This window comes from Coregonus lavaretus (genome assembly GCF_964263955.1).
Source record: "Coregonus lavaretus genome assembly, chromosome: 9".
NCBI classification, from domain to species: domain Eukaryota; kingdom Metazoa; phylum Chordata; class Actinopteri; order Salmoniformes; family Salmonidae; genus Coregonus; species Coregonus lavaretus.
The window spans coordinates 1,171,501-1,243,589 of NC_139996.1; the positions used below are offsets into that span (position 1 = coordinate 1,171,501).

A 72,089-nucleotide genomic window follows, 5' to 3' on the forward strand; every position below is an offset into this window, starting at 1 on the left:
TTAATAAGCTTATTGAAATGCCACACCTGTCAGGTGGATGGATTATCTTGGCAAATGAGAAATGCTCACTAACAGTGATGTAAACAAATTTGTGCACAAAATGTGAGAGTGTGCAAAAGCTGTTATCAAGGCAAAGGGTGGCTATTTGAAGAATCTCAAACATAAAATATATTTTGATTTGTTAACACTTTTTTGGTTAATACATGATTCCACGTGTTAATTCATAGTTTTGATGTCTTCACTATTATTCTACAATGTAGAAAATAATAAAAATAAAGAAAAACCCTGGAATGAGTAGGTGTGTCCAAACTTTTGACTGGTACTGTATGTTGTATGAAGAATGTATACTGAATATATACTGTCAGACTGTTGAATTGAGGAATAATTTTGATTGATAATAAAGTGATCGTAAAGTGAACCCAGGAAATACTGACTGTTTAACTAACACAAACAAAATAATGAAATTAACTATTATGTATATATAAAAAATACACCATCACCCTTTTAAGATTTCATTTTATTTGAATGAATTAGATTGCATTAAAATTATACCGTTTTTTACTTTACACTTGTACACAGTATAAAGGCAGAGTAGTGGCTACAGATTCAGTCACAGCAGAAGTGTAGAGGCAGACATCAAATAAAATGTTTAATGTGCAACCTAAATCAGTAATAATGGAAAATCTTCACTTTTATTATATGTATTTATGCATGTAGCATGAAAATGTCTGGTGCTGCTTCATTTGTTACCCTGATGAAGACAGCTTGTCTGTCCAAACATTGGTTATTAGGATATTAAATTATTGCATCTGAGCTCCTAGAGTGTGCGGCTCTCCTGTTCTTTTCCAAGTGTTTTACGCCGCCAGCCGGCACCTCGCCTAAATAGACGTGCGTTTCTTTCGACTTTATCTTTCCCTGAGACGTAACATGTTGTCATTTCTATTGCCCTAAATGTCCCATAATGCAGTTCTCTCCTCACACCCCCTTCATACACAACCAGCTACCCTGGTACTCAACCAGCCATGTTTCATATACCCTGGTACTCAACCAGCCATGTTTCATATACCCTGGTACTCAACCAGCCATGTTTCAGATACCCTGGTACTCAACCAGCCATGTTTCAGCTACCCTGGTATTCAACTAGCGATGTTTCAGATACCCTGGTACTCAACCAGCCAATGCTTCATATACCCTGGTACTCAACCAGCCAATGCTTCATATACCCTGGTACTCAACCAGCCAATGCTTCACATACCCTGGTACTCAACCAGCCATGTTTCAGATACCCTGGTACTCAACCAGCCATGTTTCAGATACCCTGGTACTCAACCAGCCATGTTTCAGATACCCTGGTACTCAACCAGCCATGTTTCAGATACCCTGGTCCTCAACCAGCCATGTTTCAGATACCCTGGTACTCAACCAGCCATGTTTCAGATACCCTGGTCCTCAACCAGCCATGTTTCAGATACCCTGGTACTCAACCAGCCATGTTTCAGATACCCTGGTACTCAACCAGCCATGTTTCAGATACCCTGGTACTCAACCAGCCATGTTTCAGATACCCTGGTACCAGGGCTCTAAAGCACATGTGACAAAACATTTTGCTGTGCGACTAGTACCTTTATTTTGTATTAGTGTTAGAATTTTTCTTAGGACCTGCCTAAACAAATTAATAATGGATTTATTTTTGATGGTGTATATTCTCAATTAATTTCTTAAAATAGACGCCCACCCACATCTGCACACCACTACTACTACTCGTCCCCGGCATGCGGGCATGCACACAGTAGGTATAAAAGGTGTCTCCAGGAAAGAATGCTGTAAAATGGGCCTGTTTGATAGGGGGTCATATAAACGTTGCCCAGTTTGTTTTACAGGGATAGTACTGTACATCCTGTGTGAAAGCAGTACGTTTCGAGAGGGGTGGCTTTGCAAATTCAAGTGGCTAAGGAGGGACAAAACTAGCAGCACAATGTTCTGTGAGTACTGTCGAAAGTGTGGAACAATAGCAGTAGCGAATACTTTTTTTGCCACTGGGTCCAGCAACCTAAAACACCAGTCTTGCTAAAACATAACTTCACACAAAAGCACATAAAGTGACGACACAAGTGCATCGAGGCAGGGGCTGCAGCAACATTACTATGTCTACTAACTACCAGACGTACTAGCTACAGGGGCTGGAGCAACACCACTAGGTCTACTAACTACAGGGGCTGGAGCAACACCACTAGGTCTACTAACTACAGGGGCTGCAGCAACACCACTAGGTCTACTAACTACAGCAACACCACTAGGTCTACTAACTACAGGGGCTGGAGCAACACCACTAGGTCTACTAACTACAGCAACACCACTAGGTCTACTAACTACAGCAACACCACTAGGTCTACTAACTACAGGGGCTGGAGCAACACCACTAGGTCTACTAACTACAGGGGCTGGAGCAACACCACTAGGTCTACTAACTACAGCAACACCACTAGGTCTACTAACTACAGGGGCTGGAGCAACACCACTAGGTCTACTAGCTACAGGGGCTGGAGCAACACCACTAGGTCTACTAACTACAGCAACACCACTAGGTCTACTAACTACAGGGGCTGGAGCAACACCACTAGGTCTACTAACTACAGGGGCTGGAGCAACACCACTAGGTCTACTAACTACAGCAACACCACTAGGTCTACTAACTACAGCAACACCACTAGGTCTACTAACTACAGCAACACCACTAGGTCTACTAACTACAGCAACACCACTAGGTCTACTAACTACAGCAACATCACTAGGTCTACTAACTACAGGGGCTGGAGCAACACCACTAGGTCTACTAACTACAGGGGCTGCAGCAACACCACTAGGTCTACTAACTACAGGGGCTGCAGCAACACCACTAGGTCTACTAACTACAGGGGCTGGAGCAACACCACTAGGTCTACTAACTACAGCAACACCACTAGGTCTACTAACTACAGCAACATCACTAGGTCTACTAACTACAGCAACATCACTAGGTCTACTAACTACAGCAACACCACTAGGTCTACTAGCTACAGGGGCTGGAGCAACACCACTAGGTCTACTAACTACAGCAACACCACTAGGTCTACTAACTACAGGGGCTGGAGCAACACCACTAGGTCTACTAACTACAGCAACACCACTAGGTCTACTAACTACAGCAACACCACTAGGTCTACTAACTACAGCAACATCACTAGGTCTACTAACTACAGCAACACCACTAGGTCTACTAACTACAGCAACACCACTAGGTCTACTAACTACAGCAACACCACTAGGTCTACTAACTACAGCAACACCACTAGGTCTACTAACTACAGGGGCTGCAGCAACACCACTAGGTCTACTAACTACAGGGGCTGGAGCAACACCACTAGGTCTACTAACTACAGCAACACCACTAGGTCTACTAACTACAGCAACATCACTAGGTCTACTAACTACAGCAACACCACTAGGTCTACTAACTACAGCAACATCACTAGGTCTACTAACTACAGCAACACCACTAGGTCTACTAACTACAGCAACACCACTAGGTCTACTAACTACAGCAACACCACTAGGTCTACTAACTACAGCAACACCACTAGGTCTACTAACTACAGCAACACCACTAGGTCTACTAACTACAGCAACACCACTAGGTCTACTAACTACAGCAACACCACTAGGTCTACTAACTACAGCAACATCACTAGGTCTACTAACTACAGCAACACCACTAGGTCTACTAACTACAGCAACACCACTAGGTCTACTAACTACAGCAACACCACTAGGTCTACTAACTGCAGCAACACCACTAGGTCTACTAACTACAGCAACACCACTAGGTCTACTAACTACAGCAACACCACTAGGTCTACTAACTACAGCAACACCACTAGGTCTACTAACTACAGCAACACCACTAGGCCTACTAACTACAGCAACACCACTAGGTCTACTAACTACAGCAACACCACTAGGTCTACTAACTACAGCAACACCACTAGGTATACTAACTACAGCAACACCACTAGGTCTACTAACTACAGCAACACCACTAGGTCTACTAACTACAGCAACACCACTAGGTCTACTAACTACAGCAACACCACTAGGTCTACTAACTACAGCAACACCACTAGGTCTACTAACTACAGCAACACCACTAGGTCTACTAACTACAGGGGCTGGAGCAACACCACTAGGACTACTAACTACAGCAACACCACTAGGTCTACTAACTACAGCAACACCACTAGGTCTACTAACTACAGCAACACCACTAGGTCTACTAACTACAGCAACACCACTAGGTGGTGTCCTGTGCAAACATTATTGGCACCATCGCGGACACTATCAGGAAGAAGGTTCATGCTATCTGGGATCCTTGGGACGTCCCTACCCTAAACCTAAAAGGACGTTGATTTATTATCTAGATCATAGATTTAAAAAAATGGATTAGTTATTGTGAGAGGAAACTGAACATGAATATCATTATCCACGTATCAGTTGATAGTCAGCATGTTGCCTTGTTACAACATAATTATTATTATTACTATTATTATTGTCTGTTAGCTGAATGCAGTAATGAATAACAGTTTTGCAGTTGTACTGCAAATAAAATAAGGGTTGTTTTAATTACCTATATAAATGTGTTTGCTGTTGCACTTTCGAATACAATTATTAAAAGTTGTTTTTATTTAAATGTCTGGCCCACTCTCTAGTGATGTGTTCTACATCATCAAGGTAACAACTGATGACAATTAAGAATGATAGGACAGTCATTTGCAGTTAAAAAAAAAAAAACTATAATCTGGTGCTCCTAAATTTTGTCTTGTACTCCTTACTTTCTGAAGTTAGGAGCACCAGTGCTACCAATGAAGAAAAGTTCATTTAGAACCCTGATTAGTCTGCAGTGACACACAGCCAGCCATGTTTCAGATACCCTGATACTCATGTCTGCAGTGACCCACAAACAGAGGCTCTGCCTGGATACCGCGCCTGGAGAGAGAGAGGGGGTAGGGAAAGATGGAGAGAGGAGAGAGGGAGACGAAGAGATAGAAAGGGAGAGAGGAGAAAGCTAGATTCAGTTGCCTTAATGACTATTACAAAACAGCTAGTACTGTATGATGGGTGCATGGCTAAACATATTTGATAAACATCTTGTTCAACCTACTTTGATTAAGTAACGTAACCCTGAACCAGTATCTGGGCAGAGTAGGGCTGCAGTTAAAGCAAAGTAAACAGTCATCGGCCCTAAACCTTCAGCCCTTGAATTACGTTTTACATCGTCACATCCGAGTGTACCTTAAATGTCCCTCGCCCAAACGAGGGAGTGATGATGATCTGAGTGGCAAAGTCCTTGGTGGAAATGTTGAAGTTGAGTTTAAAAACAACCAACCTAAAACTATTAATGTACCTAGCAAGCTAACATAGCTAGCTAGCACTCCTGTCAGGTAGCTAGATACAGTTACCCATAACTGGCTAGCTAGTTTTATAGTTTGTATTGGAATAAGGGACCATTTCAGAATTCCCAAAAATATGTTTATGAAGCTAGCTATGTTTTACAGGCACCTCACTAGGAGACTAAGCCAATTTGAGCGTAATTCCCATTTGCCAACGCTAAAATCAATGTCCTCTATATATATATATAAATATATCTTTTAGCAAGATAGCATCATAATTTTGTCTCACATACCAAAAATGCAACCATGTTGATTACATTTGACATTTCGCAGCCACTGGAGTTTGACACATGACTACAGTTTGCATTGAATTGTGGGTCATATCAACCCCACAAGTGATCAAAGTTCTTCACTCGCTCCCTCGAGCTAAATCGAGGGCCGAGGGGGCAACATTTGTGAATTGGACCTCCACTTAAGATGGCAATCAAACTGCATCCGGTTTCGACAGGGATTACCCCGAGGGAAAGTGGCTAGCGCAAGGGCTGAGGGGGTAAAATGAAAGTGTTTGGACTGCAGCCGATGAATATGACAACTCTCCTCTCTAGCCCAGTTAGCTAGCTACCATGATGAATATGATGACTCTCCTCTCTAGCCCAGTTAGCTAGCTAGCATGATGAATATGATGACTCTCCTCTCTAGCCCAGTTAGCTAGCTAGCATGATGAATATGATGACTCTCCTCTCTAGCCCAGTTAGCTAGCTAGCATGATGAATATGATGACTCTCCTCTCTAGACCAGTTAGCTAGCTAGCATGATGAATATGATGACTCTCCTCTCTAGCCCAGTTAGCTAGCATGCATTTCCCCATTAGACAGCTCTGCAAGCACTATAACGTAAAAATACGTTGGTTAGTCACCAAATATGGAGTTTCGTTGAGCAACTACCTATATTTAATGCCGTAACGCCTGGTATATACTTCCAAAAAAGGTCTAAATAAACATGTACAAGCAACCAACATTTTGTCTTGTCTGGAAATAATCTATTTATAGTTTTTTTTACTAAGTGCGCATGCGCCAAATCCACCTTTTCCGCACCTGGCAGTGACAGTAATGAGTGATTTTTATTGGATGTGCCCAGGGGCGTCATGTACCCAAGGGGGCACAAAGTACGTGAGAATGGCTGAGCGGTGGTCCAGTGGGGTGCAAGGCCCCCCATCCATAAATTGGCTGAGCGGTGGTCCAGTGGTCCAGAGGGCGGTGGTCCAGTGGGAATGGCTGAGCGGTGGTCCAGTGGTCCAGAGGGGTGCAAGGCCCCCCATCCATACATTTGAGAATTTACCATTTTCAAACACCTGAAACAGCTTTTTCCAGCAATCTAGAGCCATAATCATTATGCTTAATCCTATGTAAAAATATATATATATGTTTCTGCATATCCAAGCATACCTCTTGAGCTGACTGTATCCTCCAGTGGTTATTTTGTAAAGAAACGAAATATGCATCTCTGCATCTATGCTTAAATATGGGTAAAAGATTGAAAGGAATGTATTTTTCACTGCATTTAGTTATTGCTTGCTTTTCTAAAGTCTACCAACCTTGCCAGCAGGCATGCCAGCTAAGATAGTTAGACAAGCTAGCTGCTCTGACTTGATTGATAGCCTGAAATGGCTTCTTGGAAGCGAGTTATGAGGTTGGGAGATTGGGAACCTATCTGGGCTAGCTAAAGGCAAATTCATAAAATTGCTAGGTGGATAGTAGTTTTACAGAGAAAACATTGATATAAATACTAATAATTATTATATTCATAAATTTTGAAACAGGACAAATATGAGGGGGCACCTGCCCCCCTATTGCAATGACGCCTCTGGAGCTGTTTCAGAGGATTTGGCACATAAATTGGTCAAAAACAATAACTAGATTTTTTCCAGACAACACATATTTTCGGTTGCTTCTACACTGAACAAAAATATATGTGCAAACAATTAAAAATATTTTACTGAGTTACAGTTCATATAAGGAAATCAGCCAATATAAAAAAATAAATTAGGCCCTAATCTATGGATTGTACATAGATTAGGGCCCACATAACTGGGCAGAGGCACAGCCATGGGTGGGCCTGGGAGGGCATAGGCCTACCCACTTGGGAGTCAGGCCCACCCATTGGCGAGCCAGGCCCAGCCAATCAGAATGAGTTTTTCCCCACAAAAGGGCTTTATTACAGATGATCCCACAGGTGAAGAAGCCGGATGTGGAGGTCCTGGGCTGGCGTGGTTACACGTGGTCTGTGGTTGTGAGGCCGGTTGGACGTACTGCCAAATTCTCTAAAATGACGTTGGAGGTGGCTTATGGTAGAGAAATTAACATTCATTTATATAGCATGCCAATTGCATACTCCCTCAAAAGTTGCAGCATCTGTGGCATTGTGTTGTGTGACAAAACTTTTAGAGAGGCCTTTTATTGTCCCAAGCACAAGGTGCACCAGTGTAATGATCATGCTGTTTAATCAGCTTCTTGATTTGCCGCACCTGTCAGGTGGATGGATTATCTTGGCAAATGAGAAATGCAAACTGACAGGGATGTAAACAAATTTGTGCACAACATTTGAGAGAAATAAGTTTTTGTGCGTATGGAACATTTCTTGGATCTTTTATTTCAGCTCATGAAACATGGGATCAACACTTTACATGTTGCGTTTATGTTTTTGTTCAGTATAGATTTTTATTTTAACGTTTTTTTAAAGTAACGGCAGTAAATAAAGATAGTTACTCAACAAAACTCTATATTGGGTGAGTAACCAATGTATTTTGGCATTATAACGCTTGGAGAGCTGTCTAATGGGGAAACGAATTCAGGCTAACTGGGCTAGAGAGGAGAGTGGTCATAATCCTCTCCTCAGATACTGGTTCACGTAACCCCGTACCTTAGTAGCCTGCAGCGGAAGTCCACGAGGCGAGGGAAGGCGTCGGTCACACTGGAGGTCATCTTCTCATCACTCCACAATCGCTCTGCAGCAGCACTGGCCCTCGGCCTGCACACACACGGCTGTTACATAACATACTGTAACATACTGTAACATACTGTAACATACTGTAACATACTGTAACATACTGTATTTAGTTAACATGCTGTTACTGTATTTAGTTAACAGGCTGTTACTGTATTTAGTTAACAGACTGTTACTGTATTTAGTTAACAGACTGTTACTGTATTTAGTTAACATGCTGTTACTGTATTTAGTTAACATGCTGTTACTGTATTTAGTTAACAGACTGTTACTGTATTTAGTTAACATGCTGTTACTGTATTTAGTTAACATACTGTTACTGTATTTAGTTAACATGCTGTTACTGTATTTAGTTAACATACTGTTACTGTATTTAGTTAACATGCTGTTACTGTATTTAGTCAACATGCTGTTACTGTATTTAGTTAACATGCTGTTACTGTATTTAGTTAACATGCTGTTACTGTATTTAGTTAACATGCTGTTACTGTATTTAGTTAACATGCTGTTACTGTATTTAGTTAACAGACTTACTGTATTTAGTTAACATGCTGTTACTGTATTTAGTTAACATGCTGTTACTGTATTTAGTTAACAGACTGTTACTGTGTTTAGTTAACAGACTTTTACTGTATTTAGTTAACATGCTGTTACTGTATTTAGTTAACATGCTGTTACTGTATTTAGTTAACATGCTGTTACTGTATTTAGTTAACATGCTGTTACTGTATTTAGTTAACAGACTGTTACTGTATTTAGTTAACAGACTGTTACTGTATTTAGTTAACATGCTGTTACTGTATTTAGTTAACAGACTGTTACTGTATTTAGTTAAGACTGTTACTGTATTTAGATTGCCTGTTTTTGTTATTATGTCTGTTTGAAAAATGGGCTCTGGTCAAAAGTAGTGCACTATATCAGGAATATATATAATATAATATATATAATATATGATATAATATAATAATATATGATATAATATAATAATATATAATATAATATCATATCATATATATCATATAATATATCAGCTATTTGGACTCACACAATGTATTTTATATTTACCAGAGACGAGGAGAGAGGTTGGTAGCATCAACATATTCTCCCCACATGCACACCTCTCCACCAATCACCAGTTTCTTCTGCTGCTCTGTACCTGTGGAGGTAAAGTACATAAGACCGTACATACTGCACCTGCCCACGACACGGAACGACACGACGTTACAACACGACACAACGTTACAACACGGCACAACACGGCACAACACGGCACGACACGACACAACACAGCACAACACGACACAACACAGCACACATACACAATCTATGCAAAAGTATGTGGACACCCCTTCAAATTAGTGGATTTGGCTATTTCAGCAACACCGGTTGCTGACAGGTGTATAAAATCGAGCACACAGCCATGCAATCTCCATAGACAAACATTAGCAGTAGAATGGCCTGACTGAAGAGCTCAGTGACTTTCAATGTGGCACCATCATAGGACGCCACCTTTCCAACAAGCCTTCCATGCCCCTCCCCTACAGTGCCAGCCATGCCCCTTCCATGCCCCTTCCATGCCCCTTCCCCTACAGTGCCAGCCATGCCCCTTCCATGCCCCTTCCATGCCCCTTCCATGCCCCTTCCATGCCCCTGCCATGCCCCTTCCATGCCCCTTCTATGCCCCTGCCATGCCCCTTCCATGCCCCTTCCATGCCCCTGCCATGCCCCTGCCATGCCCCTTCCATGCCCCTTCCCCTACAGTGCCAGCCATGCCCCTTCCATGCCCCTTCCATGCCCCTTCCATGCCCCTTCCCCTACAGTGCCAGCCATGCCCCTTCCATGCCCCTGCCATGCCCCTTCCATGCCCCTTCTATGCCCCTGCCATGCCCCTGCCATGCCCCTTCCATGCCCCTTCCATGCCCCTGCCATGCCCCTGCCATGCCCCTTCCATGCCCCTGCCATGCCCCTTCTATGCCCCTGCCATGCCCCTTCCATGCCCCTGCCATGCCCCTTCCATGCCCCTGCCATGCCCCTTCCCAGTGTGCAGCAGTAGTGGAGGCTGCTGGGGGATCAAATCAGAGGACGGCCCCATTGGCTGAAATTGAATAAATGGAAAGGTATCAATTTGTTACCTTTTTTCAATTTATTTGATACCTTTTGAACACATCAATTTGATACCGTTCCACTCATTTCATTCCCGCCATTACAATGAACCTGTTCAGTGATTTGACACCGGCCTCTGCACACACCAGTGAAGTTGAGTGGCAGTATGGTGTAGTATCTGGTCCAGTCCTGTCCGTAGGCGATGTGGTTGATGTACCAGGGGGCGGCCAGTATGACCCTGTACCCAGCCAGGGTGATGCTACTCAGCTCCTGTTGTATCTGGCTTGGGCTACCCTTCCAGATGTGGAGCACCGTGTCCACTGGGATCTGAGGCAGGGTAGAAAAGATCTTGATGTTCCACATGTTTGGTAGATCCTTTTAACCAACATTCAGGGGTACAACCAACATTGGCCTTTCCTTCATTCCTTGTATTCTCTATCTTTGCCTCCATCACAAAACACATTGGAGAAGATCCAATCTAAGGTCCCGCCCCTCTGATCTTCACCACCAATGAGAAGGATACGAGGTGAGAGGATGGGAGGAATTAAGGAAAGAGGAATTGAGGAAAAGCCAATGTTGCCAGTGCCACTACTGCACTGTCTATCGAGTGTGGCTTTCTGTGGGGTCAGCCTCCTGCCTTGGGGTCAGTCTGTCTGTCAGCCTGTCTTGTTGCATGCCTGCCTGCATGTCAGTCTGCCTGTCAGTCTGTCCTGTTGCCTGCCTGTCTGCATGTCAGTCTGCCTGTCAGTCTGTCCTGTTGCCTGCCTGTCTGTCTGTCTGTCCTGTTGCCTGCCTGTCTGCATGTCAGTCTGTCCTGTTGCCTGCCTGTCTGCATGTCAGTCTGCCTGTCAGTCTGTCCTGTTGCCTGCCTGTCTGCATGTCAGTCTGCCTGTCAGTCTGTCCTGTTGCCTGCCTGTCTGTCTGTCTGTCCTGTTGCCTGCCTGTCTGCATGTCAGTCTGTCCGGTTGCCTGCCTGTCTGCATGTCAGTCTGCCTGTCAGTCTGTCCTGTTGCCTGCCTGTCTGCATGTCAGTCTGCCTGTCAGTCTGTCCTGTTGCCTGTCTGTCTGTCTGTCCTGTTGCCTGCCTGTCTGCATGTCAGTCTGTCCTGTTGCCTGCCTGTCTGCATGTCAGTCTGCCTGTCAGTCTGTCCTGTTGCCTGCATGTCAGTCTGTCCTGTTGCCTGCCTGTCTGTTCTGTTGCCTGCCTGTCTGTCCTGTTGCCTACCTGCCTGTCAGTCTGCCTGTCAGTCTGTCCTGTTGCCCGCCTTCTGTTCTGTTGCCTGTCGGTCTGTCCTGTTGCCTGCCTGTCTGTCTGCCTGTCCTGCCTGTCGGTCTGTCCTGTTGCCTGCCTGCCTGTCCTGCCTGCCTGTCCTGCCTGTCTTGTTGCCTGCCAGTGTTCTAGCTTGCACTAGGCTCCTTTACCTGTTAGCTGAGGGGTGGGTTTAACAGCTCACCTTCTAGAATAGTTATAATTTTTTTAAAATTTTTTAGTCATTTAGCAGACGCTCTTATCCAGAGCGACTTACAGTTAGTGAGTGCATACATTATTTTTTTATACTGGCCCCCCATGGGAATCAAACCCACAACCCTGGCATTGCAAACGCCATGCTCTACCAACTGAGCTACACCCCTGCCGGCCATTCCCTCCCCTACCCTGGACCAATTGTGCGCCGCCCCATGGGTCTCCCGGTCGCGGCCGGTTACGACAGAGCCTGGATTCGAACCAGGATCTCTAGTGGCACAGCTAGCACTGCGATGCAGTGCCTTAGACCACTGTGCCACTCGCCACTCAAATGTAATGTATAACAAATTACTTTATTCTTTCTATGTAACTACTTTGAAAAAAAGTGCCATGTATGTAAAATATCTGTAGAATGTACATTATACTCTGATGAAGACAGCTTGGCTGTTGAAACGTTGGTTATCCAATCATTGCGTCTGAGCTCCAGAGCACTCTAGAGTGGGAGGGATCCTACCCAGTGGTAACAATAACTACCTGGAAAGTACTGGATCCTACCCAGTGGTAACAATAACTACCTGGAAAGTACCGGATCCTACCCAGTGGTAACAATAACTACCTGGAAAGTACTGGATCCTACCCAGTGGTAACAATAACTAAGCCGCCTACAAATCTCTGTACTGAATGAAATATTGCCACTACCTTTCTAAACCACATCTATCTTTATTTCCCAAACATAATTCAACACAATCACTTCCCACTGGGCACAAACTGGTTGAATCAACGTTGTTTCCACGTCATTCAATGAAATTACATGGAACCAACGTGGAATAGACATTGAATGGACGACTGTACCCAGTGTTTTTTGTGAGACTATTAATCGTTTTAACATTTAAAACCTAACAAACACTTTTAACAGTCCCTGTTGTTACCTCATATCCCAGCGATAACGCCGAGCATTACACGTGGGAAGAAAACACTTCAACTTGCTCAACCATTGGCTCAACCATTGGCTCAACCATTGGCTCAACCATTGGCTCAACCATTGGCTCAACCATTGGCTCAACCATTGGCTCATCTTACCCCAAGGCAAACATTTTGACTATATTATCCCACACAGCTACAAAGATGCACTTTCATGCTAGGTTTAGGACCTCATATTGAAACTTATAGAGACCCCAATCGATGTATAGAACAATCTTACAATTATTTACTTTAGATACAAGCATCATGAAACCTGTAACACAATTGATTTGATAAAATCATTTGACTTGGGGAAAATCAGTATTTTTGGACCTAACTTGCTTACCACTTTTACCATGTGGTTTCCTTCACGATTCCTAAATATTTTATAAAATTATACATTTTGTGTTTGGTTTCCTATAAACAAAGGTGGCTCAACTTACCCCTTTGGCTCAACTTACCCCACTCTCCCCTATACATATTCCAACTAGACAACACGTTATTCCCTGTTAATAGTTTTACCCCACTCTCCCCTATACATATTCCAACTAGACAACACATTATTCCCTGTTAATAGTTTTACCCCACTCTCCCCTATACATATTCCAACTAGACAACACGTTATTCACTGTTATTAGTTTTACCCCACTCTCCCCTATACATATTCCAACTAGACAACACATTATTCACTGTTAATAGTTTTACCCCACTCTCCCCTATACATATTCCAACTAGACAACACATTATTCACTGTTAATAGTTTTACCCCACTCTCCCCTATACATATTCCAACTAGACAACACGTTATTCACTGTTATTAGTTTTACCCCACTCTCCCCTATACATATTCCAACTAGACAACACGTTATTCACTGTTATTAGTTTTACCCCACTCTCCCCTATACATATTCCAACTAGACAACACATTATTACCTGTTAATAGTTTTACCCCACTCTCCCCTATACATATTCAACTACACAACACACTATTCACTGTTAATAGTTTTACCCCACTCTCCCCTATACATATTCCAACTAGACAACACATTATTCACTGTTAATAGTTTTACCCCACTCTCCCCTATACATATTCCAACTAGACAACACGTTATTCACTGTTAATAGTTTTACCCCACTCTCCCCTATACATATTCCAACTAGACAACACGTTATTCACTGTTAATAGTTTTACCCCACTCTCCCCTATACATATTCCAACTAGACAACACATTATTCCCTGTTAATAGTTTTACCCCACTCTCCCCTATACATATTCAACTAGACAACACATTATTCACTGTTAATAGTTTTACCCCACTCTCCCCTATACATATTCCAACTAGACAACACATTATTCCCTGTTAATAGTTTTACCCCACTCTCCCCTATACATATTCCAACTAGACAACACGTTATTCCCTGTTAATAGTTTTACCCCACTCTCCCCTATACATATTCCAACTAGACAACACGTTATTCACTGTTAATAGTTTTACCCCACTCTCCCCTAACTCTCCAATGGCTTATTGCCGCTAAAACACTTTGTGACATGTTGCTTTGAGTTTTTCTGATCCTTGTGTGTTTATTTAATTTGATCTCTTAGATCTGAGTGGATGACAACGATTATTATTACTATGAAAAACATTTGATCACAACAAAAATCTAATAGTTAACTGCATACTGCACTTTTCTTCACTGCAAACTGTTACACTTTCCCACTCCACACTATTCACTCCACTCCACACTATTCACTCCACTCCACACTATTCACTCCACACCACTCCAATCCACTCCACTCCACTCCACACTGTTCCACTCCACACTAGTTAAGAGGTTCTAACCCTTGAAAGCAAGGGGCCAGATGGTGTAGTATCTAGCCCAGTCATGAGTAGGTCCAGGCTGGTCTAGGTACCAAGGAGAGGCCAGGACGACCCTGAGGCCTGCCTTGGTCACCCTGCGGACCTCACACAGGTAGCATCCTCCTTTCCACACCTCCACCACTGACAGAGAGCTGCAACACAGCTGAAACACAACCAACGCTCTAGTCTAGCCCAGCGTTTCCCAAACTCGGTCCGGGAGCCCCCCACCTGGGTCCCTTTAGTTTTTAACCTAGCACTACACAACAGATTAAAATAACCTACTCATCATCAAGCTTTGATTATTTGAATCAGCTGTGTAGTGCTAGGGCAAAAAACTAAAAGGTGCACCCAGGTGGGAGTTTGGGAAACCCTGCTCTCGCCCATCAGGGGAAACAGCCTACTGACTGCACCATCTGTCTAGTAACAGACCAAGGAGCAGAGAACCCTAGTTGAGATCTACTTCTACTCATTCTAGCCCATCAGGGGAAACAGCCTAGAGAACCTGGCCTAGAGAACCCGGCCTAGAGAACCTGGCCTAGAGAACCCGGCCTAGAGAACCCGGCCTAGAGAACCCGGCCTAGAGAAACCGGCCTAGAGAACCCTAGTCTAATCATATGTAATTAGACCTGGTAAGTGTCTGGGTGTTTACATTAGGGTGATCCAGGTAAAGACCATATGATCTGGGTGTTTACATTAGGGCGATCCAGGTAAAGACCATATGATCTGGGTGTTTACATTAGGGCGATCCAGGTAAAGACTATATGATCTGGGTGTTTACATTAGGGTGATCCAGGTAAAGACCATATGATCTGGGTGTTTACATTAGGGTGATCCAGTTAAAGACCATATGATCTGGGTGTTTACATTAGGGTGATCCAGGTAAAGACCATATGATCTGGGTGTTTACATTAGGGTGATCCAGGTAAAGACCATATGATCTGGGTGTATATATTAGGGTGATCCAGGTAAAGACCATATGATCTGGGTGTTTACATTAGGGTGATACAGGTAAAGACCATATGATCTGGGTGTTTACATTAGGGTGATCCAGGTAAAGACCATATGATCTGGGTGTTTACATTAGGGTGATACAGGTAAAGACCATATGATCTGGGTGTTTACATTAGGGTGATCCAGGTAAAGACCATATGATCTGGGTGTTTACATTAGGGTGATCCAGGTAAAGACCATATGATCTGGGTGTTTACATTAGGGTGATCCAGGTAAAGACCATATGATCTGGGTGTTTACATTAGGGCGATCCAGGTAAAGACCATATGATCTGGGTGTTTACATTAGGGCGATCCAGGTAAAGACCATATGATCTGGGTGTTTACATTAGGGCGATACAGGTAAAGACCATATGATCTGGGTGTTTACATTAGGGCGATCCAGGTAAAGACCATATGATCTGGGTGTTTACATTAGGGCGATCCAGGTAAAGACCATATGATCTGGGTGTTTACATTAGGGCGATCCAGGTAAAGACCATATGATCTGGGTGTTTACATTAGGGCGATCCAGGTAAAGACCATATGATCTGGGTGTTTACATTAGGGCGATCCAGGTAAAGACCATATGATCTGGGTGTTTACATTAGGGCGATCCAGGTAAAGACCATATGATCTGGGTGTTTACATTAGGGCGATCCAGGTAAAGACCATATGATCTGGGTGTTTACATTAGGGCGATCCAGGTAAAGACCATATGATCTGGGTGTTTTCATTAGGGCGATCCAGGTAAAGACCATATGATCTGGGTGTTTACATTAGGGCGATCCAGGTAAAGACCATATGATCTGGGTGTTTACATTAGGGCGATCCAGGTAAAGACCATATGATCTGGGTGTTTACATTAGGGCGATCCAGGTAAAGACCATATGATCTGGGTGTTTACATTAGGGTGATCCAGGTAAAGACCATATGATCTGGGTGTTTACATTAGGGTGATCCAGGTAAAGACCATATGATCTGGGTGTTTACATTAGGGTGATCCAGGTAAAGACCATATGATCTGGGTGTTTACATTAGGGTGATCCAGTTAAAGACCATATGATCTGGGTGTTTACATTAGGGTGATCCAGGTAAAGACCATATGATCTGGGTGTTTACATTAGGGTGATCCAGGTAAAGACCATATGATCTGGGTGTTTACATTAGGGTGATCCAGGTAAAGACCATATGATCTGGGTGTTTACATTAGGGTGATCCAGGTAAAGACCATATGATCTGGGTGTTTACATTAGGGTGATCCAGGTAAAGACCATATGACCTGGGTGTTTATATTAGGGTGATCCAGGTAAAGACCATATGACCTGGGTGTTTACATTAGGGTGATCCAGGTAAAGACCATATGACCTGGGTGTTTACATTAGGGCGATCCAGGTAAAGACCATATGATCTGGGTGTTTACATTAGGGCGATCCAGGTAAAGACCATATGATCTGGGTGTTTACATTAGGGCGATCCAGGTAAAGACCATATGATCTGGGTGTTTACATTAGGGCGATCCAGGTAAAGACCATATGATCTGGGTGTTTACATTAGGGCGATCCAGGTAAAGACCATATGATCTGGGTGTTTACATTAGGGCGATCCAGGTAAAGACCATATGATCTGGGTGTTTACATTAGGGCGATCCAGGTAAAGACCATATGATCTGGGTGTTTACATTAGGGCGATCCAGGTAAAGACCATATGATCTGGGTGTTTACATTAGGGCGATCCAGGTAAAGACCATATGATCTGGGTGTTTACATTAGGGCGATCCAGGTAAAGACCATATGATCTGGGTGTTTACATTAGGGTGATCCAGGTAAAGACCATATGATCTGGGTGTTTACATTAGGGTGATACAGGTAAAGACCATATGATCTGGGTGTTTACATTAGGGTGATACAGGTAAAGACCATATGATCTGGGTGTTTACATTAGGGTGATACAGGTAAAGACCATATGATCTGGGTGTTTACATTAGGGCGATCCAGGTAAAGACCATATGATCTGGGTGTTTACATTAGGGCGATCCAGGTAAAGACCATATGATCTGGGTGTTTACATTAGGGCGATCCAGGTAAAGACCATATGATCTGGGTGTTTACATTAGGGCGATCCAGGTAAAGACCATATGATCTGGGTGTTTACATTAGGGCGATCCAGGTAAAGACCATATGATCTGGGTGTTTACATTAGGGCGATCCAGGTAAAGACCATATGATCTGGGTGTTTACATTAGGGCGATCCAGGTAAAGACCATATGATCTGGGTGTTTACATTAGGGCGATCCAGGTAAAGACCATATGATCTGGGTGTTTACATTAGGGCGATCCAGGTAAAGACCATATGATCTGGGTGTTTACATTAGGGCGATCCAGGTAAAGACCATATGATCTGGGTGTTTACATTAGGGCGATCCAGGTAAAGACCATATGATCTGGGTGTTTACATTAGGGCGATCCAGGTAAAGACCATATGATCTGGGTGTTTACATTAGGGCGATCCAGGTAAAGACCATATGATCTGGGTGTTTACATTAGGGCGATCCAGGTAAAGACCATATGATCTGGGTGTTTACATTAGGGCGATCCAGGTAAAGACCATATGATCTGGGTGTTTACATTAGGGCGATCCAGGTAAAGACCATATGATCTGGGTGTTTACATTAGGGCGATCCAGGTAAAGACCATATGATCTGGGTGTTTACATTAGGGCGATCCAGGTAAAGACCATATGATCTGGGTGTTTACATTAGGGCGATCCAGGTAAAGACCATATGATCTGGGTGTTTACATTAGGGCGATCCAGGTAAAGACCATATGATCTGGGTGTTTACATTAGGGCGATCCAGGTAAAGACCATATGATCTGGGTGTTTACATTAGGGCGATCCAGGTAAAGACCATATGATCTGGGTGTTTACATTAGGGCGATCCAGGTAAAGACCATATGATCTGGGTGTTTACATTAGGGCGATCCAGGTAAAGACCATATGATCTGGGTGTTTACATTAGGGTGATCCAGGTAAAGACCATATGATCTGGGTGTTTACATTAGGGTGATCCAGGTAAAGACCATATGATCTGGGTGTTTACATTAGGGTGATCCAGGTAAAGACCATATGATCTGGGTGTTTACATTAGGGTGATCCAGGTAAAGACCATATGATCTGGGTGTTTACATTAGGGTGATCCAGGTAAAGACCATATGATCTGGGTGTTTACATTAGGGTGATCCAGGTAAAGACCATATGATCTGGGTGTTCACATTAGGGTGATACAGGTAAAGACCATATGATCTGGGTGTTCACATTAGGGCGATCCAGGTAAAGACCATATGATCTGGGTGTTTACATTAGGGCGATCCAGGTAAAGACCATATGATCTGGGTGTTTACATTAGGGCGATCCAGGTAAAGACCATATGATCTGGGTGTTTACATTAGGGAGATCCAGGTAAAGACCATATGATCTGGGTGTTTACATTAGGGAGATCCAGGTAAAGACCATATGATCTGGGTGTTTACATTAGGGCGATCCAGGTAAAGACCATATGATCTGGGTGTTTACATTAGGGCGATCCAGGTAAAGACCATATGATCTGGGTGTTTACATTAGGGCGATCCAGGTAAAGACCATATGATCTGGGTGTTTACATTAGGGCGATCCAGGTAAAGACCATATGATCTGGGTGTTTACATTAGGGCGATCCAGGTAAAGACCATATGATCTGGGTGTTTACATTAGGGTGATCCAGGTAAAGACCATATGATCTGGGTGTTTACATTAGGGTGATCCAGGTAAAGACCATATGATCTGGGTGTTTACATTAGGGTGATCCAGGTAAAGACCATATGATCTGGGTGTTTACATTAGGGTGATCCAGGTAAAGACCATATGATCTGGGTGTTTACATTAGGGTGATCCAGGTAAAGACCATATGATCTGGGTGTTTACATTAGGGCGATCCAGGTAAAGACCATATGATCTGGGTGTTTACATTAGGGCGATCCAGGTAAAGACCATATGATCTGGGTGTTTACATTAGGGCGATCCAGGTAAAGACCATATGATCTGGGTGTTTACATTAGGGCGATCCAGGTAAAGACCATATGATCTGGGTGTTTACATTAGGGCGATCCAGGTAAAGACCATATGATCTGGGTCTTTACATTAGGGCGATCCAGGTAAAGACCATATGATCTGGGTGTTTACATTAGGGCGATCCAGGTAAAGACCATATGATCTGGGTGTTTACATTAGGGCGATCCAGGTAAAGACCATATGATCTGGGTGTTTACATTAGGGCGATCCAGGTAAAGACCATATGATCTGGGTGTTTACATTAGGGCGATCCAGGTAAAGACCATATGATCTGGGTGTTTACATTAGGGCGATCCAGGTAAAGACCATATGATCTGGGTGTTTACATTAGGGAGATCCAGGTAAAGACCATATGATCTGGGTGTTTACATTAGGGCGATCCAGGTAAAGACCATATGATCTGGGTGTTTACATTAGGGCGATCCAGGTAAAGACCATATGATCTGGGTGTTTACATTAGGGTGATCCAGGTAAAGACCATATGATCTGGGTGTTTACATTAGGGTGATCCAGGTAAAGACCATATGATCTGGGTGTTTACATTAGGGTGATCCAGGTAAAGACCATATGATCTGGGTGTTTACATTATACTTACTTTTTCATGGTAGTCAAACACGTCCTGCCAGACTATGGCTGTCTTCTTGAGTCCCTTAGTAATGTTCACCATGCTGGAAGATCCAAACACACAGACCTCCATAGCATCAGTAACATACCAGGTCCAACAGTCCAGAGCAGCTCATCACTACGGCCTACTTTCATTTCATTATCTTGGAAATAAATGGTGTCAATTGTTCCCGTGTATTTCTGTCTGTCTTGTTGCTCTGTCTGTCAGTCTGTCTGTCTGTCTTGTTGCTCTGTCTGTCTGTCTGTCTGTCTGTCTTGTTGCTCTGTCTGTCAGTCTGTCTGTCTGTCTTGTTGCTCTGTCTGTCAGTCTGTCTGTCTGTCTGTCTGTCTGTCTTGTTGCTCTGTCTGTGTGTCTGTCTTGTTGCTCTGTCTGTCTGTCTGTCTGTCTGTCTTGTTGCTCTGTCTGTCAGTCTGTCTGTCTGTCTGTCTGTCTGTCTTGTTGCTCTGTCTGTGTGTCTGTCTTGTTGCTCTGTCTGTCTGTCTGTCTTGTTGCTCTGTCAGTCTGTCTGTCAGTCTGTCTTGTTGCTCTGTATGTCTGTCTGTCTGTCTTGTTGCTCTGTCTATCTGTCTGTCTTGTTGCTCTGTCTGTCTGTCTGTCTGTCTGTCTGTCTGTCTGTCTGTCTATCCTGTTGCTCTGTCTGTCAGTCTGTCTTGTTGCTCTGTCTGTCTGTCTGTCTATCCTGTTGCTCTGTCTGTCAGTCTGTCTGTCTTGTTGCTCTGTCTGTCAGTCTGTCTGTCTTGTTGCTCTGTCTGTCTGTCTGTCTGTCTGTCTGTCTGTCTTGTTGCTCTGTCTGTCAGTCTGTCTGTCTTGTTGCTCTGTCTGTCAGTCTGTCTGTCTTGTTGCTCTGTCTGTCAGTCTGTCTGTCTTGTTGCTCTGTCTGTCAGTCTGTCTGTCTTGTTGCTCTGTCTGTCAGTCTGTCTGTCTTGTTGCTCTGTCTGTCAGTCTGTCTGTCTTGTTGCTCTGTCTGTCAGTCTGTCTGTCTGTCTTGTTGCTCTGTCTGTCTGTCTGTCTGTCTGTCTTGTTGCTCTGTCTGTCAGTCTGTCTGTCTGTCTGTCTGTCTGTCTTGTTGCTCTGTCTGTGTGTCTGTCTTGTTGCTCTGTCTGTCTGTCTGTCTGTCTTGTTGCTCTGTCTGTCAGTCTGTCTGTCTGTCTGTCTGTCTGTCTGTCTTGTTGCTCTGTCAGTCTGTCTGTCAGTCTGTCTTGTTGCTCTGTATGTCTGTCTGTCTGTCTTGTTGCTCTGTCTATCTGTCTGTCTTGTTGCTCTGTCTGTCTGTCTGTCTGTCAGTCTGTCTTGTTGCTCTGTATGTCTGTCTGTCTGTCTTGTTGCTCTGTCTATCTGTCTGTCTTGTTGCTCTGTCTATCTGTCTGTCTTGTTGCTCTGTCTGTCTGTCTGTCTGTCTGTCTATCCTGTTGCTCTGTCTGTCAGTCTGTCTGTCTTGTTGCTCTGTCTGTCAGTCTGTCTGTCTTGTTGCTCTGTCTGTCAGTCTGTCTGTCTTGTTGCTCTGTCTGTCAGTCTGTCTGTCTTGTTGCTCTGTCTGTCTGTCTGTCTGTCTGTCTGTCTGTCTGTCTGTCTGTCTGTCTGTCTGTCTGTCTGTCTTGTTGCTCTGTCTGTCAGTCTGTCTGTCTTGTTGCTCTGTCTGTCAGTCTGTCTGTCTTGTTGCTCTGTCTGTCAGTCTGTCTGTCTTGTTGCTCTGTCTGTCAGTCTGTCTGTCTTGTTGCTCTGTCTGTCAGTCTGTCTGTCTTGTTGCTCTGTCTGTCAGTCTGTCTGTCTGTCTTGTTGCTCTGTCTGTCTGTCTGTCTGTCTGTCTGTCTTGTTGCTCTGTCTGTCAGTCAGTCTGTCTGTCTGTCTGTCTGTCTGTCTGTCTTGTTGCTCTGTCTGTGTGTCTGTCTTGTTGCTCTGTCTGTCTGTCTGTCTTGTTGCTCTGTCAGTCTGTCTGTCAGTCTGTCTTGTTGCTCTGTATGTCTGTCTGTCTGTCTTGTTGCTCTGTCTATCTGTCTGTCTTGTTGCTCTGTCTGTCTGTCTGTCAGTCTGTCTTGTTGCTCTGTATGTCTGTCTGTCTGTCTTGTTGCTCTGTCTATCTGTCTGTCTTGTTGCTCTGTCTATCTGTCTGTCTTGTTGCTCTGTCTGTCTGTCAGTCTGTCTTGTTGCTCTGTCTGTCAGTCTGTCTGTCTTGTTGCTCTGTCTGTCAGTCTGTCTGTCTTGTTGCTCTGTCTGTCAGTCTGTCTGTCTTGTTGCTCTGTCTGTCAGTCTGTCTGTCTTGTTGCTCTGTCTGTCAGTCTGTCTGTCTTATTGCTCTGTCTGTCAGTCTGTCTTGTTGCTCTGTCTGTCTGTCTGTCTTGTTGCTCTGTCTATCTGTCTGTCTTGTTGCTCTGTCTGTCTGTCTGTCTTGTTGCTCTGTCTGTCTGTCTGTCTGTCTTGTTGCTCTGTCTGTCAGTCTGTCTGTCTTGTTGCTCTGTCTGTCTGTCTGTCTTGTTGCTCTGTCTGTCTGTCTTGTTGCTCTGTCTGTCTGTCTGTCTTGTTGCTCTGTCTGTCTGTCTGTCTTGTTGCTCTGTCTGTCTGTCTTGTTGCTCTGTCTGTCTGTCTGTCTTGTTGCTCTGTCTGTCTGTCTGTCTTGTTGCTCTGTCTGTCTGTCTTGTTGTTCTGTCTGTCTGTCTGTCTTGTTGCTCTGTCTGTCTGTCTTGTTGCTCTGTCTGTCTGTCTGTCTGTCTGTCTTGTTGCTCTGTCTGTCTGTCTGTCTGTCTTGTTGCTCTGTCTGTCTGTCTGTCTGTCTTGTTGCTCTATCTGTCTGTCTTGTTGCTCTATCTGTCTGTCTGTCTGTCTGTCTGTCTGTCTGGTTGCTCTGTCTGTCACCAAACAGGTCTCCATTTTTGTATTTGTTTTGTCCACTAACTTTTCCATGTAGTACGATTCCAGTTTGGTGTAGTCAGTTCCGAACCCCATCTTCAGCATGAAGCCTCGGACATCAGGGTTGGACTTCCTGTGAGAAACAACACATTTACAATCTGATAATTCTAGGGTCAAGTACTGGGGTGTATTTATTCTGCCGATTCTGTTGCAAACGGAACTAAAACGAGAGTTTCTATTGGACAAATTCAGGTAAGTCCCTCCCTGTTTCGTTCTGTTTGCTTCCGTTTTCACAAAACCGTTTCGCAACAGACACGGCATAATGAATACACCCCTGGAAATGTGTGCAAGATAAAGTACAATAGATCTGACGGTTATGTATTCAATACGTCACTTATTACAGGGACATACACCTAGAAAACCAAACCCCCCCCCACCCTCCTTTTGCCCTCAGAACAGCCTCAATTCGTCAGGGCATGGACTCTACAAGGTGTCGAAAGCGTTCCACAGGGATGCTGGCCCATGTTGACTCCAATGCGTCCCAGTTGTGTCAAGTTGGCTGGATGTCCTTTGGGTGGTGGACCATTCTTGATACACACGGGAAACTGTTAAGCGTGAAAAACCCAGCAGCGTTGCAGTTCTTGACACACTCAAACCGGTGCGCCTGGCACCTACTACCATACCCCGTTCAAAGGCACTTAAATCTTTTGTCTTTCTGAATGGCACACATACACAATCCATGTCTCAATCCTCATTCCCATATTGTTATTTACATTGTTATTTATTTTGCTCATTTGCACCCCAGTATCTCTATTTGCACGTCATCTTCTGCACATCTATCATTTTCTATTGTGTTATTGACTGTACGTTTTGTTTACCCCATATGTAACTCTGTGTTGTTGTTTTTATCGCACTGCTTTGCTTTATCTTGGCCAGGTCGCAGTTGTAAATGAGAACTTGTTCTCAACTGGCTTACCTGGTTAAATAAAGGTTAAATAAAATAAATTAATAAATTGTCTCAAGGCTTAAAAAATCCTTCTTTAACCCATCTCCTCCCCTTCATCTGATTGAAGTGGATTTAACAAGTGACATCAATAAGGGATCATAACTTTAACCTGGATTCACCTGGTCAGTCTGTCCTGAAAGAGCAGGTGTTCTTAAGCGCCAGAACCCACTCTACACACACATGTACATTGTGATATTGTTGTATGGTGGTATAATATATTTTGTATTGTAGATATGTAGTGGTGTAATAATGTTATATGATGTACTGTTTTATCTTCTGTTTTATATGTAATTTAAGTGCCTTAATGTGTTTGGACCCCAGGAAGAGTAGCTGCTGCCTTGGCAGGAACTAATGAGGATCCATAATAAACCCCAGGAAGAGTAGCTGCTGCCTTGGCAGGAACTAATGGTGATCCATAATAAACCCCAGGAAGAGTAGCTGCTGCCTTGGCAGGAACTAATGGGGATCCATAATAAACCCCAGGAAGAGTAGCTGCTGCCTTGGCAGGAACTAATGGGGATCCATAATAAACCCCAGGAAGAGTAGCTGATGCCTTGACAGGAACTAATGGGGATCCATAATAAACCCCAGGAAGAGTAGCTGCTGCCTTGGCAGGAACTAATGGGGATCCATAATAAACCCCAGGAAGAGTAGCTGCTGCCTTGGCAGGAACTAATGGGGATCCATAATAAACCCCAGGAAGAGTAGCTGCTGCCTTGGCAGGAACTAATGGGGATCCATAATAAACCCCAGGAAGAGTAGCTGCTGCCTTGGCAGGAACTAATGGGGAATTCAAATTAGATTTACTTTAACGGATGCCCCTCTTCACATTTCTCAACAAAACAAACTAACTGAAAAGTAGAAAAAATTATGTCCTCACAGCATCAAGAGATACACAACTTTTTGATATACTGTATATATATATCGCTTCACTTTTCAAAAAATGTCAACAGTTAATAAAGTTCAAATCAACCTACCAGCAGGTGAAGTCGACCTCGTCCCCTCCCAGGTGAATGTAAGAGTCAGGAAACACTGAGGTGACCTCTTTAAATAGGCGGGTCATGAACTGGTAGCTGGAGGGGTTTGCTGGGTTCACTGGACCAAACGTCCCAGTGGGAACTGTGCCCTTATAGCATGGGGTCAGGAGGCCGGGCTGCCCTGGGGAGAGAGGGGTGAGGGGGTTAAGGGTGGTGGAGAGATGGGTGAGGTGGTTAAGGGTGGTGGAGAGATGGGTGAGGGGGTTAAGGGTGGTGGAGAGATGGGTGAGGGGGTTAAGGGTGGTAGAGAGAGGGGTGAGGGGGTTAAGGGTGGTGGAGAGATGGGTGAGGGGGTTAAGGGTGGTGGAGAGAGGGGTGAGGGGGTTAAGGGTGGTGGAGAGGGGTGACGGGGTTAAGGGTGGTGGAGAGAGGGGTGAGGGGGTTAAGGGTGGTGGCGAGAGGGGTGAGGGGGTTAAGGGTGGTGAAGAGAGGGGTGAGGGGGTTAGGGGTGGTGGAGAGAGGGGTGAGGGGGTTAAGGGTGGTGGCGAGATGGGTGGGGGGGTTAAGGGTGGTGGAGAGATGGGGTGAGGGGGTTAAGGGTGGTGGCGAGAGGGGTGAGGGGGTTAAGGGTGGTGGATAGAGGGGTCAGGGGGTTAAGGGTGGTGGAGAGAGGGGTGAGGGGGTTAAGGGTGGTGGAGAGATGGGTGGGGGGGGTTAAGGGTGGTGGAGAGATGGGTGAGGGGGTTAAGGGTGGTGGAGAGAGGGGTGAGGGGGTTAGGGGTGGTGGAGAGAGGGGTGAGGGGGTTAAGGGTGGTAAAGAGAGGGGTGAGGGGGTTAATGGTGGTGGAGAGGGGTGACGGGGTTAAGGGTGGTGGAGAGAGGGGTGAGGGGGTTAAGGGTGGTGAAGAAAGGGGTGAGGGGGTTAAGGGTGGTGGCGAGAGGGGTGAGGGGGTTAAGGGTGGTGGCGAGATGGGTGGGGGGGTTAAGGGTGGTGGAGAGATGGGGTGAGGGGGTTAAGGGTGGTGGCGAGAGGGGTGAGGGGGTTAAGGGTGGTGGATAGAGGGGTCAGAGGGTTAAGGGTGGTGGAGAGAGGGGTGAGGGGGTTAAGGGTGGTGGAGAGATGGGTGGGGGGGGTTAAGGGTGGTGGAGAGAGGGGTGAGGGGGTTAAGGGTGGTGGAGAGAGGGGTGAGGGGGTTAGGGGTGGTGGAGAGAGGGGTGGGGGGGTTAAGGGTGGTGGAGAGAGGGGTGAGGGGGTTAAGGGTGGTAGAGAGAGGGGTGAGGGGGTTAAGGGTGGTGGAGAGAGGGGTGAGGGGGTTAGGGGTGGTGGAGAGAGGGGTGAGGGGGTTAGGGGTGGTAGCGAGAGGGGTGGGGGGGTTAGGGGTGGTGGAGAGAGGAGTGAGGGGGTTAAGGGTGGTGGCGAGAGGGGTGGGGGGGTTAGGGGTGGTGGAGAGAGTGGTGAGGGGGTTAGGGGTGGTGGCGAGAGGGGTGGGGGGGTTAAGGGTGGTGGCGAGAGGGGTGGGGGGGTTAGGGGTGGTGGAGAGAGGGGTGGGGGGGTTAGGGGTGGTGGAGAGAGGGGTGGGGGGGGTTAGGGGTGGTGGCGAGAGGGGTGGGGGGGTTAGGGGTGGTGGAGAGAGGGGTGGGGGGGTTAGGGGTGGTGGCGAGAGGGGTGGGGGGGTTAGGGGTGGTGGAGAGAGGGGTGGGGGGGTTAGGGGTGGTGGCGAGAGGGGTGGGGGGGTTAGGGGTGGTGGAGAGAGGGGTGGGGGGGTTAGGGGTGGTGGAGAGAGGGGTGGGGGGGGTTAGGGGTGGTGGCGAGAGGGGTGGGGGGGTTAGGGGTGGTGGAGAGAGGGTGGGGGGGTTAGGGGTGGTGGAGAGAGGGGTGAGGGGGTTAGGGGTGGTGGAGAGAGGGGTGAGGGGGTTAAGGGTGGTGGAGAGAGGGGTGAGGGGGTTAGGGGTGGTGGAGAGAGGGGTGGGGGGGTTAAGGGTGGTGGAGAGAGGGGTGAGGGGGTTAAGGGTGGTAGAGAGAGGGGTGAGGGGGTTAAGGGTGGTGGAGAGAGGGGTGAGGGGGTTAGGGGTGGTGGAGAGAGGGGTGAGGGGGTTAGGGGTGGTAGCGAGAGGGGTGGGGGGGTTAGGGGTGGTGGAGAGAGGAGTGAGGGGGTTAAGGGTGGTGGCGAGAGGGGTGGGGGGGTTAGGGGTGGTGGAGAGAGTGGTGAGGGGGTTAGGGGTGGTGGCGAGAGGGGTGGGGGAGTTAAGGGTGGTGGCGAGAGGGGTGGGGGGGTTAGGGGTGGTGGAGAGAGGGGTGGGGGGGTTAGGGGTGGTGGAGAGAGGGGTGGGGGGGGTTAGGGGTGGTGGCGAGAGGGGTGGGGGGGTTAGGGGTGGTGGAGAGAGGGGTGGGGGGGTTAGGGGTGGTGGCGAGAGGGGTGGGGGGGTTAGGGGTGGTGGAGAGAGGGGTGGGGGGGTTAGGGGTGGTGGCGAGAGGGGTGGGGGGGTTAGGGGTGGTGGAGAGAGGGGTGGGGGGGTTAGGGGTGGTGGAGAGAGGGGTGGGGGGGGTTAGGGGTGGTGGCGAGAGGGGTGGGGGGGTTAGGGGTGGTGGAGAGAGGGTGGGGGGGTTAGGGGTGGTGGAGAGAGGGGTGAGGGGGTTAGGGGTGGTGGAGAGAGGGGTGAGGGGGTTAGGGGTGGTAGCGAGAGGGGTGGGGGGGTTAGGGGTGGTGGAGAGAGGAGTGAGGGGGTTAAGGGTGGTGGCGAGAGGGGTGGGGGGGTTAGGGGTGGTGGAGAGAGTGGTGAGGCGGTTAGGGGTGGTGGCGAGAGGGGTGGGGGGGTTAAGGGTGGTGGCGAGAGGGGTGGGGGGGTTAGGGGTGGTGGAGAGAGGGGTGGGGGGGTTAGGGGTGGTGGCGAGAGGGGTGGGGGGGTTAGGGGTGGTGGAGAGAGGAGTGAGGGGGTTAAGGGTGGTGGAGAGAGGGGTGGGGGGGTTAGGGGTGGTGGAGAGAGTGGTGAGGGGGTTAGGGGTGGTGGCGAGAGGGGTGGGGGGGTTAAGGGTGGTGGCGAGAGGGGTGGGGGGGTTAGGGGTGGTGGAGAGAGGGGTGGGGGGGTTAGGGGTGGTGGAGAGAGGGGTGAGGGGGTTAAGGGTGGTGGAGAGAGGGGTGGGGGGGGTTAGGGGTGGTGGCGAGAGGGGTGGGGGGGTTAGGGGTGGTGGAGAGAGGGGTGGGGGGGGTTAGGGGTGGTGGCGAGAGGGGTGGGGGGGTTAGGGGTGGTGGAGAGAGGGGTGGGGGGGTTAGGGGTGGTGGCGAGAGTGGGGGGGGGTTAGGGGTGGTGGAGAGAGGGGTGGGGGGGGTTAGGGGTGGTGGCGAGAGGGGTGGGGGGGTTAGGGGTGGTGGAGAGAGGGGTGGGGGGGTTAGGGGTGGTGGAGAGAGGGGTGGGGGGGTTAGGGGTGGTGGAGAGAGGGGTGGGGGGGGTTAGGGGTGGTGGCGAGAGGGGTGGGGGGGTTAGGGGTGGTGGAGAGAGGGGTGGGGGGGTTATGGGTGGTGGCGAGAGGGGTGGGGGGGTTAGGGGTGGTGGCGAGAGGGGTGAGGGGGTTAGGGGTGGTGGAGAGAGGGGTGGGGGGGTTAGGGGTGGTGGAGAGAGGGGTGGGGGGGTTAGGGGTGGTGGAGAGAGGGGTGGGGGGGTTAGGGGTGGTGGCGAGAGGGGTGAGGGGGTTAAGGGTGGTGGAGAGAGGGGTGGGGGGGTTAGGGGTGGTGGAGAGAGGGGTGGGGGGGTTAGGGGTGGTGGCGAGAGGGGTGAGGGGGTTAGGGGTGGTGGAGAGAGGGGTGGGGGGGTTAGGGGTGGTGGAGAGAGGGGTGGGGGGGTTAGGGGTGGTGGAGAGAGGGGTGGGGGGGTTAGGGGTGGTGGAGAGAGGGGTGGGGGGGGTTAGGGGTGGTGGCGAGAGGGGTGGGGGAGTTAGGGGTGGTGGAGAGAGGGGTGGGGGGGTTAGGGGTGGTGGAGAGAGGGGTGGGGGGGTTAGGGGTGGTGGCGAGAGGGGTGAGGGGGTTAGGGGTGGTGGAGAGAGGGGTGGGGGGGTTAGGGGTGGTGGCGAGAGGGGTGAGGGGGTTAAGGGTGGTGGAGAGAGGGGTGGGGGGGTTAGGGGTGGTGGCGAGAGGGGTGAGGGGGTTAGGGGTGGTGGAGAGAGGGGGGTGGGGGGGTTAGGGGTGGTGGAGAGAGGGGTGGGGGGGTTAGGGGTGGTGGAGAGAGGGGTGAGGGGGTTAAGGGTGGTGGAGAGAGGGGTGGGGGGGGTTAGGGGTGGTGGCGAGAGGGGTGGGGGGGTTAGGGGTGGTGGCGAGAGGGGTGGGGGGGTTAGGGGTGGTGGCGAGAGGGGTGGGGGGGTTAGGGGTGGTGGCGAGAGGGGTGAGGGGGGTTAGGGGTGGTGGCGAGAGGGGTGGGGGGGTTAGGGTTAGTTAGAACTACTGTAGCAGCTGGAGGAGTTGGTTCACTGGACCGAATGTCCCAGAGGGAAGAGGGGGTCAGGAGGCCACCCTGGGGAGAGCTACATAAGACATTAGAACCTCTGGCATAGAACATAAGATGTTATGAATCTAATTAGCAAACAGAAGTCCATGTGTGTGTGTGTGAGTGTTACCTTTGCCCCATGACTGGGTGTGTGTGTGTGTGTGTGTGTGTGTGTGTGTGTGTGTGTGTGTGTGAGTGTTACCTTTGCCCCATGACTGGGTGTGTGTGTGTGTGTGTGTGTGTGTGTGTGTGTGTGTGTGTGTGTGTGTGTGTGAGTGTGAGTGTTACCTTTGCCCCATGACTGGGTGTGTCCCGGGGAGTCGAATTCAGCAAGGACCCTGATGCCTCTGAGTCTGGCGTGGGCGATCACCCTCTTCACGTCTATCTGGGTGTACACATGGGTCGATGGATGGAACGCCCCCTAGGACAAACAGAGCCAAGCAGAATGTCAGCCAAGCACAACATCAGATAACAATATAATATTGTTGAGGGCAGGTAACCTAGCGGTAATATAATATTGTTGAGGGCGGCAGGTAACCTAGCGGTAATATAATATTGTTGAGGGCAGGTAACCTAGCGGTAATATAATATTGTTGAGGTGCCAGGTAACCTAGCGGTAATATAATATTGTTGAGGGCGGCAGGTAACCTAGCGGTAATATAATATTGTTGAGGGCAGGTAACCTAGCGGTAATATAATATTGTTGAGGGCAGGTAACCTAGCGGTAATATAATATTGTTGAGGGCGGCAGGTAACCTAGCGGTAATATAATATTGTTGAGGTGCCAGGTAACCTAGCGGTAATATAATATTGTTGAGGTGCCAGGTAACCTAGCGGTAATATAATATTGTTGAGGGCGGCAGGTAACCTAGCGGTAATATAATATTGTTGAGGGCAGGTAACCTAGCGGTAATATAATATTGTTGAGGGCGGCAGGTAACCTAGCGGTAATATAATATTGTTGAGGTGCCAGGTAACCTAGCGGTAATATAATATTGTTGAGGTGCCAGGTAACCTAGCGGTAATAGAATATTGTTGAGGTGCCAGGTAACCTAGCGGTAATATAATATTGTTGAGGTGCCAGGTAACCTAGCGGTAATATAATATTGTTGAGGTGCCAGGTAATCTAGCGGTAATATAATATTGTTGAGGTGCCAGGTAACCTAGCGGTAATATAATATTGTTGAGGTGCCAGGTAACCTAGCGGTAATATAATATTGTTGAGGTGCCAGGTAACCTAGCGGTAATATAATATTGTTGAGGTGCCAGGTAACCTAGCGGTAATATAATATTGTTGAGGTGCCAGGTAACCTAGCGGTAATAGAATATTGTTGAGGTGCCAGGTAACCTAGCGGTAATATAATATTGTTGAGGTGCCAGGTAACCTAGCGGTAAAATAATATTGTTGAGGTGCCAGGTAACCTAGCGGTAATATAATATTGTTGAGGTGCCAGGTAACCTAGCGGTAAAATAATATTGTTGAGGTGCCAGGTAACCTAGCGGTAATATAATATTGTTCAGGGCGGCAGGTAAGTGTGCAAAGCTGTCATCAAGGCAAAGGGTGGCTATTTGAAATATAAAATATATTTTGATTTGTTTAACACTTTTTTGGTTACTACATGATTCCATATGTGTTATTTCATAGTTTTGATGTCTTCACTATTATTCTACAATGTACAAATAAATGAGTAGGTGTGTCCAAACTTTGACTGGTAGTGTATATGAACTGTAACTCAGTAAAATCTTTGAAACTGTTGCGTTTATATTTTTGTTAATAGATACTTCATTGTCCATTTTTGTGAGAAACGGAAATGTCCTCTGCCTATCAAAACCCCCTCCACCCCACACGGTCATGTCTACTCCCGATCCCCCTCTACTAACCACCGGTCCAGGCACCATCATTACCAACACCTGCTCTCCATCATTACCAACACCTGCTCTCCATCATTACGCACACCTGCTCTCCATCATTACCAACACCTGCTCTCCATCATTACCAACACCTGCTCTCCATCATTACCAAAACCTGCTCTCCATCATTATCAACACCTGCTCTCCATCATTACCAAAACCTGCTCTCCATCATTACCAACACCTGTTCCCCATCATCACCAACACATGCTCTCCATCATTACCAAAACCTGCTCTCCATCATTATCAACACCTGCTCTCCATCATTACCAAAACCTGCTCTCCATCATTACCAACACCTGTTCCCCATCATCACCAACACCTGCTCTCCATCATTACCAACACCTGCTCTCCATCATTACCAACACCTGCTCTCCATCATTACCAACACCTGCTCTCCATCATTACCAACACCTGCTCTCCATCATTACCAACACCTGCTCTCCATCATTACCAACACCTGCTCTCCATCATTACCAACACCTGCTCTCCATCATTACCAACACATGCTCTCCATCATTACCAACACCTGCTCTCCATCATTACCAACACCTGCTCTCCATCATTACACACACCTGGTCCCCATCATTATACACACCTGTTCTCCATCATTACCAACACCGCTCTCCATCAAGCTCTCCATCATTACCAAAACCTGCTCTCCATCATTACCAACACCTGCTCTCCATCATTACCAACACCTGCTCTCCATCATAACCAACACCTGTTCCCCATCATTACCAACACCTGCTCTCCATCATAACCAACACCTGCTCTCCATCATTACCAACACCTGCTCTCCATCATTACGCACACCTGCTCTCCATCATTACCAACACCTGCTCTCCATCATAACCAACACCTGTTCCCCATCATTACCAACACCTGCTCTCCATCATTACCAACACCTGCTCTCCATCATTACACACACCTGCTCTCCATCATTACGCACACCTGGTCCCCATCATTACACACACCTGGTCCCCACCATTACACACACCTGGTCCCCACCATTACACACACCTGGTCCCCACCATTACACACACCAAGTCTCCATCATTACACCCACCTGGTCCCCATCATTACACACACCTGGTCCCCATCATTACACACACCTGGTCCCCATCATTACACACACCTGGAACTCATCATCACCCTGATTACTCTCCCTTCATATAGCCCTCAGTAGCCTCAGTCATCAGGCAGGATTGGTTTTGTTCACATTCAGTACGCTTCTCCTGTTTTGTTTAGCTGCCTTGTTCATGTTTATTAAACTCACCTTCTGCACCTGCTTCCTGACTCCAAGCGCAAACGTTACACACACAGACATTGAGAGGCACAAGCAGGTAAGGTAAGGTAGGAGGGGTAAGGTAGGAGGGGTAAGGTAGGAGGGGTAAGGTAGGAAGGAGGAAAGCACCTTGGCACAAAATCAGCAGAGCAAAACATAAAGCCTATCTGCTAAATCCTTATAGAATGTCAAACAGATCTGGGACCAGGCTAACAGTTAACCAATCAGAACATCTTTCAGAACCACCAGGCTAACAGTTAACCAATCAGAACATCTTTCAGAACAACCAGGCTAACAGTTAACCAATCAGAACGTCTTTCAGAACCACCAGGCTAACAGTTAACCAATCAGAACGTCTTTCAGAACCACCTGTTTCTATCCAGTTGAACCAGTTTCCTCAAGTGGAAGAGAGATCTTTGTGTATTACAGCTTAACATTGATTCCTCTGCATTTTCCTTTAACACTTTACTTAAGTCCTGCAGTTATATGCATTATAATGATATATTACTTGTTCTAAGCGTGTTTATAAATGTGCCTTCATATTGTCTTATAACCACATCATAATGCATTATTAATGCTTTGCCATATTCCAGGCCGGAACGCTCACCCTGCTGGTTTATAACATGTTATAAGCATGCATAAGCCTTTTTTAAATGTTTTATAACCGCATCCTAACGCATTATAAATGTTTATCTCCATTACAGGTCCCCTCCTCTCACCTTGCTGCTGAGGCCAGGGAAGGTGCTACTCTGGTAGGGGAAGGAGGGGTCGTCCACTATGTGCCAGTGGAACACGTTGAACTTGTTGTAGGACATGGCATCCTAGTAAACAGAGAGAAGGATCTGAAGGTGAACAATTTAACAACCATATTTACCATGTCAGAGTCATGCAATAAACTGTAACTCAGGGCCGGACACAGATTAAGCCTAGGCCTGCCTAGTAAACCATTGCTCCATGGGGTCGGGGGCGGAGAATACGGGACCGCAATGGTGTAACTCAAATGTATGTGGGTGTATAGCAGTACCTGGCATATAGGTTGGGAACACACTCGTGTCCCCCCCCTAACCCCTACCCACCCGTCCCCCCCCTCCTCCCCCCCCTCCCGCCTCACCACCCCCTCCCCCTACCAGCCCCCCCTAACCCGCCTACCCCACCCGTCCCCCACGTCCTCCCCCCCTAACCCCTACCCCACCCTCCCCCCTCCTCCCCCCCCTAACCCCTACCCCCCCCTCCCCCCTCCTCCCCCCTACCACCCCCTCCCCCCTCCTCCCCCACTACTCCCCCCCCTAACCCCTACCCCCCCCTCCCCCCTCCTCCCCCCCTAACCCCTACCACCCCCTCCCCCCTCCTCCCCCCCCTAACCCCTACCCCACCCTCCCCCCTCCTCCCCCCCCTAACCCCTACCCCACCCTCCCCCCTCCTCCCCCCCTAACCCCTACCACCCCCTCCCCCCTCCTCCCCCCTACTCCCCCCCCTAACCCCTACCCCACCCTCCCCCCTCCTCCCCCCCCTAACCCCTACCCCACCCTCCCCCCTCCTCCCCCCCCTAACCCCTACCACCCCCTCCCCCCTCCTCCCCCCTACTCCCCCCCTAACCCCTACCACACCCTCCCCCCTCCTCCCCCCCCTAACCCCTACCACCCCCTCCCCCCTACTCCCCCCCCTAACCCCTACCACCCCCTCCCCCCTACTCCCCCCCCTAACCCCTACCACCCCCTCCCCCCTACTCCCCCCCCTAACCCCTACCACCCCCTCCCCCCTACTCCCCCCCCTAACCCCTACCACCCCCTCCCCCCTACTCCCCCCCCTAACCCCTACCACCCCCTCCCCCCTACTCCCCCCCCTAACCCCTACCACCCCTCCCCCCTCCTCCCCCCTCCTCCCCTACCACCCCCTCCCCCCTCCTCCCCCCCCTAACCCCTACCACCCCCTCCCCCCTACTCCCCCCCTAACCCCTACCACCCCCTCCCCCCTCCTCCCCCCTCCTCCCCTACCACCCCCTCCCCCCTCCTCCCCCCCCTAACCCCTACCACACCCTCCCCCCCCCTCCCCCCTACTCCCCCCCCCTCCCCCCTCCCCCCCCCAAAAAAATTATGAAATAACACATATGGAATCATGTAGTAACCAAAAAAGTGATACACAAATCAAAATATATTTAATATTTAAAGGTTCTTCAAAGTAGCCACCCTTTGCCTTGATGACAGCTTTGCACACTCATGGCATTCTCTCAACCAGCTTCATGAGGTAGTCACCTGGAATGCATTTCAATTAACAGGTGTGCCTTGTTAAAAGTTAATTTGTGGAATTTCTTTCCATCTTAATGCGTTTGAGACAATCAGTTCTGTTGTGACAAGGTAGGGGGGTATACAGAAGATAGCCCTATTTGGAAAAAGTCCATATTATGGCAAGAACAGCTCAGATACTACATGATTCCATGTGTTATTTCATAGTTTTGATGTCTTCACTATTATTCTAGAATGTAGAAAATAGTAAAAATAAAGAAAAACACTTGAATGAGTAGATGTGTCCAAACTTTTGACTGGCACTGTATATATTTATATATATTTTTACCAGGGTCTTCAGAATAGCTGGTAAAGGTAGGTAGTGACGTGACGTATCCAATAATATCCCTCGGAACTGGAAGCGGGGAAAGTCTTCTATCTCAGTCTTATTCACAAAATACTGGAAAAGAAATAAATCCACGTCAGATTGATAGAAAACTGAAATGATCATATCAAGTTTGCTCTTTTTTCGCAAATCAGATTGTTGGCAGCATGTTGACTGTTCAGTTCTCACACACACACACACACACACACACACACACACACACACACACACACACACACACACACACACACACTTATGTAGCGCTTGTGACGAACTTTTGGGGAGTAACAATTGATTCACATTGAAAATCCCATAACCCCAACCCTAACCCCAAAATCCCATAACCCCAACCCCAAAATCCCATAACCCCAACCCCAAAATCCATAAACCTAAACCTAACCCCTAATCCTAACCATAACCCTAAAAAAGCCTTTTTTAAAGTGAAGACCGACCACAATTTACATTTACATTTTAGTCATTTAGCAGACGCTCTTATCCAGAGTGACTTACAGTTAGTGAGTGAATACATTTCTTTCCATAATTAATGTCCTCACTAGTGAGTTTTTTTCCTTGGTTTACTATTCTTGTGAGTACGTCTGGTATTCAGTAGTATTCATTAGTATTCATTAGTATTCATTAGTATTCATTAGTATTCATCAAGTAGTTCAGTTATGACTTACCTCCCCAGAGGCATCTTGGTAGACCAGCTGACTAAATGACTCCAAACCTGTCATTTACCAGAGGACATTTGGTTAGATCATCAACGGACATTGTTGATCATATTGATCACTCATTAATAAACCCTTCTGTTTCTACCTCTGAGTGCTCCCCACACCGTCTCCGCCCTCAGTGCTGCCTGGCCTGAACACACACTCAGCTTGTCTAGAACAGAAGAAACAAAGATTCAAATCGCCATCCGTGTATTCAGAGGTGTAAAGTAACTAATTATAAATCCTCTCGTTACTGTAATTGAGTAGCTTTTATGAGTACTTGTACTTTGAGTATTTTTGAAAGTCAGTAATTTTACTACTACTGGAGTAAAATGTCATTCAAGTAACAGTACTTCTACTGCCATTTCAGTTTCTTTCCGAACATTGTGAGTGAAAAAGGGAGTTTGTGAGTGAGGGGGTGAGTGAGGGGTTGAGTGAGGGGTTGAGTGAGGGGTTGAGTGAGGGGTTGAGTGAGGGGTTGAGTGAGGGGTTGAGTGAGGGGGTGAGTGAGGGGTTGAGTGAGGGGGTGAGTGAGGGGGTGAGTGAGGGGGTGAGTGAGGGGGTGAGTGAGTGAACTTAGTTCCTACACTCATTTCATCTCTTCCTTTTTCAATTGAATGAGGTCAAAGTCAGACCACAAGGGGCCCCTATGAGCTGAGGAGCTTCTCAAAGTATATTTTTCATCACCACACAGAGTCAGTGTTTTACATCCATTGCGAATGACACTAGTTCCTCACTGTAGGCCTACTTCCCAACACTCTCCTTAGTTCCTCACTGTAGGCCTACTTCCCAACACTCTCCTTAGTTCCTCACTGTAGGCCTACTTCCCAACACTCTCCTTAGTTCCTCACTGTAGGCCTACTTCCCAACACTCTCCTTAGTTCCTCACTGTAGGCCTACTTCCCAACACTCTCCTTAGTTCCTCACTGTAGGCCTACTTCCCAACACTCTCCTTAGTTCCTCACTGTAGGCCTACTTCCCAACGCTCTCCTTAGTTCCTCACTGTAGGCCTACTTCCCAACACTCTCCTTAGTTCCTCACTGTAGGCCTACTTCCCAACACTCTCCTTAGTTCCTCACTGTAGGCCTACTTCCCAACACTCTCCTTAGTTCCTCACTGTAGGCCTACTTCCCAACACTCTCCTTAGTTCCTCACTGTAGGCCTACTTCCCAACACTCTCCTTAGTTCCTCACTGTAGGCCTACTTCCCAACACTCTCCTTAGTTCCTCACTGTAGGCCTACTTCCCAACACTCTCCTTAGTTCCTCACTGTAGGCCTACTTCCCAACGCTCTCCTTAGTTCCTCACTGTAGGCCTACTTCCCAACGCTCTCCTTAGTTCCTCACTGTAGGCCTACTTCCCAACGCTCTCCTTAGTTCCTCACTGTAGGCCTACTTCCCAACGCTCTCCTTAGTTCCTCACTGTAGGCCTACTTCCCAACGCTCTCCTTAGTTCCTCACTGTAGGCCTACTTCCCAACGCTCTCCTTAGTTCCTCACTGTAGGCCTACTTCCCAACGCTCTCCTTAGTTCCTCACTGTAGGCCTACTTCCCAACACTCTCCTTAGTTCCTCACTGTAGGCCTACTTCCCAACACTCTCCTTAGTTCCTCACTGTAGGCCTACTTCCCAACGCTCTCCTTAGTTCCTCACTGTAGGCCTACTTCCCAACGCTCTCCTTAGTTCCTCACTGTAGGCCTACTTCCCAACGCTCTCCTTAGTTCCTCACTGTAGGCCTACTTCCCAACACTCTCCTTAGTTCCTCACTGTAGGCCTACTTCCCAACACTCTCCTTCTCGATAGGCCTAAGTAACCACCGTACCTCAGTGTAAAATTGCAAAATGTTACATAATGGGCCACACCCTCCCTTGCAATCCCATGCCAATTGGCCAGATGGTAGTGATATAACAAGCGATTGAACATGCAAACTTTGAAAGATCACTCCCCTCACACCATGTGACCTAGAGTCATGAAATTTGGTATAAAGGTCCCACTCCTTACAAGGAACAAATTTGCCTCAAGGACATATAAGGTCCGCCATGACGGATTTTCCACCTTTTTGAATTTTGTGAAAAACACTTAAAACTCTACCCCTCTGGCACCGAATGACCGATCTTGAAGAAACTTGAAATATAGCATCTATGGACCAAGCTCTGTAAATCCACTTTAATCGAGGCTAGTATGTCAAACAACATGGCCGCAACTGACCAATAAACATTAACGTGGGCGTGGTCTATCAAATACAGTGTATTCGGAAAGTATTCATGAAGTTACAGCCTTATTCTAAAATTGATTAAATTGTTTTTTTCCCCTCATCAATCTACACACAATACCCCATAATGGCAAAGAAAAAAATGGTTTTTAGAATTTTTTGCAAATGTATTAAAAATTAAAAACTGAAATATCACATTTACATAAGTATTCAGACCCTTTACTCAGTACTTTGTTGAAGCACCTTTGACAGCGATTACAGCCTTGAGTCTTCTTGGGTATGATGCTACAAGCTTGGCACATCTGTATTTGGGGAGTTTCTCCCATTCTTCTCTGCAGATCCTCTCAAGCTCTGTCAGGTTGGATGGGGAGCGTCGCTGCACAGTTATTGTCAGGTCTCTCCAGAGATGTTCGATCAGGTTCAAGTCCGGGCTCTGGCTGGGCCACTCAAGGACATTCAGAGACTTGTCCCGAAGCCACTCCTGCATTGTCTTTGCAGTGTGATTAGGGTCGTTGTCCTGTTGGAAGGTGAACCCTCGCCCCAGTCTGAGGTCCTGAGCGCTCTGGAGCAGGTTTTCATCAAGGATCTCTCTGTACTTTGCTCTGTTCATCTTTGCCTCGATCCTGACTAGTCTCCCAGTCCCTGCCGCTGAAAAACATCCCCACAGCATGATGCTGCCACCACCATGCTTCACCGTAGGGATGGTGCCAGGTTTCCTCCAAACGTGACGCTTGGCATTCAGGCCAAAGAGTTCAATCTTAGTTTCATCAGACCAGAGAATCTTGTTTCTCATGGTCTGAGAGTCCTTTACAAGCGGGCTGTCATGTGCCTTTTACTGAGGAGGGGCTTCCGTCTGGCCACTCTACCATAAAGGCCTGATTGGTGGAGTGCTGCAGAGACGGTTGTCCTTCTGGAAGGTTCTCCCATCTCCACATCTTATATGTACCTGGCGCCGACGAGGATGGCGGCCTCGCGATTAGCTCTTAGGAAACTTTTTTTTATTTTTTAGCTCAGAAAGTGTTTTGTATCATTACATACAGCCGGGAAAAACTATTGGATATCAGACACAATCCATGTCTCAAGGCTTAAAAATCCTTCTTTAACCTGTCTCCTCCCCTTCATCTGATTGAAGTGGATTTAACAAGTGACATCAATAAGGGATCATAGCTTTCACCTGGATTCACCTGGTCAGTCTATATCATGGAAGGAGCAGGTGTTCCTAATGTTTTGTCCACTCAGTGTATATTATACCCCTGGTCAGTCAGGCATGGAAGGAGGTGTTCCTAATGTTTTGTCCACTCAGTGATAAACACACTGCCTCCAACGAGTAGCGGATATTTCTTTGTATATTTTATGAAGTTTATCAGGGCTCATAAAAAAACGATGTATGCTGAACAAAAATATAAATGCAACATGTAAAGTGTTGGTCACATGTTTCATGAGCTAAAATAAAAGATCCCAGAAATGTTCCACATTTGTTTACCCCTGTTATCCCTGTTAGTGAGCGTTTCTCCTTTCCAAAGATAATCCATCCACCTGACAGGTGTGGCATATCCAAGCCAGCCCAGGTCCTCCACATCCGGCTTCTTCCCCTGCGGGATCGTCTGAGACCAGCCACCAGGACACCTGATGAAACTGTGGTTTTGCACAACCGAAGAATTGCTGCATAAACAGTCAGAAACCGTCTCAGGGAAGCTCATCTGCGTGCTCGTCGTCCTCACCAGGGCCTTGACCTGACTGCAGTTTGGTGTCGTAACAGACTTCAGTGGGCAAATGCTCACCTTTGATGGCCACTGGCACACTGGAGAAGTGTGCTCTCCACAGAATATCGGTTTCAACTGTACAGGGCAGATGGCAGCGGTTTGCTGATGTCAACGTTGTGAACAGAGTGACCCATGGTGGCAGTGGGGTTATTATATCGGCAGGCATAAGCTACGGACAACGAACACAATTGCATTTCATCGATGGTTATTTGAATGCACAGAGATACCGTGATGAGATCCTGAGGCCCATTGTCGTGCCATTCATCCTCCACCATCAACTACTGTTTCAGTATGATAATGCACGGCCTCATGTCGCAAGGATCTGTACACAATTCCTGGAAGCTGAAAATGTCCCAGTTCTTCCATGGCCTGCATACTCACTAGACATGTCACCCATTGAGCATGTTTGGGATGCTCTGGATTGACGTGTACGACAGCGTGTTCCAGTTCCCGCCAATATCCAGCAACTTCGCACAGCCATTGAAGAGGAGTGGGACAACATTCCACAGGCCAAAATCAACAGCCTGATCAACTCTATGAGAAGGAGATGTCTCTCACATCAACACCATTATCCCAAAAACCCTAGACCCACTGCAATTTGCATACCGTCCCAACAGATCATGCAATCTCTATTGCACTCCACACTGCCCTTTCCCACCTGGACAAGAGGAACACCTACGTGAGAATGCTATTTATTGACTACAGCTCAGCGTTCAACACCATAGTGCCCTCAAAGCTCATCACTAAGCTAAGGACCCTGGGACTAAACACCTCCCTCTGCAACTGGATCCTGGACTTCCTGACGGGCCACCCCCAGGTGGTAAGGGTAGGTAACAACACATCGGCCACGCAGATCCTCAACACGGGGGCCCCTCAGGGGTGCGTGCTCAGTCCCCTCCTGTACTCCCTGTTCACCCATGACTGCATGGCCAAGCACGACTCCAACACCATCATTAAGTTTGCCAACGACACAACAGTGGTAGGCCTGATCACCGACAACGATGAGACAGCCTATAGGGAGGAGGTCAGAGACCTGGCCGTGTGGTACCAGGATAACAACCTCTCCCTCAACGTGACCAAGACAAAGGAGATGATTGTGGACTACAGGAAAAAAAAGAGGACTGAGCACGCCCCCATTCTCATCGACGGGGCTGTAGAGGAACAGGTCGAGAGCTTCAAGTTCCTTGGTGTCCACATCACCAACAACTTATCATGGTCCAAACACACCAAGACAGTCGTGAAGAGGGCACGACAAAGCTCATTCCCCCTCAGGTGACTGAAAAGATTTGGCATGGGTCCTCAGATCCTCAAAAAGTTATACAGCTGCACCATCGAGAACATCCTGACTGGTTGCATCACCGCCTGGTATGGCAACTGCTCAGCCTCCGACCGCAAGGCACTACAGAGGGTAGTGCGTACGGCCCAGTACATCACTGGGGCCAAGCTTCCTGCAATCCAGGACCTCTATACCAGGCGGTGTCAGAGGAAGGCCCTAAAAATTGTCAAAGACGCTAGTCATAGATTGTTCTCTCTGCTACCGTACGGCAAGCGGTACCGGAGCGCCAAGTCTAGGTCCAAAAGGCTTCTTAACAGCTTCTACCCCCAAGCTATAAGACTCCTGAACAGCTAATCATGGCTACCCAGACTATTTGCATTGACTATTTGCTACTCTGTTTATTATCTATGCATAGTCACTTTAACTCTACCTACATGTACATATTACCTCAATTACCTCGACAAACCGGTGCCCCCGCATATTGACTCTGTACCGGTACCCCCTGTATATAGCCTCCCTACTGTTATTACATATTGACCCTGTACCGGTACCCCCTGTATATAGCCTCCCTACTGTTATTTCCCATTGACTCTGTACCGGTACCCCCTGTATATAGCCTCCCTACTGTTATTTCACATTGACTCTGTACCGGTACCCCCTGTATATAGCCTCCCTACTGTTATTTCCCATTGACTCTGTACCGGTACCCCCCTGTATATAGCCTCCCTACTGTTATTTCACATTGACTCTGTACCGGTACCCCCTGTATATAGCCCCTCTACTGTTATTTCACATTGACTCTGTACCGGTACCCCCCTGTATATAGCCTCCCTACTGTTATTTCACATTGACTCTGTACCGGTACCCCCCTGTATATAGCCTCCCTACTGTTATTTCACATTGACTCTGTACCGGTACCCCCCTGTATATAGCCTCCCTACTGTTATTTCACATTGACTCTGTACCGGTACCCCCTGTATATAGCCTCCCTACTGTTATTACATATTGACTCTGTACCGGTACCCCCTGTATATAGCCTCCCTACTGTTATTTCCCATTGACTCTGTACCGGTACCCCCCTGTATATAGCCTCTGTACCGGTACCCCCTGTATATAGCCTCTCTACTGTTATTTCCCATTGGCTCTGTACCGGTACCCCCTGTATATAGCCTCCCTACTGTTATTTCACATTGACTCTGTACCGGTACCCCCCTGTATATAGCCTCCCTACTGTTATTTCCCATTGACTCTGTACCGGTACCCCCTGTATATAGCCTCTCTACTGTTATTTCACATTGACTCTGTACCGGTACCCCCTGTATATAGCCTCCCTACTGTTATTTCCCATTGACTCTGTTCCGGTACCCCCTGTATATAGCCTCCCTACTGTTATTTCACATTGACTCTGTACCGGTACCCCCTGTATATAGCCTCGCTACTGTTATTTCCCATTGACTCTGTACCGGTACCCCCTGTATATAGCCTCCCTACTGTTATTTCACATTGACTCTGTACCGGTACCCCCTGTATATAGCCTCCCTACTGTTATTTCACATTGACTCTGTATCGGTACCCCCTGTATATAGCCTCCCTACTGTTATTTCCCATTGACTCTGTTCCGGTACCCCCTGTATATAGCCTCCCTACTGTTATTTCACATTGACTCTGTACCGGTACCCCCTGTATATAGCCTCCCTACTGTTATTTCACATTGACTCTGTACCGGTACCCCCTGTATATAGCCTCCCTACTGTTATTTCCCATTGACTCTGTACCGGTACCCCCTGTATATAGCCTCTCTACTGTTATTTCACATTGACTCTGTACCGGTACCCCCTGTATATAGCCTCCCTACTGTTATTTCCCATTGACTCTGTTCCGGTACCCCCTGTATATAGCCTCCCTACTGTTATTTCACATTGACTCTGTACCGGTACCCCCTGTATATAGCCTCGCTACTGTTATTTCCCATTGACTCTGTACCGGTACCCCCTGTATATAGCCTCTGTACCGGTACCCCCCTGTATATAGCCTCTCTACTGTTATTTCACATTGACTCTGTACCGGTACCCCCCTGTATATATAGCCTCCCTACTGTTATTTCCCATTGACTCTGTACCGGTACCCCCTGTATATAGCCTCCCTACTGTTATTTCCCATTGACTCTGTACCGGTACCCCCTGTATATAGCCTCCCTACTGTTATTTCCCATTGACTCTGTACCGGTACCCCCTGTATATAGCCTCCCTACTGTTATTACATATTGACTCTGTACCGGTACCCCCTGTATATAGCCTCCCTACTGTTATTTCCCATTGACTCTGTACCGGTACCCCCTGTATATAACCTCCCTACTGTTATTTCCCATTGACTCTGTACCGGTACCCCCTGTATATAGCCTCTCTACTGTTGTTACACATTGACTCTGTACCGGTACCCCCTGTATATAGCCTCTCTACTGTTGTTACACATTGACTCTGTACCGGTACCCCCCTGTATATAGCCTCTCTACTGTTATTTCCCATTGACTCTGTACCGGTACCCCCTGTATATAGCCTCCCTACTGTTATTACACATTGACTCTGTACCGGTACCCCCTGTATATAGCCTCCCTACTGTTATTACACATTGACTCTGTACCGGTACCCCCTGTATATAGCCTCCCTACTGTTATTACACATTGACTCAGTACCGGTACCCCCTGTATATAGCCTCCCTACTGTTATTTCACATTGACTCTGTACCGGTACCCCCTGTATATAGCCTCCCTACTGTTATTTCCCATTGACTCTGTACCGGTACCCCCTGTATATAGCCTCCCTACTGTTATTTCCCATTGACTCTGTACCGGTACCCCCTGTATATAGCCTCGCTACTGTTATTTCCCATTGACTCTGTACCGGTACCCCCTGTATATAGCCTCCCTACTGTTATTACATATTGACTCTGTCCCGGTACCCCCTGTATATAGCCTCCCTACTGTTATTTCCCATTGACTCTGTACCGGTACCCCCTGTATATAGCCTCCCTACTGTTATTTCCCATTGACTCTGTACCGGTACCCCCTGTATATAGCCTCCCTACTGTTATTTCCCATTGACTCTGTACCGGTACCCCCCTGTATATAGCCTCCCTACTGTTATTTCCCATTGACTCTGTCCCGGTACCCCCTGTATATAGCCTCCCTACTGTTATTTCCCATTGACTCTGTACCGGTACCCCCTGTATATAGCCTCCCTACTGTTATTTCCCATTGACTCTGTACCGGTACCCCCTGTATATAGCCTCCCTACTGTTATTTCCCATTGACTCTGTACCGGTACCCCCTGTATATAGCCTCCCTACTGTTATTTCCCATTGACTCTGTACCGGTACCCCCTGTATATAGCCTCTCTACTGTTATTTCACATTGACTCTGTACCGGTACCCCCTGTATATAGCCTCCCTACTGTTATTTCCCATTGACTCTGTACCGGTACCCCCCTGTATATAGCCTCCCTACTGTTATTTCCCATTGACTCTGTCCCGGTACCCCCTGTATATAGCCTCCCTACTGTTATTTCCCATTGACTCTGTACCGGTACCCCCTGTATATAGCCTCCCTACTGTTATTTCCCATTGACTCTGTACCGGTACCCCCTGTATATAGCCTCCCTACTGTTATTTCCCATTGACTCTGTACCGGTACCCCCTGTATATAGCCTCCCTACTGTTATTTCCCATTGACTCTGTACCGGTACCCCCTGTATATAGCCTCTCTACTGTTATTTCACATTGACTCTGTACCGGTACCCCCTGTATATAGCCTCCCTACTGTTATTTCCCATTGACTCTGTACCGGTACCCCCTGTATATAGCCTCCCTACTGTTATTTCCCATTGACTCTGTACCGGTACCCACTGTATATAGCCTCCCTACTGTTATTTCCCATTGACTCTGTACCGGTACCCCCTGTATATAGCCTCCCTACTGTTATTTCACATTGACTCTGTACCGGTACCCCCTGTATATAGCCTCCCTACTGTTATTTCACATTGACTCTGTACCGGTACCCCCTGTATATAGCCTCTGTACCGGTACCCCCTGTATATAGCCTCCCTACTGTTATTACATATTGACTCTGTACCGGTACCCCCTGTATATATAGCCTCCCTACTGTTATTACACATTGACTCTGTACCGGTACCCCCTGAATATAGCCTCCCTACTGTTATTACACATTGACTCTGTACCGGTACCCCCTGTATATAGCCTCCCTACTGTTATTACATATTGACTCTGTACCGGTACCCCCTGTATATAGCCTCCCTACTGTTATTACATATTGACTCTGTACCGGTACCCCCTGTATATAGCCTCCCTACTGTTATTTCCCATTGACTCTGTACCGGTACCCACTGTATATAGCCTCCCTACTGTTATTTCCCATTGACTCTGTACCGGTACCCCCTGTATATAGCCTCCCTACTGTTATTTCCCATTGACTCTGTACCGGTACCCCCTGTATATAGCCTCCCTACTGTTATTTCCCATTGACTCTGTACCGGTACCCGCTGTATATAGCCTCGCTACTGTTATTTCCCATTGACTCTGTACCGGTACCCCCTGTATATAGCCTCCCTACTGTTATTACATATTGACTCTGTCCCGGTACCCCCTGTATATAGCCTCCCTACTGTTATTTCCCATTGACTCTGTACCGGTACCCCCTGTATATAGCCTCCCTACTGTTATTTCCCATTGACTCTGTACCGGTACCCCCTGTATATAGCCTCCCTACTGTTATTACACATTGACTCTGTACCGGTACCCCCTGTATATAGCCTCCCTACTGTTATTTCCCATTGACTCTGTACCGGTACCCCCTGTATATAGCCTCCCTACTGTTATTTCCCATTGACTCTGTACCGGTACCCCCTGTATATAGCCTCCCTACTGTTATTTCCCATTGACTCTGTTCCGGTACCCCCTGTATATAGCCTCCCTACTGTTATTTCCCATTGACTCTGTACCGGTACCCCCTGTATATAGCCTCCCTACTGTTATTTCCCATTGACTCTGTACCGGTACCCCCTGTATATAGCCTCCCTACTGTTATTTCCCATTGACTCTGTACCGGTACCCCCTGTATATAGCCTCCCTACTGTTATTTCCCATTGACTCTGTACCGGTACCCCCTGTATATAGCCTCCCTACTGTTATTTCACATTGACTCTGTACCGGTACCCCCTGTATATAGCCTCCCTACTGTTATTTCACATTGACTCTGTACCGGTACCCCCTGTATATAGCCTCTCTACTGTTATTTCCCATTGACTCTGTACCGGTACCCCCTGTATATAGCCTCTCTACTGTTATTACACATTGACTCTGTACCGGTAGCCCCTGTATATAGCCTCCCTACTGTTATTTCCCATTGGCTCTGTACCGGTACCCCCTGTATATAGCCTCTCTACTGTTATTTCACATTGACTCTGTACCGGTACCCCCTGTATATAGCCTCCCTACTGTTATTTCCCATTGGCTCTGTACCGGTACCCCCTGTATATAGCCTCTCTACTGTTATTACACATTGACTCTGTACCGGTACCCCCTGTATATAGCCTCCCTACTGTTATTTCCCATTGGCTCTGTACCGGTACCCCCTGTATATAGCCTCTCTACTGTTATTACACATTGACTCTGTACCGGTACCCCCTGTATATAGCCTCCCTACTGTTATTTTATTTTACGTCTGCTCTTTGATAATTTTTTACTCATCTAGTTTTTACTTCACACTTATGTTTCTTAAAACTGCATTGTTGGTTAAGGGCTTGTAAGTAAGCATTTCACTGTAAAGTCTACACCTGTTGTATTCGGCGCATGTGGCAAATACAATTTGATTTGATTTGATGTGTCACGCTGCATGAGGCAAATGGTGGTCACACCAGATACTGACTGGTTTTCTGTTTCTGTGACCAACAGATGCATATCTGTATTCCCAGTCATCTGAAATCCATAGATTAGGGCCTAATTAATGTATTTCAATTGACTGATTTCCTTATTTGAACTGTAACTCAGTCAAATCTTTAAAATTGTTGCGTTTACATCTTTGTTCAGTGTAGAACTTTGAATTGGAATTCCCTTGTTCGGTTACATGTAGTCTCTTTCTATAGTGTTTTCTATACATTCCCCCCCATCTCTTTCTATAGTGTTTTCTATACATTCCCTCTGTCTCTTTCTATAGTGTTTTCTATACATTCCCCCCATCTCTTTCTATAGTGTTTTCTATACATTCCCCCCATCTCTTTCTATAGTGTTTTCTATACATTCCCTCTGTCTCTTTCTATAGTGTTTTCTATACATTCCCCCCCATCTCTTTCTATAGTGTTTTCTATACATTCCCTCTGTCTCTTTCTATAGTGTTTTCTATACATTCCCTCTGTCTCTTTCTATAGTGTTTTCTATACATTCCCTCTGTCTCTTTCTATAGTGTTTTCTATACATTCCCCCCCATCTCTTTCTATAGTGTTTTCTATACATTCCCCCCATCTCTTTCTATAGTGTTTTCTATACATTCCCCCCCATCTCTTTCTATAGTGTTTTCTATACATTCCCCCCCATCTCTTTCTATAGTGTTTTCTATACATTCCCCCCCATCTCTTTCTATGGTGTTTTCTATACATTCCCCCCATCTCTTTCTATAGTGTTTTCCATACATTCCCCTCCATCTCTTTCTATAGTGTTTTCTATACATTCCCTCTGTCTCTTTCTATAGTGTTTTCTATACATTCCCCCCATCTCTTTCTATAGTGTTTTCTATACATTCCCCCCATCTCTTTCTATAGTGTTTTCTATACATTCCCCCCCATCTCTTTCTATAGTGTTTTCTATACATTCCCCCCCCATCTCTTTCTATAGTGTTTTCTATACATTCCCTCTGTCTCTTTCTATAGTGTTTTCTATACATTCCCTCTGTCTCTTTCTATAGTGTTTTCTATACATTCCCTCCATCTCTTTCTATAGTGTTTTCTATACATTCCCCCCCATCTCTTTCTATAGTGTTTTCTATACATTCCCCCCATCTCTTTCTATAGTGTTTTCTATACATTCCCCCCCATCTCTTTCTATAGTGTTTTCTATACATTCCCCCCATCTCTTTCTATAGTGTTTTCTATACATTCCCCCATCTCTTTCTATACATTCCCTCTGTCTCTTTCTATAGTGTTTTCTATACATTCCCTCTGTCTCTTTCTATAGTGTTTTCTATACATTCCCTCCATCTCTTTCTATAGTGTTTTCTATACATTCCCCCCCATCTCTTTCTATAGTGTTTTCTATACATTCCCCCCATCTCTTTCTATAGTGTTTTCTATACATTCCCCCCATCTATTTCTATATTGTTTTCTATACATTCCCCCCCATCTCTTTCTATAGTGTTTTCTATACATTCCCTCTGTCTCTTTCTATAGTGTTTTCTATACATTCCCCCCATCTCTTTCTATAGTGTTTTCTATACATTCCCCCCCATCTCTTTCTATAGTGTTTTCTATACATTCCCCCCATCTATTTCTATATTGTTTTCTATACATTCCCCCATCTATTTCTATAGTGTTTTCTATACATTCCCCCCATCTCTTTCTATATTGTTTTCTATACATTCCCCCCATCTCTTTCTATATTGTTTTCTATACATTCCCCCCCATCTCTTTCTATAGAGTTTTCTATACATTCACCCCAACTCTCCTCTGATAGCTGCACCTGTAATTGACCCTGCCATGAGTTCCTATGATTATCTAAAGATAATATTTGTACGTTAAGGATATTGTGACAAGTTTTTTTGTAACAATCCTTTTTTAACAATGAATTGCCTTACTTTAAGGAATATTTTTTTTTTCCCCAAAAGGGTTCTTCAGCTGTCCCCATAGGATAACTTTTTTGGTTCCAGGTAGAACCCTTTTGGGTTCCATGTAGACACTCTGTGGAAAGGGTCCTACATGGAACCCAAAAAGGTTCTAACTGGAACCAAAAGGGGTTCTTTAAAAGGGTTCTCCTATGGGGACAGCCGAAGAATCCTTTTAGGTACTAGATAGCACCTTTTTTTCTAATTCCTGCTGGATTTCTTGAAATGATTTAAGAATTGATGCTTTGAAAAGTTGAGACTCTACAAAGCCCTCTCTTTCCATTCCCTAAATCCTTGGAATATAGTAGGAAGCAAGGACAGCTGGCTGGGTTGGGGAATATAGTAGGAAGCAAGGACGGCTGGGTTGGGGAATATAGTAGGAAGCAAGGACGGCTGGCTGGGTTGGGGAATATAGTAGGAAGCAAGGACGGCTGGGTTGGGGAATATAGTAGGAAGCAAGGACGGCTGGCTGGGTTGGGGAATATAGTAGGAAGCAAGGACGGCTGGCTGGGTTGGGGAATATAGTAGGAAGCAAGGACGGCTGGGTTGGGGAATATAGTAGGAAGCAAGGACGGCTGGCTGGGTTGGCGAATATAGTAGGAAGCAAGGACGGCTGGCTGGGTTGGGGAATATAGTAGGAAGCAAGGACGGCTGGCTGGGTTGGGGAATATAGTAGGAAGCAAGGACGGCTGGCTGGGTTGGCGAATATAGTAGGAAGCAAGGACGGCTGGCTGGGTTGGGGAATATAGTAGGAAGCAAGGACGGCTGGCTGGGTTGGGGAATATAGTAGGAAGCAAGGACAGCTGGCTGGGTTGGGGAATATAGTAGGAAGCAAGGACAGCTGGCTGGGTTGGGGAATATAGTAGGAAGCAAGGACGGCTGGGTTGGGGAATATAGTAGGAAGCAAGGACGGCTGGGTTGGGGAATATAGTAGGAAGCAAGGACAGCTGGGTTGGGGAATATAGTAGGAAGCAAGGACAGCTGGGTTGGGGAATATAGTAGGAAGCAAGGACGGCTGGCTGGGTTGGGGAATATAGTAGGAAGCAAGGACGGCTGGGTTGGGGAATATAGTAGGAAGCAAGGACGGCTGGGTTGGGGAATATAGTAGGAAGCAAGGACAGCTGGGTTGGGGAATATAGTAGGAAGCAAGGACAGCTGGCTGGGTTGGGGAATATAGTAGGAAGCAAGGACGGCTGGGTTGGGGAATATAGTAGGAAGCAAGGACGGCTGGCTGGGTTGGGGAATATAGTAGGAAGCAAGGACGGCTGGGTTGGGGAATATAGTAGGAAGCAAGGACGGCTGGCTGGGTTGTGGAATATAGTAGGAAGCAAGGACGGCTGGCTGGGTTGGGGAATATAGTAGGAAGCAAGGACGGCTGGCTGGGTTGGGGAATATAGTAGGAAGCAAGGACGGCTGGCTGGGTTGGGGAATATAGTAGGAAGCAAGGACGGCTGGGTTGTAGAATATACGCCAGTGTCTAGGAATGTCATTACTCAGTTTACTATATATTGCCGTTGAACTTCCCTCCATGTTTTCAATGTATGAGGATCACTGGATTTAGTTTAATCCTGTCAACAGAAATAGGGTGTACTGTAAACACTCTGTGGAAAGGGTCCTACATGGCTAGAAATAAGGTGTCCTGTAAAGGCTAGACAATGTCAAGGCATTATAGCACAAAAACTAATAAAGAGAGTCACACACTCCATGTATAGACTCCATGTATAGACTCCATGTATAGACTCCATGTATAAACTCCACGTATAAACTCCATGTATAATCTCATATAAACGCATTAAGGAAAGAAATTCCACAAATTAACTTTTAACAAGGCACACCTGTTAATTGAAATGCATTCCAGGTGACTACCCCATGAAGCTTGTTGAGAGAATGCCAAGAGTGTGCAAAGCTGTCATCAAGGCAAAGGGTGACTATTTGAAATATAACATATATTTTGATTTGTTTAACACTTTTTTGGTTACTACATGATTCCATATGTGTTATTTCATATTTTTGATGTCTTCACTGTTATTCTACAATGTAAAAAATAGTTAAAATAAAGAAAGACCCTTGAATGAGTAGGTGTCCAAACTTTTGACTGGTTGTGTATATGCTAACGCAAATCCACATGTTACATGTGGTTACGTTTATGTACGTACCCTTTAAAAGTAACAAAATTACTTTTACTCTGAATAGTTTTTAAATTATCGACTTTTTACGAGTCGTTTTTTATACCAGTAATTTTACTTCTACTGGAGAAGGACATTTCAGTACTCTTTTCACCACTACCTGTATTTACTCAGCAGGGGCTGCACAGAGGAAGTTTCAGGGCAGAGATTATGTGTGTTTGATTGTTTCATCACTCACAGCTTTCTGAGGAGTCTGCGTCTGGATATCCCTCACATTCTGCTTTCTCCACATGGACCACAACGGTGAAGGGGAACCTAAACCACTCATCGGGCTGTCTGGGTCCTGCTGAATCAAACACAAAACACATGAACATACTTCATCATGTTCATTGATGTTTATGTGAAATTGCTCACCTGTACAACTCAAAAATCTAAAATGGTATTCATAAAATGTGTGAACACAACTTTGCAGCAGTCTCGCAAATTATTTACTCTCAAATATAAATCAACTCTGCCTCTAATAAGGTTAGTTGATTAAGCAGGCATATTCTTAAATGAATTACTATTAATCACATGTTATGCAGTGTAGCTATAGGTATGCAGTGCTCATTGAGCTAAAAATCACATGCCACAAAGAATGGCCACCAAACCAAAGGTACCTTTTGTTTTGCTCTACAATGGTTGGCAACATGGTTTCAAAAACATAATACTCCTTACAACTGACCATGACCAATGAACGATAACAAGCACCATGTTGTCTTCTCATATAAGATAGGGCAATAAAATGGGCATTAGGTGGGCCTATTACTGGAATTATTGGAATCACACCCAAAATAATTAGACTGGAGGCCTATGGGACTGATTCACACAACTTTAAACTCTTCTCCATTTATTTAACATGTTTTGTTATTACCTGCCCTGTAATCCGGGAAGATGAGCGGGAAGTATCTCTTGAAAGCCGAGTCCAGAAGAGAACAACCGGACTGCGCGGATGATCCACTAGAGTACTGAAAAATAAACTCCCGTGGATTTAGTGTGTATCGATCCATGGAAGTGCTGATCATCTGAGGCATCGGCCACACTGCATCCACGCTGGATACAGAGAAGAACATGATCAAAGCCATGAACCAGAACCGCCTGGACTTCCTTTCCTCTTCCATTGTATCAAGTGAGCCTAGAATATCAACGTGGTGTTGTGGTACCGTGTGATGTAGTGTCCTGTAGGTAGAAAGAGGAAGAGAGAGCTGTCCAAAAGAAGTGTCATATGATACAAACACGTCATCAGGGGTGAATCCCGACATTGGGTTGAAGTCCAACCGCAAAGTGAACAACCCTCCGCACTAAACCTTCAGCCCTGGAATTACGTTTTACATCCGAGTTACACCTTAATGATGATCTGAGGCAACGTCCTTGGTGGAAATGTTGAACTTGAACTTAAAAACAACCAATCTAAAACTATTAATGTACCTAGCAAGCTAACGTAGCTAGCTAGCATTCCTGTCATGTACCCATAGATGGCTAGCTAGTTGTATAGTTTGCTCATGTATTCCATTTCAGAAAATATCTTTAGCTATGAAGCTAGCTACGTCTTATAGGCACCTCACTAGGAGACTAAGACTGTTTGAGTGTCATTCCCATTTGCCAACGCTAAAAATCTATGTTGTCTATATATAATTTTGTCTCACACATTCCGAAAATGCAGCCCTGTTGATTAAAATCTAATTAGTGTTTCATTTTGGGGGAGGTAAATACAGGCGAATATATTGATAAAAGTCACCTTTTCCTAGAGTGGTTATCAAAGCGTGACGCCAGGGTAAACCTACAGGAAACACAGCCCTTATTTTTAAGTGTTTCTAAGATCCATTATGGGGAAAATGAACGGTGGAAAACTATTGGAACCATTTCCTGTTGTTTATGTATTTTTATATTTTTTATTATTATTATTATTATTATTATTATTATTATTATTATTATTATTATTATTATTATTATTATTATTATTAACTCGTACTGTGGTGCTCTATGGCAGAACATGAATGATAGTGGGCAGAGCCAAGCACCAGCTAGTGAGATCCTATTGGCGCGTTATAGCATTTATTTTCATATTTCCGTTATGGAACGCCTACTCTGTGAAGTGCGCATGTGCAATAACCCAATTCGCCCTTGCACTCCTTCTAAACAATGCAATTTTTTTCAAAAACATTTTGCAAAGGGTAAAGTCTACAAAACACAGTCCACTCTGTTCGTTACATATTATAGTTTTGGAAACAGAAAACTGTATTGAGATCAAATGTTTATTGATGAGAAAATGTGCAGAATCTCGGCCAAAATCCATCTTCTCCCACTGCCGGTCACTGGGCTTCCTCTCATCATTTTGATAGTGAGTGGAAACGCCAACCGGATGCTTCACATTTATACATCCGGTGAAATATCTGGTTCATTGTTCTATCTGTGGATCCAGCTTTTATAAAATGAACGTTGATTTCTTTTGTTGAAAGTTGAAAATGAACGGTGATCTTTTTGTTGAAAGTTCATTTTTTTGTTGAATATTAGCTAACCCTAACCCTTTTCCAAACCTTAACCTAATTCTCCTAACCTGCTACGTTAATTCTCCTAACTTGCAGCGTAAGTTATCCTAACCTGCTATGAAAAGTTAAATATGATATTTAATTTTACAAAAGCTGGATTCCTTCTAGCCATGACCTCCGCAACTCTTCTTCTTCTGTGATTTTGAAATGGCGGTTGGAAACCAAATGGTGCATTGCCGCAACCAACTGGACAGTTGTGTAAATCCATTACACTTTCTAAAACATAAGGGGAAAACACCGTTTCTAAACCCAGAGCATCTTGAGACTTCCGGGAACGCCTGTGAAGCAGACCAAACAGATCAGGCCTTGGTTAAGGGTTTGAGAAGTCAACGGAAGAAAAGAAAAATAGCATGGCTATTATACAGGAAGTACCAGGTAATAACATGGCTATTATACAGGAAGTACCAGGTAATAACATGGCTATTATACAGGAAGTACCAGGTAATAACATGGCTATTATACAGGAAGTACCAGGTAATAACATGGCTATATACAGGGAGTACCAGGTAATAACATGGCTATATACAGGAAGTACCAGGTAATAACATGGCTATTATACAGGAAGTACCAGGTAATAACATGGCTATATACCGGAAGTACCAGGTCATAACATGGCTATATACAGGAAGTACCAGGTAATAACATGGCTATATACAGGAAGTACCAGGTAATAACATGGCTATATACATTACATTTACATTTTAGTCATTTAGCAGACGCTCTTATCCAGAGCGACTCACAGGAGCAATTAGGGTTAAGTGCCTTGCTCAAGGGCACATTTACGTCATTTAGCAGACGCTCTTATCCAGAGCGACTACAAATTGGTGCATTCACCCTATAGCCAGTGGGATAACCACTTTACAATTATACTTTCTTTTTTTTTTTTTTTTTTTGGGGGGGGGGGGGGGTAGAAGGATTACTTTATCCTATCCCAGGTGTTCCTTAAAGAGGTGGGGTTTCAAATGTCTCCGAAAGGTGGTGAGTGACTCCGCTGTCCTGGCGTCGTGAGGGAGCTTGTTCCACCATTGGGGTGCCAGAGCAGCGAACAGCTTTGACTGGGCTGAGCGGGAACTATGCTTCCGCAGAGGAAGGGGAGCCAGCAGGCCAGAGGTGGATGAACGCAATGCCCTCGCCTGGGTGTAGGGACTGATCAGAGCCTGAAGGTACGGAGGTGCCGTTCCCCTCACTGCTCCATAGGCAAGCACCATGGTCTTGTAACGGATGCGAGCTTCAACTGGAAGCCAGTGGAGTGTGCGGAGGAGGGGGGTGACGTGAGAGAACTTGGGAAGGTTGAACACCAGACGGGCTGCGGCATTCTGGATGAGTTGTAGGGGTTTAATGGCACAGGCAGGGAGCCCAGCCAACAGCGAGTTGCAGTAATCCAGACGGGAGATGACAAGTGCCTGGATTAGGACCTGTGCCGCTTCCTGTGTAAGGCAGGGTCGTACTCTCCGAATGTTGTAGAGCATGAACCTGCAGGATCGGGTCACCGCCTTGATGTTGGCGGAGAACGACAGGGTGTTGTCCAGGGCACGCCAAGGCTCTTCGCACTCTGGGAGGAGGACACAACGGAGTTGTCAACCGTGATGGCGAGATCATGGAACGGGCAGTCCTTCCCCGGGAGGAAGAGCAGCTCCGTCTTGCCAGGGTTCAGCTTGAGGTGGTGATCCGTCATCCATACTGATATGTCGGCCAGACATGCAGAGATGCGATTCGCCACCTGGTTATCAGAAGGGGGAAAGGAGAAGATTAGTTGTGTATCGTCAGCGTAGCAATGATAGGAGAGGCCATGTGAGGATATGACAGAGCCAAGTGACTTGGTGTATAGCGAGAATAGGAGAGGGCCTAGAACTGAGCCCTGGGGGACACCAGTGGTGAGAGCACGTGGTGCGGAGACAGCTTCTCGCCACGCCACTTGGTAGGAGCGACCGGTCAGGTAGGACGCAATCCAGGAGTGAGCCGCGCCGGAGATGCCCAGCTCGGAGAGGGTGGAGAGGAGGATCTGATGGTTCACAGTATCAAAGGCAGCAGACAGGTCTAGAAGGACAAGAGCAGAGGAGAGAGAGTTAGCTTTAGCAGTGCGGAGAGCCTCCGTGACACAGAGAAGAGCAGTCTCAGTTGAATGACCAGTCCTGAAACCTGACTGGTTTGGATCAAGAAGGTCATTCTGAGAGAGATAGCAAGAGAGTTGGCTAAAGACGGCACGCTCAATAGTTTTGGAAAGAAAAGAAAGAAGGGATACTGGTCTGTAGTTGTTGACATCAGAGGGATCGAGTGTTGGTTTTTACAGGGAGTACCAGGTAATAACATGGCTATATACAAGGAGTACCAGGTAATAACATGGCTGAATACAGGGAGTACCAGTACCGAGTCGATGTGCAGGGGTACGAGATAATAACATGGCTATATACAGGGAGTACCAGTAGAGAGTCGATGTGCAGTGGTACCAGGGAATAACATGGCTACATACAAGAAGTACCAGGTAATAACATGGCTATATACAGGAAGTACCAGTACCAGGTAATAACATGGCTATATACAGGAAGTACCATGTAATAACATGACTATATACAGGAAGTACCAGGTAATAACATGGCTATATACAGTGAGTACCAGGTAATACCATGGCTATATACAGGGAGTACCAGGTAATACCATGACTATATACAAGAAGTACCAAGTAATGACATGGCTATATACAAGAAGTACCAGGTAATAACATGGCTATATACAAGAAGTACCAGGTAATACCATGGCTATATAAAGGAAGTACCAGTACCAGGTAATAACATGGCTATATACAGGAAGTACCATGTAATAACATGACTATATACAGGAAGTACCAGGTAATAACATGGCTATATACAGGGAGTATCAGTACCAGGTAATAACATGGCTATATACAGGGAGTACCAGGTAATAACATGGCTATATACAGGAAGTACCAGGTAATAACATGGCTATATACAAGGAGTACCAGTACTGAGTCGATTTGCATGGGTACCAGGTAATTTCATGGCTATATACAGGGAGTACCAGGTAATAACATGACTATATACAGGAAGTACGAGGTAATAACATGGCTATATAAAGGGAGTACCAGTACCGAGTCGATGTGCAGGGGTACCAGGTAATAACATGGCTACATACAGGAAGTACTAGGTAATAACATGGCTATACACAAGGAGTACCATGTAGAAATATGGCTGTATAGATGAAGTACCAGGTAATAACATGGCTATATACACGACGTACCAGGTATTAACATGGCTATATACCGGAAGAACCAGTACTGAGTCAATGTGCAGGGGTACGAGGTAATAACATGGCTATATACAGGGAGTACCAGTACTGAGTCGATGTGCAGGGGTACCAGGTAATATCATGGCTATATACAGGCAGTACCAGGTAATAACATGGCTATATACAGGAAGTACCAGGTAATAACATGGCTATATACAGGAAGTACCAGGTAATAACATGGCTATATACAGGGAGTACCAGGTAATAACATGGCTATATACAGGAAGTACCAGGTAATAACATGGCTATATACAGGAAGTACCAGGTAATAACATGGCTATATACAGGAAGTACCAGGTAATAACATGGCTATATACAGGAAGTACCAGGTAATAACATGGCTATATACAGGAAGTACCAGGTAATAACATGGCTATATACAGGGAGTACCAGGTAATAACATGGCTATATACAGGAAGTACCAGGTAATAACATGGCTATATACAGGAAGTACCAGTTAGTAGCATGGCTATATACAGGAAGTACCAGGTAATAACATGGCTATATACAGGAAGTACCAGGTAATAACATGGCTATATACAGGAAGTACCAGGTAATAACATGGCTATATACAGGAAGTACCAGGTAATAACATGGCTATATACAAGAAGTACCAGGTAATAACATGGCTATATACAGGAAGTACCAGGTAATAACATGGCTATATACAGGGAGTACCAGGTAATAACATGGCTATATACAGGGAGTACCAGGTAATAACATGGCTATATACAGGAAGTACCAGGTAATAACATGGCTATATACAGGGAGTACCAGGTAATAACATGGCTATATACAGGGAGTACCAGGTAATAACATGGCTATATACAGGGAGTACCAGGTAATTACATGGCTATATACAGGGAGTACCAGGTAATAACATGGCTATATACAGGGAGTACCAGGTAATAACATGGCTATATACAGTGAGTACCAGGTAATAACATGGATATATACAGGAAGTATCAGGTAATAACATGGCTATATACAGGAAGTACCATGTAATAACATGACTATATACAGGGAGTACCAGGTAATAACATGGCTATATACAGGGAGTATCAGTACCAGGTAATAACATGGCTATATACAGGGAGTACAAGGTAATAACATAGCTATATACAGGGAGTACAAGGTAATAACATGGCTATTTACAGGGAGTATCAGTAACGAGTCGATGTGCAGGGGTAGCAGGTAATAACATGGCGACATACAGGAAGTACTAGGTAATAACATGGCTATATACCGGAAGAACCAGTACTGAGTCAATGTGCAGGGGTACGAGGCAATAACATGGCTATATACAGGGAGTACCAGTACTGAATCGATGTGCAGGGGTACCAGGTAATATCATGGCTATATACAGGAAGTACCAGGTAATAACATGGATAAATACAGGGAGTACCATTTAATAACATGGCTATATACAGGAAATACCAGGTAATAACATGGCTATATACAAGAAGTACCAGGTAATAACATGGCTATATACAGGGAGTACCAGGTAATAACATGGCTATATACAGGGAGTACCAGGTAATAACATGGCTATATACAGGGAGTATCAGGTAATAACATGGCTATATACAGGGAGTACCAGGTAATAATATGGCTATATACAGGAAGTACCAGGTAATAACATGGCTATATACAGGGAGTACCAGGTAATAACATGGCTATATACAGGAAGTACCAGGTAATTACATGGCTATATACAGGAAGTACCAGGTAATAACATGGCTATATACAGGGAGTACCAGGTAATAACATGGCTATATACAGGGAGTACCAGGTAATAACATGGCTATATACAGGGAGTACCAGGTAATAACATGGCTATATACAGGGAGTACCAGGTAATAACATGGCTATATACAGGGAGTACCAGGTAATAACATGGCTATATACAGGGAGTACCAGGTAATAACATGGCTATATACAGGGACTACCAGGTATTAATATGGCTATATACCGGAAGTACCAGGTAATAACATGGCTATATACAGGAAGTACCAGGTAATAACATGCCTATATACCGGAAGTACCAGGTAATAACATGGCTATATACAGGAAGTACCAGGTAATAACATGGATATATACAGGAAGTACCAGGTAATAACATGGCTATATACACAGAGTACCAGTTAATAACATGGCTATATACAGGGGGTACCAGGTAATAACATGGCTATATACAGGAAGTACCAGGTAATAACATGGCTATATACAGGGAGTACCAGGTAATAACATGGCTACATACAGGAAGTACCAGGTAATAACATGGCTATATACAGGAAGTACCAGGTAATAACATGGCTATACACAAGGAGTACCATGTAGAAATATGGCTGTATAGATGAAGTACCAGGTATTAACATGGCTATACACGTGTACAAGCTCTACTGAGAAACGAAAGAGGCCGAAAGAAAATTTCGATTCAGACACAATCTCAACATTTTATTCATATTTTAGTACATTTGTGCCGACCTTGACTTCAACTTCTGCTGTGGAGAAGAAGTGTTAAAAACGTAAAATCTCCTAAAATACTGTTGCTAGACAAACTTTTAGGGTTGCAATCAATAGTCTAATGCATTGCAAGTGCTGTACAGCAAGTCTAATCAGCTGTACTACATTCTAGGCATTTTTATGATGTTTAATAGTTTCTTCCCCAACATGATATTACCCACCATAGCAGATAAATGAACCGATACCGGGCAAATGACAAATGTGGCAAACTCATTTCATTCACAGCCATTTAGAGGACATCAGTGTGTAACTTTAGACACCAAACACAACGCAATTGAATATTGTGGTTTCCTCGTGTACTCTGTTGCAGTGGTTTAGATGATACCAGGTCGATCTCCCCTCTATCCGTACAGCCGTTGGTGTAGCCTGGGTGATAATGTCCCTTTAGCTGTGAACCTTCTTCCGTCACTAGGGTCTCGGATCCTTCTACATTTATCAAAAAGCCCCATGCGACCAGTACTTCCCCCCTTTGGACACATGACTCACATCGGTATTCATGCGTTCAAAAAACAAAACATTGCTTGTTAAACCAAAATAATAAATGAAATTAAAATGACAACCTTTGATAATACCTTAACTTAATTGTATCCCATAAGGTACTTCAAGGAATATTAAAATTGACTAGCGACAGGTATCCCTCATTCAGGACTAGCTCTCTCACTCTGTCCTTGTCATGGTCCGAATCATATATAGGACTATTGCCAAATTATATAAACTTCTTCATAATTATCAGTATTATAAATGACCCTCAACTCGGTATAATAAATTACCTTAAATTCCTCATCCTATGTCTCTCGGTTTTCCAGTGTGGGTGATCAAATCACACTAGAAAGTCAGGACAGAGTTCAGAGGTCATTCAAACCCTTCAAATAAGTGTTTCATTCTATAGTAGACTAATCATTAACAACAGTCAAAACTTTTCATACATTTTTGTATCCCAAGTGTACAGTAAGTCCTCATTACATTTCTTCTCAAAATAAATCACGTGTTTACCCAAAACTCACTCAGAAAATTCCATGTGTGTACCGCTTTAAGACTTATCATCTCTAACACATTAAAACCCCCTAAAATTAAAATAAAAACCCTATAAACATCATACTAGGTGGGTTGTTTGTGGTTATTTGAAAAATCATATAGTAAAGCAACCAACAAAAATTGCCTTTTTTAATTTGGTAGCTCTCTCTTATGACCTAATCCGGATATCTTCATACTTATCAAACTGCCGAATGTAACTAACATCTCTTCCCAAGAACACATACATGGGAACATCTGTAAAAGATAATGAAAGCCCCTTTCTCCTGGAAAATAAAGTTTACAAATTGTTAACATTTACTTGTAATCATCAACAAGCATGGCAACGATAATTCCACTGTCTTCCCTTAACTCATTAATCGTTTGTTTGAAATTAATTTGTTGTGACTACTCCAGAAAAAGATGACATAAAATCTCTCAAAAGATGAAAACCACTCAAGGTTCTCTGAGTTTACAATGAGTATTTTTTATTGATTACCCTTTAGACTTCATTCTCTGTAATACTCACAATGATTATTGTCAAGTCCTCCTCTTGTTCACCATCCAAAGGACACAGGGACAACTCAAATTTCTGACTCAATCTTTTTTATTTTTAGTTTGCTTCAGAGCATATGAGCGGAGTGGAGCGGTAAGAATCTCAGCTCCTCGCTCACGGAGCTGTTCACCCCTCCGCTCCCCCCGCTCAAAGCCACATCAGGCCAGTCCGCTCATTATCGCTCAGCGCTCACGGAGCTGTTCACCCCCCCCTCCCCCCGCTCAAAGCCACATGTGGCCAGTCCGCTCATTATCGCTCAGCGCTCACGGAGCTGTTCACCCCTCCGCTCCCCCCGCTCAAAGCCACATCAGGCCAGTCCGCTCATTATCGCTCAGCGCTCAACGCAGTTTGCATCGCGCTCCACTCAAATCCCCCCCGCTCACTCCAAAAAAGGAACAAAATCTGCATGTATTTCACTTTTAGCTTAAACCACAGCCTTACTTTATCTCTCCGAATTTGTTGCATACAGACTCATCTCGGATTATCCATTCTGTCTTGAAACGGGGATCTAACACTGACGCTAAAATGAGATGTTAATCAGTATAGTATATTCCATAGCGAATTGTTTGCCAATGTTTCTGCAAAAGCAGCGATGCCCATTGGAAGTGCAGCGTGAGTGTAATCGGTGAGCAGGGATTTGATTTCTGTGACAGCAGGGAGGATCATCCCCAGGTTCCCCAGCTCCTTCTGCATTTTGTCTGTGAGATCTGCTAGTGGTGTCAGCACACTGACAAGGTGCGTCAGCTGCGGTACTTGATTCAGGGTGATGTTAGCAACATTAGACTTGAGTTTGTTTTGCCATAACGGGTCTTTTTGGAACAACCGGATGAACGACTGAATCATCCGCAGCTGGCTGCTCCATCGAATGGCGCAGGCATTTGTGGGGCGGACACCTAATTGGTCGGTTTCCTCTGTGCTCTTGCGTACACTTTTCACCAGGTGCCCGACTTTCACTAACAGCCTATTAATGTTGTCGTGCTTGTTAACGGCGTTTTTGATCGCCAGCTGAAGCATGTGAATGAGGCATCTCAGATGTAAATTTGACAAAGTAAAGTACTAATTTATCATAGTTTCTTGGGGGGGTGTAGCCCGGTTGAGCTGCGCTGGCGAAGTGTTGCATCCCTTCGCGTTCTCCTTTACTCAGCGGTTCATAGTCCATGAAAATCATTTTAAAAAATGCTACATCCAGCTCTCTTTTTCTCTCCCTTGTTATGGTTGGGCCTTTGCGTGCAGTGAATAAACTTTTGAATTCCTCAACCCTTTTCTCTTGTTGCTGCTGCTGCTCCTCTCGCTCTATAAAATACAAATTCATGGACGACACAAATTAAATTAAACAGATGGATTCTGGGTCAAGCTTGAGCATGCTTCAGACTCATGGTGTGAGCGAGCGAAATTGGAGCGGGACATAGGGCGACGCTCCGTCCTTTTAAAAATGCCGCTCTGCGCTCTGTTCAAAATCCGTCCGCTCACGCTCCACGCTCGCTCCCGCTCCACTCCGCTCATATGCTCTGGTTTGCTTTCAGTTGATTGGTCTGTCCAGTAAATTAGCCAGTAAATTAGGTTGTAAACCTTTAAAGACAGAACAAAAAGTTACAATTGTAATTAAACATTTTAATTAACTTAAATTAGTTTAAACATTTAAATAAACATTCTAAATAACTTAAATGAATTAACCATTTAAGCCTTTTACCATTGGCGTCTTTGGACTGAACCTGTGAGTGAACTTGGAGTCTTCTCTCTGAAGTTTGTTCTTCTGAATGACTGAGCCCCTCCATGCCTTCACAGGTGCTCCAAATCAGTGAAAATGACTGATCAGGTGACAAGCAGCCGGTTTGCTGCTGCTGGTGCACTCTGGGAAGTGTAGTTCTTTGACTCACTCCTGAGATTCAGCTCAACAATTATTCAACCCCAAAATCGGCTCCATTTGATCCCATATCAAATTATCCGCTGACTAAATCATGGCATTAGTAAATTCTAAACTCTCTTTCACCCGCTGACTAAAAAGATTTGGCATGGGTCCTCAGATCCTCAAAAAATTCTACCATTGCACCATCGAGAGCATCCTGACTGGTTGCATCACCGCCTGGTATGGCAACTGATTGGCCTCCGACCGCAAGGCACTACAGAGGGTAGTGTGTACGGCCCAGTACATCACTGGGGCCAAGCTTCCTGCCATCCAGGACCAATATACCAGGCGGTGTCAGAGGAAGGCCCTCAAAATTGTCAAAGACTCCAGCCACCCTAGTCATAGACTGTTCTCTCTGCTACCGCACGGCAAGCGGTACCGGAGTGCCAAGTCTAGGTCCAAAAGACTTCTCAACAGCTTCTACCCCCAAGCCATAAGACTCCTGAACAGCTAATCATGGCTACCCGGACTATTTGCACTGCCCCCCCACCCCATCCTTTTTACGCTGCTGCTACTCTGTTAAGTATTTATGCATAGTCACTTTAACTCTACCCACATGTACATATTACCTCAACTACCTCAACTAGCCGGTGCCCCCGCACATTGACTCTCCACCGGTACCGCCCTGTATATATAGCCTCCCTACTGTCACTTTATTTTACTTCTGCTCTTTTTTTCTCAACACTTTTTTTGTTGTTGTTTTATTCTTACTTTTTTTGTTTAAAATAAATGCACTGTTGGTTAAGGGCTGTAAGTAAGCATTTCACTGTAATGTCTGCACCTGTTGTATTCGGCGCATAATGCTTGTTTCTGTCTTCCACAGATGAAGGCCATCATAGCTCTGGTGGTGGTCGTTCTGCTGCTTATCATCATCATTCCAGTGATATTGCGATATCGCTAGTGTCTCACCAGGAGGAGGAAGAATATCTCCTTCTCCTCCTCTTCCTCCCATTCTCCTGCACACAGTCCTCCTCACCAGCTAGGGGGCACCACCCAACCTCCCAGACCCCTGCTGTGCCAGCCTGTGTGGCTCTGGGTAGAAGTTGACCTTAACTACAGATCTAGGATCAGCTCACTCTCTCCCAATGCTAACCTTTACTGTTAGGATGGAAAACACAAAACTGACCTAAGATCAGTGTCTACTAGGGACCACTTCATCCTACTCTGTGAGTCCGGGCCAAGGGTGACACAGGTTGCATTACGTTGGCATTACGTAGGGGTTGGGTTTGCATCCCAAATGGCACCTTATTTAGGGAATAGGGTTTCATTTGAGATGCTGCCTGTGTCTCAGCCCCCTTATCAAACTTAAGGAGAACTCCATTCAGTACATAATACATATCAGCTAGTCCAGTGGTCACCAACCTTTTCTGAGTCAAGATCACTTTTGCAGTCAAAAAGCAAGCTGAGATCTACCACTCAGATTCTTTTAAACTTTACTTTAAAAATGTAACATTAACCTAACAGTTCTGTAGGAATGAGGTTTGTGCAGTAGGCCTAATACATTATCACAGCATATTGGCTATATGCCTGGCCTGCCAATATTGTTCTCCTCAGACCTTATTATATTTCAAAACTCAAGCTTTGATAACAAATAGATCAGTTGGTGTAGCACCTGCGAGGCACAGCTGAGCATAAATGCTAATAATTAGCTTTTTTATTTTACTGGAGGTGTGGTACCTGCATCAGATGGGTATGGTGCTTTCAGGTCAGAAAGTCGGAGCTCTAGGAAGATGCCAGAGTTACCGAGTTGGATGACCGTTCAAAACTATTTTCCCCAGTCGGATCTAGTTTTTTTCTGAGTTCCCAGTTGTCTTGAACGCTCAGAAGTCGGAGATTTCAGTTCTTTTGAACACAGTATTAGTCTCAATGGAGGGAGGGAGAGAGCAGCAGAGGGTCCGCCTCTCACGGTCACTGCTCTCTCCTTTCCTCAGGTGAGATTGACCAGAAAGAGGGGACACAATCTTTCAACTGATGGCGAAACTCAAGTCGTACCGCATCTGCCTCAGGCATAAATTCAGGTTGTTCCTATGACCAAAGAAAGTGAAATACTCCTCGACATTAAAATAGATACAACGAGCTGCTAATAATAATAAAAATGCAGGGCTATCGATATACTTGGCTACTCATTCATTGCAGCGTGAGTGGAAGTAGAGGGAATTGCGCGCTTTACGTTTTGTAATAGTGCTTAATAAAACTTAGACACTCATAAAAACAGCAGCTCTTTGCTGTATTCTTTGACAGTCTCTCTCTGGTCATGGTTTTAAAAGTTATGAAATCTCACGTAGGCTAGTCTGTGGCCGGGGTCGTGGAAGCTGTAGGTAGACACAGTGATTTGAGCTATCTGATTGGCCAGCACAGTAGGCACACTCAATTAAGCCACAGATCTCCCGGTCTGGCAGGTAGGCGGAGTTAGTCTTTTCAGACATATGAAATGGTTCAAACTGGGAATACTTTGCCTACCCGGTGAACAGGACTTCTGAATCAAGTGCATCTACCACCAACAGCGCAACAGGCCTTTATCGTTGGTGATCGACTAGGAATGCCTTGAAGATCGACCAGTTGGTGACCACTACCAGTATGGTTACATTTCATATTATATACTGTAGTCAGTATTATTATAGTAAGACTTATTATTATTATTATATTCAGACTTTCAGTCAATCTGTCTGCAGCAGTCTATCAACAGCTTTGAAACATGTTATACAGGACTTGTAGCACACCAAAATATTTGAAGATAAATAATGTAACCTCTTCTACCACCACCTCGTCCCATCTCACATGTTTAAAATGCTTTCAAGCCAGAACTGAAAATGAGGCAATGGCTTTATCTCAATACTCTACAGTGGCCTCCTTTACTTGTCTCCTTTCCTTCTTTCCTTTTCTTCACCCGGCTTGATTCGACACTAGTAGGATAGGTTCTAGCCAGTGAGAGGAAGCCACTGTTGAGTATTGAGACTAGGCTTGGGCGGTATCCAGATTATCATACCTTCATGTGGTCCTCTGTAGCTCAATTGGTAGAGCATGGCACTTGTAACGCCAGGGTAGTGGGTTCGATCCCCGGGACCACCCATACGTAAAAATTTATGCGCACATGACTGTAAGTCCCTTTGGATAAAAGCGTCTGCTAAATGGCTTATTATTATTATTATTATTATTATTATTATTATTATTATTATTATACCGACCTTGTGCCATACCGGGATATTCGGTAATACCGGCACTGAACACAAGGAGCGCTATTTTCAAACCCCACTCTGCCTCTAATCCGAAGGTTAGCAATGCTAACAAGTACATGTAAAAACCCATAGAGAATGCTAACTAAATGCAAAAGTTATACAAGTAACAAAAAAATGCTACTCTCAGTTTGCTGCACGCACAAAACAAATATTAGACAGCAAGGCTCTTGTTCCGGGAAGGGATTTTCTGCTGTTACCAAGCAAAGCTTTATTTTGGAAGAAGTTAACCACTTAGCTAGATATCTAACTAGCTACTAAATTAGCAAACCAAAGCATTTGCCACATTTTAGACAGTAAACTTAATAGTTATAAGATATCTCGCTGGCAAACATTTAGTTGTAAATTCCATACTGTAACTAGATCACCTGACTTGTGCTGAACAACAGTGAGTGACTCACAAGGCTCTGGTCTTTCGTCGTTGTGTGCTTGTGAACAAACACCATGTGACTGGAGACTACCGGTAAGCTTCATAATGAAACATTATGTGACAGGTGAAATGAAGAATGCGATCTTCTTTATCTCCTAACGTATAAGTTGACTTGAGGGATTTACTTAAAAAGTAGCAACAAATATTCACATTTATTTAAAAAACTTCAAAGAAATAATATTAACGGTATTGAAAAACCATCCCGTGGCTATTTCCAAATAACCCATTATACGGTATATACGGTATACCGCCCAAGCCTAATTGGGACACTGTGTGTCCTACTGACCTAGGTGCAGCAGGGGTTGGGTTAAATGCGGAAGACACATTTTGGTTGAATGCATTGAGTTGTGCAACTGAATAGGTATCCCCTTTCCCTGTGGTACTGCTTGGCCAATTGATCCAATTTCCTGTTGGTAACGCTAGGCTAGCTATCTCTCTCCAGGTGGTTGAATTCTATTGTGTATGATGTTATTATTTTCTGTGATATTATTGAGTTCTGCTGGAAGGTCAACATGAAGCTTATGAATGTCTGCTGCTATTCCCATTAACCCTGAGGAGCTAAGGGACAGACACTGTTCATACAATTTGTAAGTCGCTCTGGATAAGAGCGTCTGCTAAATGACTTAAATGTAAAATGTAAATGTATGTGACCAATAAAATTAGATTTGATTTGACTAAATCATGGCATTAGTAAATTCTATCCACAAACCAACAATAAATTTTAGTCATTTAGCAGACGCTCTTATCCAGAGCGACTTACAGTTAGTGCATACATTTTTATATATATATTTTTTTCATACTGGCCCCCCATGGGAATCGAACCCACAACCCTGGCGTTGCAAACGCCATGCTCTACCAACTGAGATACATCCCTGCCGGCCATTCCCTCCCCTACCCTGGACGAATTGTGCGCCGCCCCATGGGTCTCCCGGTCGCGGCCGGCTACGACAGAGTGTTGCTGTCTGACTCCCCGTATTGCTTAATCCTCTGCTTGTCTGCCCCAGTGATTACCGTTCTCTGATCCTGTGCCTGTGACCTCGACTACGACTAAGCCCGCTCCTTTGGTACCCCTGCCTGTCTATGCCTGGCCCGGTTTTGACCACAGCCCGCCCGACCACGATTAAGCCTTTCCCTTGTCTGTACTTTAATAAAGCATCGTTATTCTGCGATTGGATCTTACCACTCTGTCCGAGTATTCATTACAGAATACCTCGCCCTTACCATGGATCCAGCGGAATTACAGAGGCGATGGGAGATACAGGAGAAAGGCATGGATGAACTCCTACAGCTACTCAACGCTGGTGCGGCTGAAGGCACCACCCCGAGTACGGTCAGTCCTCGTCATGCACCTCCGATTTCTATACCGACAAGGTACGACGGGGAACCTGGCAAATGTCAGGGGTTTCTACTCCAGATGTCCCTGTATATGTCGTATAATCATTCCATGTTTTCCGATGACCGTAGCAGGGTGGATTTCATGATTTCTCTGCTAACGGGAAGAGCACTGGATTGGGCTACTGCGCTTTGGGCAGCTGAGGTCCCCGAGCTGAATGAGGAAGTTCAGTTCAAGAGACTGTTTCAAGAGGTGTTCGACCACCCAGTATCTGGGCGTAGTGTGGGAGATCAGCTATGCGAACTTCAGCAGGGCCGTCGCACAGTAGCCGACTACGCTTTAGAGTTCCGTACTATAGCAGCCGGTAGCGGATGGAGCGAGACTGCTTTGCTCACAGTTTTCCGTAGAGGGCTGCGCAAAGACGTACAGACTGAGTTGGCTTGTCGAGGAGATATCACTACGCTACATGAGTTTATCAAAATTGCCATCTCTATTGATAATCTTATAGTGCAACACAAGGCATCCACAGTTCGGGAGCCCTCGATCACTGGTCCTATGCAAGCGACAGAGCGGAGGAGAGAATCTGAGGAGGAACCTATGCAACTGGGACGGTCACCTCTACAAGGGTCGGTGAGACAACAACGTCGGCAAGACGGACTATGCCTGTATTGTGGTCAGTCGGGTCATTTCGTGCGTCAATGTCCGGTACGACCTAACCGTACCTCAGGATATCGCCTCGGAACTGCCAAACCGGTGAGTGAGACTCCCGTGTTGAACATTACAGCTAAACAAATGTATGTACCTGTTACCTTATCTGTCGGAGAGAAAGTGCGCAGGTTGGAAGGACTTATTGATTCCGGAGCGGCAGCCAGCTTTCTGGATATGGGTCTTGCTGAGGAGTTGGGAGTTCAACTTATTCCTATTCAACCTCCCCTGCGAGTCAACGCGCTAGACGGTGAGCCCATGGGCACTGGGTTCATTACGCACCGTACCGGGGAGATCAAGTTACAAGTGGGCGCCATACACCAGGAGAACATCTTTTTTTTCGTCATCTCCGCTCCACGGGAGCCACTAGTTCTCGGCCACCCCTGGCTCGTCCTCCATGATCCGGTCATCTCCTGGAAATCTGGCGATATCACAGCTTGGAGTGAGGTATGTAGGGCAGAGTGCCTCAATTTACCGTGCAAAACGTCTACTGTGGAGGATGCGCAGGGTGCGGTGTCTACTGTGGTCCCTACAGAATACCAGGATTACGCGCAGGTGTTCTCCAAGGAGAGGGCTACCGTGTTACCACCTCATCGGGCCTGGGACTGCGGTATTGATCTACTATCCGGAGCTACACCTCCTCGTGGAAGAATCTACCCGTTGTCACAGCCTGAACGAGAAGCGATGAGTCAGTATGTTGATGAGGCGCTACAGCAAGGGGCCATTCGCCCATCGACGTCTCCCGCCGCATCCAGTTTTTTCTTTGTGAAGAAAAAGGATGGCGGACTGCGTCCTTGTATCGACTATCGAGGGTTGAACGATATAACCATAAAAAATCGTTATCCCCTTCCTTTGATTCCAGCCGCCCTTGAACAGGTGGGACAGGCCTCCATGTACAGTAAACTGGACCTCAGGAGTGCGTACAATCTGGTGCGTATTAGAGAGGGGGATGAATGGAAGACCGCCTTCATCACACATCGAGGACACTACGAATATTGTGTCATGCCCTATGGACTTACCAACGCGCCCTCAGTATTTCAGGCGTTCATGAATGACATTTTCAGAGACATGATTGATCGATTTGTCATTGTATACATTGATGACATCCTCATATATTCTAACTCGCTGAGTGAACATGTGTCCCATGTACGACAGGTTCTGGATCGGCTCCTACAACATTCTCTGTTTGTGAAGGCAGAAAAAAGCGAATTCCACGTCACTACGATTTCCTTCCTTGGGGCCATACTCACTCCCGACGGTGTTAAACTGGATGAATCCAAGGTGCAAGCGGTACAAGACTGGCCTCAACCCAAGACGGTGAAGGAGCTCCAGAGGTTCTTAGGGTTTGCCAATTACTATAGACGGTTCGTGCGTAATTTCAGCACAACCGCAGCGCCTCTGTCGGCGATGACCAGCTACAAGGGTCGCGGTCTGAACTGGACGGAGGGGGCAGTGCGTGCGTTTGAGACGCTGAAGCAACGTTTTACCACCGCTCCTATTCTATGTCAGCCGGACCCTACCTTACCGTTTATCGTGGAAGTGGACGCATCGGAGGTTGGAGTTGGAGCCGTGTTATCCCAACGCCAAGGTGAGCCGCCTAAATCACGACCCTGTGCTTTCTTTTCCCGGAAATGGAATGCTGCCGAGCAGAACTATGACGTGGGTAATCGGGAATTACTGGCGGTGAAGTTAGCCCTGGAGGAGTGGAGACATTGGTTGAAGGGAGCAGAGCATCCGTTCCAGGTGCTCACGGACCACCGCAACCTGGAGTATCTTCACAGCGCCAAACGACTGAACTCCCGACAGGCCAGGTGGTCTTTATTCTTCAACCGGTTCCGATTCACTGTGTCTTATATCCCCGGGTCCAAGAATGGTAAGGCGGATGCGCTTTCCCGACGGTTCGAGCGCACGGAAAGACCCGTGGAGCCAGAAACTATTCTCCCCATGAGTTACCGTGCTGGACCGGTGAGGTGGGCTATTGATGACACGATTCAGGAGAGCTTACAAGCGGAACCAGCCCCTCCAGAAACCCCGGAGTCTAAGGTGTTTGTGCCAGCTTCTCTTCGCCCTCAACTGATGGAATGGTGCCACACGTCGCTGGGATCTGGTCATCCTGGAATCACTCGAACTACACGACTCATCAGCCGAAAATACTGGTGGGATTCCCTCGCAGATGACGTCAGAGACTATGTCTTATCCTGTCCAGTATGTGCCCAGTCCAAGGTACCTCGTGCACTACCGGAGGGTAAGCTGATGCCATTGCCAACTCCTCAACGACCATGGTCGCACATCGCTATGGACTTTATTACCGACCTACCTGAATCAGAGGGCCATACTGTAATTCTCGTGGTCATCGATCGTTTCTCCAAGATGTGTCGGTTAGTACCTATGACCCGTTTGCCTAACGCCACTCAGATGGCTGAGACTATGTTTACCCAGGTGTTCCGGCAGTTTGGTGTCCCGGAGGATATTGTTTCCGACTGGGGACCCCAGTTTGTATCCCGGGTATGGAAGGCGTTCTGCGAACGCTTGGGCATTTCGGTTAGCCTAACCTCTGGATATCATCCCCAGGCCAATGGGCAGACAGAACGGCTCAACCAGGAAATTGGGAAATATCTACGGCAACAATGTTCGCGGCAACCGCAAGAGTGGAGTCGATTCCTTCCTTGGGTAGAGTATGCTCAGAACTCACTCATTCACACCTCCCTACGTTTAACGCCCTTCCAGTGTGTTCTAGGGTATCAACCTCCCCTGTTTCCGTGGGATACCGCATCAGGGATGGTACCGGCGGTGGACGAGTGGTTCCGTCGGAGTGCGCAGGTCTGGGAGACGGCCCATCAACATCTCAGCCAAGCCTCACAACAACAAAAGACCTACGCCGACCGACGCCGGA

The 72,089-nt window shown here is 46.0% G+C and overlaps 1 protein-coding gene and 1 long non-coding RNA gene across 3 annotated transcripts; one reads left to right on the forward strand and one right to left on the reverse strand.

The window, feature by feature from the left end:
* Positions 1 to 4,693: 4,693 nt before the first annotated feature.
* Positions 4,694 to 52,901, reverse strand: hexa (hexosaminidase A (alpha polypeptide)). Of its 2 annotated transcripts, none has more exons than XM_084168397.1 (14): positions 52,519 to 52,901; positions 51,844 to 51,948; positions 36,457 to 36,522; positions 36,321 to 36,367; positions 35,605 to 35,715; positions 33,753 to 33,854; positions 30,123 to 30,255; positions 25,359 to 25,539; positions 23,422 to 23,508; positions 20,502 to 20,574; positions 10,676 to 10,856; positions 9,492 to 9,582; positions 8,343 to 8,450; positions 4,694 to 5,019 (listed from the first exon to the last, which is right to left on the reverse strand). In XM_084168397.1, exons 1-14 carry the CDS (start codon positions 52,763 to 52,765, stop codon positions 4,956 to 4,958), a joined length of 1,596 nt encoding a protein of 531 aa, XP_084024523.1. In that variant the 5' UTR covers positions 52,766 to 52,901; the 3' UTR covers positions 4,694 to 4,955. The 2 variants fall into 2 exon arrangements, with proteins under 2 accessions (XP_084024523.1, XP_084024522.1); XM_084168396.1 differs by having other exon boundaries at positions 51,844 to 51,951.
* LOC311134653 lies at positions 50,091 to 50,715 on the forward strand. The gene is made up of 3 exons (XR_014613710.1): positions 50,091 to 50,396; positions 50,461 to 50,536; positions 50,601 to 50,715. It is a non-coding gene; the product is annotated as an uncharacterized lncRNA (long non-coding RNA).
* Positions 52,902 to 72,089: the final 19,188 nt, after the last annotated feature.

Coding starts and splice junctions, on each gene's coding strand:
- hexa (XM_084168396.1), bottom strand. CDS start 52,765: ATGGAAGAGGAAAGGAAGTCCAGGCGGTTCTGGTTCATGGCTTTGATC. Junction 23,509..25,358: donor GAGGTCGACTTCACCTGCTG/GTAGGTTGATTT, acceptor TGTTTCTCACAG/GAAGTCCAACCCTGATGTCC. Junction 9,583..10,675: donor ACTGCCACTCAACTTCACTG/GTGTGTGCAGAG, acceptor TTACCTCCACAG/GTACAGAGCAGCAGAAGAAA.